At 45.9% G+C, this 69,274-nt stretch overlaps 4 protein-coding genes across 6 annotated transcripts; 1 reads left to right on the top strand and 3 right to left on the bottom strand.

The window, feature by feature from the left end:
- Positions 1 to 7,657: 7,657 nt before the first annotated feature.
- On the bottom strand, positions 7,658 to 15,430 carry CCKBR (cholecystokinin B receptor). 2 transcript variants are annotated; one of them, XM_054580698.1, is made up of 5 exons: positions 15,182 to 15,430; positions 9,745 to 9,996; positions 9,341 to 9,590; positions 8,897 to 9,072; positions 7,658 to 8,731 (listed from the first exon to the last, which is right to left on the bottom strand). In XM_054580698.1, exons 1-5 carry the CDS (start codon positions 15,330 to 15,332, stop codon positions 8,193 to 8,195), a joined length of 1,368 nt encoding a protein of 455 aa, XP_054436673.1. In that variant the 5' UTR covers positions 15,333 to 15,430; the 3' UTR covers positions 7,658 to 8,192. The 2 variants fall into 2 exon arrangements, with proteins under 2 accessions (XP_054436673.1, XP_054436674.1); XM_054580699.1 differs by lacking the exon at positions 9,745 to 9,996.
- A 12,806-nt stretch (positions 15,431 to 28,236) lies between these two features.
- On the bottom strand, positions 28,237 to 33,194 carry CNGA4 (cyclic nucleotide gated channel subunit alpha 4). The gene is made up of 6 exons (XM_054580697.1): positions 33,133 to 33,194; positions 32,897 to 32,998; positions 32,597 to 32,703; positions 31,638 to 32,283; positions 30,529 to 30,878; positions 28,237 to 28,697 (listed from the first exon to the last, which is right to left on the bottom strand). Exons 1-6 carry the CDS (start codon positions 33,192 to 33,194, stop codon positions 28,237 to 28,239), a joined length of 1,728 nt encoding a protein of 575 aa, XP_054436672.1.
- Positions 33,195 to 37,314: 4,120 nt separating this feature from the next.
- On the top strand, positions 37,315 to 60,213 carry FHIP1B (FHF complex subunit HOOK interacting protein 1B). Of its 2 annotated transcripts, none has more exons than XM_054580578.1 (12): positions 37,315 to 37,419; positions 46,782 to 47,110; positions 47,241 to 47,879; positions 48,236 to 48,394; positions 48,577 to 48,663; positions 48,864 to 49,031; positions 52,694 to 52,773; positions 52,966 to 53,129; positions 53,536 to 53,733; positions 56,785 to 56,963; positions 57,122 to 57,284; positions 59,706 to 60,213. In XM_054580578.1, exons 2-12 carry the CDS (start codon positions 46,973 to 46,975, stop codon positions 60,065 to 60,067), a joined length of 2,337 nt encoding a protein of 778 aa, XP_054436553.1. In that variant the 5' UTR covers positions 37,315 to 37,419; positions 46,782 to 46,972; the 3' UTR covers positions 60,068 to 60,213. The 2 variants fall into 2 exon arrangements, with proteins under 2 accessions (XP_054436553.1, XP_054436552.1); XM_054580577.1 differs by having other exon boundaries at positions 53,536 to 54,315.
- A 343-nt stretch (positions 60,214 to 60,556) lies between these two features.
- On the bottom strand, positions 60,557 to 65,076 carry CUNH11orf42 (chromosome unknown C11orf42 homolog). Its single transcript, XM_054580695.1, has 3 exons — positions 65,005 to 65,076; positions 60,941 to 61,739; positions 60,557 to 60,687 (listed from the first exon to the last, which is right to left on the bottom strand). The coding sequence occupies exons 1-3, from the start codon at positions 65,074 to 65,076 to the stop codon at positions 60,557 to 60,559; spliced, it is 1,002 nt and encodes a 333-aa protein (XP_054436670.1).
- Positions 65,077 to 69,274: the final 4,198 nt, after the last annotated feature.

Raw genomic sequence — 69,274 nt, 5'->3', positions numbered from 1 at the left:
GCCAGTCTAAGAGATTAGAAGGCAGTAACACTGCCTCACTCCTGAAGAACAAAGCAGTGATCATTTCACCTGAGCATATTTGATACCCGCTAAGCAGCGAGTCCTTTGCAGCTTTGCTATAGTCTGAATACTTGTGTCTCTCCCTCCCCCCAATTCATATGCTGAAACCTAACTGCCTAGGTGACTAGATTATTGGAAGAGAGGGTCTTTGGGAGGAGATTAGGTCAGGAGGGCATAGCCTTCTTGAATGGGATTAGTGCCTTTGTAAAGGAGGCCAGAGAAAGCTCCCTTGTCCCTTACAGCAAGAAGATGGACATTTTGGAAGCAGATCCTCACCAGACATCAAATGTGCCACTGGATCTTGCACTTCCCAGCCTGCCGAACTGTAAGAAATAAATTTCTATTGCTGTTAAGCCATCCAGTCCATGGTATTCTATGACAGTCTCCTAAACCATCTAAGACAGCTCCCAATTTCTGAAATGATTGTTGATCTGAATTAAAGCCATGCCCAATAGACACCTCCACATGAGGGCTCTCAGAGATGCTACAGAGGGATCTGGAGACCCAAGATCCCAGGTTGAGGAGACCAGAATGAGGAGCATCTGCCTTCCCAGACTTTATTTAGGGATGAGGAGGGAATAATTTTTCAGTCTGGGGACATTCTGGGGAGGGCCCAGAAAGCCATCAGCTCTGTATCACTGAGTCTTATCCTAGTACAATTATTGTTATTCCAGACTAGGCTTCAATAAGATCACAACCAACCTCAGTATTACTTGATCTGTGACTCTGAGCCGGTCATTTCACCTGAGATTTAACTTTTTTTGCTTGTAAAATATAACCACCTGAAGACATCACCAGTGTTTTTATTTTTATTTTATTTTATTTTTGACATCGTCAGCGTTGTTGCAAGGATCAGATTAGAAAAAGGGAAAGCACATTGAGAGAGTTATTATGGGACTGGGAGTTAGGATTGTTGCAGTTGCATTTTGCCAGGTTACAACAGTTACAGCTCAGCTCAATAGTTACTGCAGTGTCTTCTAAATCTTCAGAGTTAGAGCACCACAGAGTCATCAAAACATAGGAGAACCAAGGCTTACCCAGGCAGGTACTTCTGGGCTCCACTGCTATCCTTCCTGTCCCTGGTGAGAGACCCTCAGCGCTGCAGTCACAGAGCACTGACTCCCTTTCTAAGTCCTTTCTTTTCCCAAGGTAACTTTCCATCCTCTGTTTCACTTTCCTTGGTCTTCTTTTTACCCATCTGTTCCCTGTCCCAGTTGATCACTCACTCAGTCCTTCTGCCCCGGGACCCTTGTCACCTCACTATGTCCCATTCTTGTTGCCAGTGTCTCCCCAGGGCTCACCCTCCCCAGACCCAGCCATGCTTTTTTGCACTTCCTTCTCCTTTCTCTCCTGCTCCCTGCCCCCGGTCCTGAAAGACCTCCTACAGCCAGGGACACCTCTGTGCTGAGCCTCTTTCTCTCCTTTCATCTCAGCTGTTTCTGGATGCAGCAGTTTCTGGTGGTGCATGGTTCCGGTTCCCACCATCAGATGGTGGAAGTTCTAAGCTTTCATGTGAGGATGCAGGCAATGGGGATGAGGACAGGATGGCACAGCAGCACCTGAGAAACATGCAGATCTGATTTCTCTGGGGTTTACTGAAGAAAGGTGACTTTCAGGTGGGTACCAAAGGGAACCTGAAATATCTCGGGTGTGTATGGCAGGGCTTTGGGCTGAACCACCTGCCTTGGGCACACTGCATATCTTTGCATCTCTTCTAGAACTGGCATGGGTGAATCTCCTCTTCTCTCCCTGACCTTGACAGGAATCATGGCAGGTCATGGGGAACCTGGAGTTCCCCAACAAACAGCCTAAGCAGGTCACCCCTACAATGAAGGTACAAGTTGAAAAACTCCATCCACTGTTCAATCAGCTTTTATTGTAGTCCTCCACTGGTAGAGTAAGTCCGGTCCTACCTTGAAGAGGACTGACCTTTATAACCACCAAAATTCTAAAATTGACAGCTACTACATTAAACAAAAGAGCAGAAGTTAAGTGAATTTGGACTTTATAAGAATAACATCTCCAAAATATTGGTAAAAAAAAGTTCCCAACCTAGAATTATATACCTGGCCAAACTATGAATCCAGTGTGAGGGTAGAATTAGACATATGTGGACATGAAGCTTTTAAAGATTTTCCTTCCATGCACCCTTTATTAAGAAGCTATTAGAAAAATATGTTAGGGCTGGGACTAATGTAAACTGCGTGAGGTGGCTTTATGGCCTTGGTGCACAATTTAAAGAGGCATCAAAAAGTTAATGAGTAGGAAAAAGAATATTTTAATGCAATATTTAAATAATAAAATTAATGGGAAAAGTCTATGGTGAACAAGACATCAAAATGTCAAATATAGGACCCAAAAGGGCTGGGCCGAGGTGAGGTGAGTGCGAGGCCAAGTCCACACATGCACGCAGGTGTGGATCCCATTTTTACTAAACATTTCGATATTCTCTTGCTTATACAGATTAGCCTTAAAGTGGGACAGCACTACATAAGGGTATATGTACAAAAAGATGTGTCATTGGGGATCACCTTGGAGTCTGATTATGACAATGACGAAATTATGTTGACAATTTTATTGGGTGGAAAGGGTGTGTACGAGTGTGTGTCTGGTGGGCTGGTGGTGGATATGCAAATTAAACCCTCATCTTCCATGGTGAGTAGTTAATAGATAATACTGCCAAATGGAAGAACCAAGAAGTAATCTAACATGTTATTAAAAGATATGGGGATAAATACTAAAAAAATGGATAAAAGATATGAAAGTGATTCCTTTTGTAGAAGGGAAATAAGAGAAGAACAAAGCAGGAATCTGGGGACTGCTATTTGTCTTAATGTTGCAGAACTAGTTGACATATGTGCATGTATGACTAATAGAAAAATTAAAATAAGTAAGTCAATGTTTGACATTTCAAATAAAAAACACTAAAGTAGTCATATAGAGAAGACAGAAGTTTATTGGACTTCTTTCATGATATTATGATTCGGTGTTATTTTTACTTTGAATTACATGTGAAGGTGGGTGCTAAACTGTCTCAATGATAAGTAGGGCCTCTAACAATCTCCCTGAGCTTGTACATTTTCTAGGAGGGATAAGGGCTGCACCTCATGTAACCCTCACAACTACATAACAAGGCATGAAATATCTTTAGGTGACGGATACCGACAGATGAAAGAAACTGAGGCTCAGAAAGGGAAAGTAACCAGTTAGAGCTAGTTACTCCATAGTAAATGGCATTGAGTAGACTGGGTACCAGATCATTCTGCCAATGAGATCAGTATTCATGCCAGGAAACTGGTGTTGGCTCCCTGGGGTGTAGCTGCATATTGGCCTCTTTTGTTCAGATTCTCACTTTTGCTATCTAGTTGTGGTTTGACCTGTATCCCCATTCCATGTTGGTGGCTGAAGCTGTTCCTTGCCATATGTGAGAACCCTCCATCTCACTGGCTGCAATACCTACAAATTCTGTCCTTAAAGCCAGACTTCCTGCCTCAACCATTCCATCATTTTTGTGCTTGCCTTTTCTGGGCCGAACTACAGGCCCATACAACTATGCAGCCTGGGGGCTGGCCTTCAAATGCCCTGGTGGACTGTGCATTACTTCAGGGAGGATCAATACTATTAAATTTGGAAGGATGAGGAAGTTATCTCTGGTTTGAACCAAGAAAGGAATCTTCCCCACCCTACCCCGCTGCCCCGGCCACAAACTGAGCTCCACCTGGAAGTTCCTGCCCCTGTCCAGTGGGGCCTTTGCACCTGCCTCTCCTTGCCCACATGCAGGGAGAATTGTAACCCTATTTCTTGAAACAGTAAGGGGATTATGTATCCTGGCTGGGGATGGCATATGTTTCTGCCTTCCCCACATTGCTCGAAGCCCAGTTATTTTACCCTGGGAAATTGAACAGCCTTATCACTCAAACGCACCTTATTGTTCAAACGCTCATTCACGAAGAGCCCTTCCATGCTTTATCTCCCTCCCCTTGTATTCTTTAGGGGTCTTGAGGCCCAAAACTATTTGATTAAGACAAAGTGCTACTTCCATGGGCCTAACTGGTTAACTCTTTCATTCCCTCATGATGTGGCTGTTTAGTTGGGCTAGAATTCTGTTTCCAAAAGACTGGGCCCTACCAAGAGGGAGGTGCTCATCTCTGTGCATGATATTAGTGATGGACCAAGAGTTTGGCGTCTGGCCAGCCAAATGCTCCCTGAGGTTTTGGGGCTCTGAATGAGGCTCAGAGAACTTGAAAAATCTAAAAAACCATAGCAACTAGAATCTGCAATCAGGGCCACCACTTTCAGGAGGGCTTCAACTCCAGGCATTATGTCCGCCAACACAGCTTTGACCCTTGGGGCTGGCTTTCTTCCCTGCTCTTTCTGCTTGCTTTCCTTTCCTCCCACATATCCTCTTCCAGAGATAGCTCAAAGGAAAAAATGTCTTTCCATAAAGCCTCTTTTGCTCCCCCCTAGAAAGACCTGACTAACCAGAGCGTATGGTTGTCTGATACTCTGTCTTGAGTTGTTTCTGAGAGGGGCCAATTTCCGGCCTAAGGTCCTTCTCTCTTCATGTTTACTGTGACACTGCCTCTTTTTTTGTTTGTCCCCATGTCAGCCAGAGTTTCTGAGACTTAGCCAAGAAATTCACTTTTTTTTTGGAGCTGCATAGGGCAAGATATGGAAAGAGAGGTAAGGAGCTACATACCTTTTCCCCTGAAGCTGCATGTGACCATCAAACAAGAAGCTCTCCAAATCCTGTTATTTGGGGTTTTTATGTAAGCTTCATTACATAGGCATGATTGGTTAAATTATTGGTATTGGTGATGGGACTCAATCTCCATTCCCTCTTCTGTCCTTGGAGGTCAGAGAGAGGAACTACAAGTTCCAACCCTCTAATCACTTGTTGGTTCCTGTGACGACCACCTGCCATTCTTAGGTGACCTAGAGGCTTTCCAAAGGACACCTCATTTATACAACAAAAGACACTGTTGTGGCTCTCCACACTTATAAAATTCCAAGGATTTAGGAGCTTGGTGCCAAGAAGGGGACAAGGGCAAAGACCGCATATATATTTCTTTCTTTCTTTAAAAGATTTTATTTACTTATTTTTAGAGAGGGGATGGAAGGGAGAAAGAGAGGGAGAGGAACATCAGTTTGATTGCATCTTGCACGTCCCCTACTGGAGACCAGGCCTGCAACCCAGGCATGTGCCCTGCACTAGGAATCAAATCTGTGACCCTTTTGGTTTGCAGGCTGGCACTCAATCCACTGAGTCACACCAGCCAGGGCCGGATATATATTTCTTATTATAAAAATTACAATATCACAGAAGTTAACATAGCTATTCCTGCTTTTTAACTGAGACTGAGCCTCACTGAAATAAGGTGCACAAAATCACACAACTTTTAAATGGCAAGGCCACTGGAACCTGTTCAAGTCTTTAAGGCTTGAAAGAAGGCAATACAGCATAGTGGAAAGAGAAAAAGCTCTGGGAACAAATTCCTCAGCTTAGTTCTTGCCTCCATTCCAGCTGCAGGACCTAAATTTCTCAACTTCACTTTCTTCTGCTGCCAAATGAAGAGAAATTTCTGTAGAAGAGGTTTGAGAACAAAAAGAATTGTGTATACAGAACACCTGTCACATAGCACTGCCATGCCTTCCATCACCCCATCATCTAGACCCAAGTTTATTCATCTTCCTACTATGTCATGCTGTTCCCAGCCCAATGCGGGAAGTCAGGCAGGGACATGAATAACTACGATAGAACAGAGAACACAGTCAGTACTGTATGAGCGCATGAACTTTGCCAGGATAGCTAAGCAGCACTTCACGGAAGCTGTGATATTAAATCTGGACCTGAAATGTTTCATCCCATTTCAAGAGAAGGAAAATAGATGGGAGGCTCCTGAGATTCTACATTTGGTAACTAGATAAAGCACTGGGTAAACGATGGGTGGTTAAGTATTCAGTAGACTAAAGGTCTGCACAGTGTGTGAAATGGGGTTGTTTAGGCGATGCCTGCTGTGTTAGATTTTAGGCTAGCCCCCTCCACAGTGCTTAAGATGATGATCCAGACTGAGGCGGGACTGAGCCCTCCTCCTTGGAGTCCCCACTGCCATCTGGTGGTCATCGAGAGCGCAGGTCCCAGCTGGAGGGGCTGACCCTCATCAAGGATGCTTCTTCAGAAGGGAGGGTAGGGATGGGGGCGGGGCTGGGAGGGCTGTTAAGCCAGTGAGCAGTGCTACTTCTTCCCTGCCCCCCAATCCAGGGAAAATTGGCATGAGAGAAAAAGGCCCAATATCTTGCCTTCAGCTCCTCACACCAGCTGGGATTCTATTTTTAACTAGCACTGTCCTGGTTGACAGCTTGGAACGCCTTCTCCCTTCGTTTTTACTTAGTCCTGCCTCTTGCAGCCCAGAGCCCAGCAGAGAGGATGGATAGGAGCCACCTTAGTGCTGGTTCCTTCACCGAAAACCCACTCTCCCTTCTCACTGTCCTTCGCTTTACCCAGCCTTTGACCAGCGTAGTGGGTTGACTGTAGAGGCATTATTAGCTGTGTAGCTAATGAGGCTTAGATTTCAAGGCTCCTCACTCATGCAAGTGTCTTCCAAGGCCCCGGTCAATATCCTAGCAATTTTGTATCTGTATCTTTTGTATTCTTTTTCTTAAAAAAGGGTTCCCGATTTTATAAGTTCTGGGCACAAAACTTGGGTCTGCCTCCTGTGGGTATGGTTTCTTTCCCATCTCCAACTCAGTACTTTAGGAGAGTTATTTTTGTCTTGTACTTATTTATTGTATGACCTTGAGCAGTTTTCTTTCCTGCTCTGGGTCTCAGTTTGCCCACCTGTTACAAGATGAAATGTCAAGGAAACCCTCTTCCAACATAGCATACCTCTGATTATCCATGTAATGTCCCTTTGGTGAGCTCATCTGTTCTTCCCTGTTTGTCATTGTGTGTATGAAGGGGAGGGTGTTGCTGTCTCTGCCTCTCTGGGGCTGAATCAGTCTTACAGTCAAAAGGGAGTTTGGGCTTTGGGAATTCTCTTCAGGTCCAGCCCTCCCCACCCCTCTTTGTTGTTGCTGGGCAGTAAGGGTGCTTCCATAGAGCAGAAGTTTGGCCAGGTTCTACTGCCAGAGAGGAGTGCATGAAAAGGTTCTACTCTTTAATTAGCTTCTGTACACCCGTCATGGTCTGACCCCTGGCTTTTCAAACACACATCGAATAAACTGAGTCTCATTATGCAGTGCTTCCTCTTTTTATCTTTTTTGAAATGTTTAATAAGCATTTATTAATATAATACCGTAACAAGGACACCACTTTAGGAGAATGTGCTCAGGACTCACGATGTACCATGGATCTCTTACCTCCTACACTCACCCTATTCCCAGCTACTATCTATGACATGGGTGTATAGGTGGGTCCAGGATGACAACCCAGAGACAACACACAGCCTCTTCCAGCCTCAGACTATGGGATTTTTGGCAGGGGGTCCTGCTATGTGTGACCTTACAGCAAAGACCACGAAACCCCATGCTTCCTCATCTGAGCCAAAAAAACACCCAGAATGGAAGTTTAGGAGGAAGCCAAGTCATTTATTACTTCTTGAAGACATCAGGTAGAGGAGGAGGGGGCAGGGACATAGTATTTAACTGGAAAGTAATGAAGGGACTTCTTAATGCAAAACAGCCTATTGGTCTGGGAGCTGTGAGATTAGGTTGGTGTTCCCAGTGCTGATTGGGGAAGGGCACTCTGAGGTCAAACTGGGGAGAGCCTGGAGCGTCTCAGGAATCAGCCCAGTGCCAGGCTCCACATCCCTAAATAAATCAGTGTCAGTACTATCCAAGCGTAAGAGGCAGGTTCCCCTGTCACAGGGTTCCCACCATGGAAAGATAGCCCATGACTAGTGATGCTGTGTCTGGGTCATCAAGTGTGCCTCCTTTTCTGTGTGTGTGTGTTGGGGGGGGGTCTGGGTTGTTTAATTGTGTCAATAAGCCACATTTTCCTGTGCACTGGGGTTAGTCCATACTGTTGGGTGTCGCTCTTTGGTGTCAGTTTGTCTGTGTCTCTTGTGTGTCTGGGTGGTCAGGAATGATAAAAGTAGGTCTGTCCTGACTCAGCCCCGGCTCCCCTCTACCCCTCAGCCAGGCCCCAGGGTGCTGATGGTGGTGTAGCTCAGCCGGGACAGTGAAGCAATGGAGGGGGTGGGAGGGTCCTCGTCTGGAAGAGGCCTGGGGCGAGCTCGCGGAGGCCGAGGGCAGCAGCGGGCACACGTGTCGAGACAGGCCTGGCGAAAGCGACGGTGCATGAAGCAGTAGACCAGAGGGTTGACACAAGCCGAGGCATAGCTCAGCAAGTGGATGAAAGAGATGGGCGCGCCTGAAAGTGCTCGGCGCGCTCCAGGGCCGTCGAAGGCCCGCCACGTATTGGCGCTGTACACTGGCAGCCAACACAGGAAAAAAAGCACAACGATCACCAGCAACATTCGCACCACACGCTTCTTCGCCAACAGCTTGGCTTGGGTGGGCCTGTGGCCGGGTCCTGGCCCGGTAGTGGGTGCAGTCAGCGCAGACAACTCCAGTGCAGGCCGGGAGCGCGGAAGCTGCACGTAACAGCCATCGCCGTCCTCGCCAGCAAGCCGGGTCTCTGGCCGGCAACGCCCGTTCGGTAGGGCAGCATCTGAGCACAGAGAGTGGGCGCTCAGAGCAGAAGACTGAGTTCTTACAACCTCCAGACCAACCCACCAAACCCCGCATTTCCAGCCTCTCTTTCTACTCCTTTCCGACCCACCAACCCTAGGCCCTGCCCTTTTCCAAAGCCCCGCCCCTTATGGATTTTACCCACCAGGTGCCGCAGCAGCACCCGGCAGCCCTCCTTGGCTTCGGACTCGGCTCTGGCTCTCGCTGTCACTGTCGCCATCAAAACGAAGCCCTAAGTAGAGCTCACGGGAAATAAGCCCGTAGGCCACGGCCATCACCACACCCGGGATGAAGAACAAGAGCAGGAGCAGCAGCACCGACCTGGAGACAGAGCACAGACCAATCAGGCGGGTCTTTGTCTAGCCATGATCACAGATGGAGGAAGAGCTAAGAACTGATGTTCCTAGGATTTGGGGGTGCTGCTGGGAAGGCTTAGAGAAGCCCCAAATGGGAGTCCCAGGGTGGTGGGTGCAGAAACGGAGTTGGAGTGGTAATTCCTGGAACAGCTGGAGGAAGATTCTGGAAAATGGTCCTAAGCATCTAATGGAGATGGAGAAGGGATTCCCAGGAACAGACAAGGCACCCTCACCAGGTTTGGCGAACCCTCGCACTGGGCCAGCGATGCACGCATTGCAGCACCCGGGGACCCACTGGCTGCACAACGGTGTACACGGGGTAGGGCACCATGAGAAGTCCGGACAGCATCCACGTGGCAATGATCACACGAGCTGCGTGGGAGCGCGTCTGCCACACGCGCGCCTGCAGTGGTCGGCAGATGGCGCTGTACCGTTCCAAGGCGATGGCCACCAGGCTTAGGGTAGACACACTCACAGACACCCCTAGTAAGGGAAGAGGAAAGGGTCACCTAGGAAGCATGAACTACACATTCACCAGTGTGATCTCCTCAGCTATATTCGGGAAACACCCAGGACATTGGGCAAGCGCTGTGGAAGAGGAGAGGGGGAAGGGGGGAAGGGTGGTTGTCTCACCTACCCATGAGGTAGGCAACTGCCTTGCAGATGACTGTGCCAAAGATGAATGTGCCCATGAGATTGGGCAGGAGGGTGAAGGGCATGCAGGCCACTGCCAGTAGGAGGTCGCTGACAGCCAGTGAGAGCAGGAAGGTGTTGGTGACAGTCCTCAGGCGGCGGCTCAGTCCCAGGACCACGATGATCAGTACGTTTCCTCCAACGCTCATCAGAAAGATCACTGCATAAAGGGTGACCCTAATGGCAAGCTCCAATTCTGAGTAGAAAAAGGAAGAGGTGGCTAGAGGGGTCTGGCCCCCACTCGGCCAGACCGTCCAGTCTCATTCATCCCCAGCCTCCACTACCGGCCCTGAGCCCCTGTTTCCCAAGAACACTCTCCACCCCCACTCAGTAAATGGTGAACTTGAATCTTTTATCCTTCTAACCCCTAGAGGCTTAATTAAATTGGCCTAACTCTACCCTTTCTTAAGAAAGTTTGTCTTTTCTCAAGCTTTACTTCAAATCTCTTTGTAGCCAAACTTCTCGAAAGGGTTACATGCATCTTTCTGCTCACTTATCTGTCCATTACAGTCAGTGCCCTGTCTGTCTGCACATCACTGTTTGGACACTCCTTCCCAAGGTCACTAAGCTTTAACTGTTAAATCGAAAGGTCTCTCGTAAGCCTATTCTGCTTAATCTCCTTGTAGTATTTGACAGGTCAGGTCCTATCTTTATTGTCTAAAAAAACCACCTTCACCTACTCTCTACTGTCTGCAACCTTTTGGCACGTGAAGAGTCTCTGAGGACTGCCCTCTTCCCCCTTCCCCCTCCTCCCTGCAATGCACCCACTTAAGCTACTGGATGACTCAGTTTCTTGAAGGCACTCCTGGCTCTCTCCTTTGCTCGCATTGGTTTCTCAGCCTGGAATGCTCTTTCAACGACCCCCATCTCTCATCACAAACTTGTTTTCTGTATCTGGTGAATTCCTATTTACCAATGTCCTTAACACTGAAATCAAGTACACCCTTCTGTGCAAGGCCTTTCTGAACACCTCATTTGGAGTTTATCTCCCCTTCCTCTGACCAATATATTTTCTTCACACATCTATTAGAATTCTTTTTACTGTCTGCCTTATATATTAATGATCTCCAAACATTCATTCTCACTCAACAAACATTTTGCCAGGTGCTGGGGATAGATATGAACATGAAAACATGGAGGGATACTCAGGTATATAACAGATAACTGCCACACAGTGTAATGAGGAGTGGAGGTTGAGGAATACACAAGTGCTGTGGGAACTCACAGGGGAGACACTAGAGTTGCTGGGCTAGACAGAGGGCTGACTCCATTCACTTGCATCGTTGACTATTGGGAGGTGGATTCATCTTTGGGTCTATATATCAAAGCTAAGAAGACCCAGACAAAACTGAATTGAATTAAATTGGCCCCGTCACTCATGCCTATGGCCTCATCATGAAGGAGTCCAAAGCCTGAAGGGAGAGAGCAGGGACAGAGTCTTCCAGGCTGGGGGAGAGGAAGACTCAGAGCTGCAACTCTCTCTTCCTCAGCCCATACATTTGCTGCCATGCCTTAGTTCCCATATTAAGCTGCTTTCTCATCAGTAATACTAACTTATTCAGAAACTGCTGTAGGTATCAAGTAAATGTTATTTCCAACAGATCCCCAAACTAAACCGAGCAGTGATGTTACTTGCTCAGAGCACGCAGTAAGGGGCAGAATCAGAATAAAAGCCAAGTCTCCAGATCTCTAAAATGCTTTGCTTGGTACTGCTCTTTGACTCCTTTGTCATTCATCACGCTGCCTCCTTTCTCCAATCAAACCTCAATCTCAGTGCTTCTTTCTCCCTCTCTTTGTTCTCTCTCATGACACTTCTCACTGAACGTGATGATGTTTAATTCTTTGTCTCTCCCACTGGACTACAAGCTTCTTGAGATCAGCATCAATGTCCATCTCATTTTCCAGCATATCCCTAGCACTTGGCATAATGTCCCTCTCAGAGGAGGTGTCAACACTTGCTTGTCAGTGAATCTGGAATGAATCTCTGTCACTCTGCATAAATATTCACCTGCTTTGTCCGTCCTCATCCATCCTTCACCTCTCTGCCTCTAAAGCTTGATATGCCCTCTCCTCTCTGGCTCTGTTTCTTTGGAGACAGAACTAATATTCAAGGGGACAATATTTAAGTGAGTGTAAATATGAGATGTTAAGATGTTAAGTGAAATGTTAATTGGATTGAGTTAATCTGATCTGAGTCTTTATGGGTAATATCTAAATGTGTAAGGGTAGTATCTGGAGAAAGATTACTTAAGTGAGTACCGGTAATATCTAATTGTGTGTGCATAATAGTGAAATGAAAGTGAGTGTGTTTAACGGATGAGTAAAATCTAAATGATTTGGGCGATAGTAATGTGAGTGTGGCTCACATCTCTTTTTCTGTGGGTAGCATCTGAGTGAACATGGGTAATACTCAAGCCTGTGTCTGTGTGGATTACATCCGAATAGTGTGGGTAATATCCAAATTTCTACAGGTAACACTTGAGTGAGCCTGGACAACAGGGTCTTGGTGGGTAACTTCTGATGTCCTGTGTAATATCCAGCTGTGTGTGGGCAACAATATCCAGATAAGTGAGGCCAATTCTTACATCTATGATGTGAATCACTTCACTGAATCACTTCATATTCTGCTTTTTCAGGGTCATTTGCTCTGTTCTCTATCCCTGCTGTCTTCTGTACCTTCAACCCTCATGGACTTTACTTTCTTTGCCTGGCTTTTTATTTTTTTATTTTTTTCAAAGATTTTATTTATTTATCTTTTAGAGAGAGAAGATGAGAAGAAGAAAGAGATGGAGAGAAACATGTGCAAGAGAAACATCGACCAGTTGTCTTTCATACACCCCCAACTGAGGACCTGGCCTGCAACCCAGGCATGTGCTCTGACTGGGAATAGAACTTGTGGCCTTCCAGTTCACAGGCTGATGCTCAATCCACTGAGCCATACCAGCCAGGGCCTTTGCCTTGCTTTTTAATATTTTTGTTTTTTTTTTCCAGGGTTTTGTCCTAGTACCTCTCTTTTCATTCTATAGAAAATTTGATCTATTCCCATGGCTTTCATTACCTCCTCTAGGCAAAGACCTTTGAAGCCTGTGTTTCCAGATCGTGCCTTTCCCCTAGATTACAGACCCTTGGGTTCAATAGTTTACTGGGCAACCCCAGCTGAGTATCTCACCAGCATTTAAGCTCAGTGGGTTCCAAGCTGAGTCAATTATAATCTTCTCTTTCAAACCTGATTCTTCTCCCTGGTAAACCTCCTCATTTTATAGCACGGATATCTATCCAACTGTCCAAGTCCAAAACCTGAACATCATTCCTCGATCTCTTCCTCCATTGCTATTTCCCATAAAGCACTAAATTCAGTTGATTCCACCTCCAGCAGTGCTTCTCAAATCCATTCGCTTCTCTCCATCCTCATGCCAGTACCTTAGTCTAAGCCAGCATCATCTTTCACTAGGACCAGTGTAATACAGTAGCCTTCTAAAAGGGTCCGCCTGCCTTCACTCTCTGCCTTTCATGTTTTGTCCTCCAATCCATCCTGGCAGTACTACTGAAACTTTCAGTAGTTCCCATTGTCCTTAAGATAAAACCAACACTCCTTAGCCAGGTCTAGAAGGCTCTCCATAAGTCCTTTATGCTAGTCTTCATTCTGAATGTTCATTATTCCTCTCTTATGGTATATACTTCAGGCACCCAGAAACTATGAGACCCTGAACAATAGTGCCATGGATTTCAACTTTGGGCTTTTACATACACTGTTCCTCGGCTAGGGATGCTTTTTGTTTTTTCTGTTTGTTCGCTTAGCTGGCTCTCCCACATCTTATTTAATTTTTATTCAGTTCATTCTTCACCTTCTCAGGAGTTCAACTTTGATTCCCAAGGCTAAGCTAAGCTAGAAGTGCTCCTTGCCTATGTGCCCGCAGCTCCCTCAAGGCACTTCCCACTTTGCGCTGCAATTTCCTGCTTACTTCTCTGTCTCTTCCACTAAACTGTGAGCTCAACGAAACAGGAATTGTATCAGTTTTGGTGCCTCGTGTAATCTCTGGTTTAATAAATATTTGTTGAATGAGAGAATCCAAGCGAGAATGTGTAACAGCTGGTCTGAAAAAGCATGCATTATTATGTTGGGTAAAAAAACCCCAAAAACTTGAATTATAATTTATTCCCACTTTCCTGGGCTTGGAATAATTTCCTTCTCTCAATTAACACCGTTTCCTCTCCTGAAACCCCACTTTTTCTTTTTCTGCTTAATAAACTCCAACTTCAAAACCCAGCTCCCAGGTTCCCTCTGTGAAGTTCTCTAACCCCATCTCCTTTGGGTGCTGATAATTTGGACCCTCTCATGGGACTTCCCATGTTGACTGTGATTTTTCCCCATTGGTTTTGTCTCCTCTTTACACTTGACTATGGACCAATGAGGGTCCAGACTGCGTGTAGTTCATCCTTGCGTCCCCAGCGTCTAGCGCAGGGACTACAATAGCAAGTGCCCAGAAGACATTTTAGAAAAGGCACAGGAAGGGGAAAATATATCTTGAGCCAGGTCATCAAAAAAAAAAAAAAAAAAAATGAGGATGCTGACTGATGGGAAGAGTGGAAGTTATTTTGGGGACTGGGTGAATGGGTGTCATCTGAAGGGGGGAAGGAAGGTGGGATGGAGGGGGCAGCCAGGCTCTAGGAGGGTGAAACCAAAGGCAAGGCAGGGTGGAGAGGAGGCTTGGAAGGGACTTGGAGACAATAAAAAAAGAGGGTTCGGAGGCTCGAGAAGAATTTCAAGTTGGGAGGCAGGGGGATTTCAGGATGAGTGAAATGGAGACAGGCAGCCTAACTAACTTCCAGCCTAATCCAAGTTTGAGGATCTCTTTGGGGAAGGTTGGCGGTTGGGGTAGGGGACACAGATTAGAACTCAAATTTCCCACTTAGGTCTTCCAGAGTGCTCCCTCCCCCAAACAACCCCTTTCTTTTCCCCAACCTTGCTTTTTGCCCTTTCTTTCCTTCCCCATTGTGACTCTGTGAACTGTATGTAAAGAAAAGGAGAGACCCAGAAGGATTGGCAAGAGGAAGTCCTTGCTTCCTCACCATCTATCGGTGTCTAGGAGCGGGCTGTGTGCTGAGGAGGGGGTTGTGCTTTGGGGGTTACCAGAAGCTCTGGGTGGGACCAGGGCAGCAGAGTGTGAAGGGGCTCTGACCACGTAGTGTGAAGCTGGGATGGAGTTTTAAGAATTGCAGAGGACAAATGTGTCAGGGAAACTGTTTGGGGCCTGAGGGAGCGCCTTGAGGGGATGGTGTAAGCGTTTGAGGAGGCAGTGTGGGGGCAATGGGGTCCCTCTATTTGTGTTGTGGAGGGCAGTGAGAAGGAGCTTTTGGAGGGGGCTTAAGGAGGCACCCACCTCGTGTCCCGTTGCCGCGGACGCGAGGCAGCTCGCAGCTGAGGTTGCCGGTACCGCTGCTGTTGAGGAAGGGGGGGCCCGGGCGGCACAGGGAAGCTCCTGGCCCGGGTCCGGATCCTGGCATGCTCCGGTTCAGCTTCAGTAGCTCCATGGCCCCGGCCCAGCCGCCGCCTCCCTCGGCTTGGCCAGGCGGGTTCCCGACGCGGCTCCACTTGCTCCAGCAGCGATTCCCCGGCGGCGCCCGCGCCCGCCTGGTCCCGCCCCCAACCTTGGCCCCTGCCCTCCACTCCTTCGCAGCGCTCCCGGCCTGGGCTCGCGCCCCCGCGGCTCGGCTAGGCAGCCTATCCCACCAGGTGATCTCCGCCGCCTCTCCCGCCCCGGACCTGCCCCCAGCGTAACTGTCCTTCAGGCTCGCCCCCTCCTTCGATCTCTCCGCTCTTAGAGACTTCCTCCGCTCCCACCTCCCCGCGCCACAATCCCCGGCCCCGGGGAATTGTGCGTGCGTGCGTGTGTGTGTGTGTGTGTGTGTGTGTGCGGGCGCGAGCGCGCGCGCCCGTGTTGGCGGGGTGCTGGGGGTGGGTGGAGAGATTTCGAGGAGGGTGTTTGCGGGGTAGGGAGAGTAAGAAGGGTGGGTAAGAGAGTAAGGTACGGGAGCTGTGGGGTCTAGCATCTTTCTATGGTGTGCGGGGATCGTAGAGGTGGCAACTGAGGGCGCAGATGCCCTAGCCCACGAGGAGCGCCGCGGTTACTGTACTACACCGCTGCGGCCGCAGTGACCGCGACGCTATCGCGACCGCGGTTCCCGGCAGTTCCTCCTTGCTGGGCTGGGGTAGTCCCTGCATCTGTCCCCGCATCCACCACTTCCTACCGCGGACCCAACACACGCTTCCAACTAAAAGCTCTCAAGGAGATGGAGCGGGAGAGGCAGCGTTTGACCCCGGGATCCCTGGCAGGGAAAAGGGCTGCCCCGGAGGAACAGTCTGACTTGGGTGTCGAGGGCAGTGGGGGTAGTGGTGAGAACTGCCTAGAATAAACGGCAGTGGGGTGGAGTGACGGTGGGGTATGGTTGCAATGCGGACCAGCGAAAGCATAAATGGGGGAGAGGCGGCTGGCTTTCTTCGTGGTCGCCAGGCAGCGCCCACCGTCACCCGACACACTGACGCTCCGTGTTTGCTCTCCGCGCAGGTGGAACGGCCTGTGTGGGGTGGCAGGTTCCCACGGGAGGGGCTGGATCACTGGGGTGCAGCGGAAACAAAGCTGATGGGGGCATGCGCAGGACTGGGGTCGGTTCAGCTCCTTGGACAGGACTTGCCTTCTCTAATATTTCAGCCCAAAAAGCATATTCGACTGGGGATGAGGTCTGAGTTTGTGGAAAATTCACAGAACCCTATCCAATCTTTTGGAGAACACCTGGTCCAGCCAGCGCTGAGTTTAAAAGGGCTGGGGCATTGGAGGATTTAAGCCCGAGGTGGGTAGGTATGTCCTCACCTGCACCCCCTATCTTCCTCCTGGTACTGCCTGCCTTCCCAATCAGAGAGCCCTGGGCCAGAGGAGCCTGATTTTGCTGTTTGTTCAACTCCAGCACAGGTGGGGCTTCAGATAACCTGCTGGACTTTTCCCACATTGTGTGAAGGTAGGGTGTGTGTGCTGGGGAGCAAAGGAAATGTAGGGGAGAGAGGAGTGAAAATAGGAGAAGTAGGCTAGCATTCACTTAGTCACCTACATACGTGCCAGGTACAAGGCTCTGAACTAGCTGTCCCATACAGTCTGTGCCTGAGCAGGTTCCACTCTCAGGGAGGGGGGTGGGGAAGAATGATAGGTAAGTCAATGATTACAAGATATGGCCCACCAAGATTACATTATACAACTTACACCAAGATGCACAAATCAGAACTACAAGGGTCATTCTGAATGCCTATTCCTTTATGCTTCTTCACCCCCGTGGTGGAGTCTGTGACGAAAAGCCCAGACTCCTCTCCAGAAATGAAGGCTTTATTCTCCAGCTGCTGAGAGGACTGTTGGAAGACAGTCAGCTCCTTCAGGAATTGCCTGAGCTGAAGAAAGCCGACTCATGGATGGTGATGTTCCCTTTCTGGGATATCCTGCATCCAATGACTGATGAGTAGAGAGGCATAAAAATTCAGCCCTCTTACCCCAACAGAGGACAACTGTGAAACACATTTGCAACCCCTTGTGGGGGCTACATAACGCCTTTGTTGGGACAGAATAACTGCTCAGATTCTCTGTTTGCCCAATTCTCCTTTCATCCTTTCTCTTACACAGGTGTTGATTCCAAGAGCACTCCTTAGTAAACATCCTCTACAGTATTTCTGTTTTAGAGGCCACTTCCTGGGAACATAACTGCCTCACTCCTCTTTTAATCATTCATGAAGCCCTGTTGATTTTAGCTACTGAGTGTTTCTTGAATCGGCCTGCTTGTATCTCCACTGACATTACCCCACGGTCTCTTGCTGTACTCTCCTAACCTCATAAATGGTCTACAACATTTTACTGATGCCTCCTTACATCCATCCTCCACCTTATAGCCAAAGGGATATGTTCAGAATACAAATCTGATCACGCCACTCTTCTGACCTCTGCCTTTGGCATAGCTAACATCTTTTAACAGAGTCTATGAAGCTTGCGTGCCTTGACTCCTACTGACCTCTCTAACCACCTTTCCAAGTCATTGTGCTTCTTGTTGTGTCTACTGTAGACACACTGGCCATCCTTTTAGTCTATTTTTTTTTTGATATATGTCCTCTATTTATATGGCTTTTGTACAAGCTCTCCTTCCTTATCTAACTAACTCCTGCTCATGTTTCTGATCCCAGCTCAAGGTCTCAGCATTTCTCAGGCGTGTTTTCCTGGTTTCCCTTCTGTGCTAGGCAGAATTATAAAAATGACCCTCAGGGACTCTCACTCTTGTATAATCTCCTTCCCTTGAGTGTGGCTAAAACCTGTGAGTAAGATACTATTCCCAAGATTATGTTATATGGCAAAAGGGATTTTGCAGATGTCATTAATGTAACTAATCAGTTGACTTCAAGATAGAGAGATTATCCAACTAGTCCTAACCAAATCACATGAATCCATCACTCACAATAAGCCAGCCCCCTACTCCATAAAGAAAATGGTATCAGATAGCAACTCCCACAAGCAAATCTGTTCCATTTTAGACATGTTAAATTTCAGGCCTATTAGACACCCAAATAGGAATTCTAGTAGGAAGCTGAATATACAGGTTGCATAGCAGGTAATGCAAACTGTAGAATTAATGGGAATGTATTGACTAAGAAGAAATGAGGAACCAGGTCAGAAGTCTGGAAAAGGCCGTTATTTAAAGGCTAGAGAAAGACCAGCCTGCAAAAGAGACCAAGAGGAGCAGAGGGGTGGGAGGAAAACAAGGGAAGCAAGGCATCATAAAAGTGAAAGGAGAAAGTGCTGAACTGATTCAAAAGCTCTTCCTGCACCAAGACAATGAGGCAGAGAAATGTGCTCTGAATTTAGTGACCTGGAGACTTTTGACAACTTTGGAAAAAGTGCCATTGCGGTGAGGTTGTAAGAGAAGTTAATTACTAATGCAAAAATTCTGATAAGGCTGGAAGTCATGGGAACCAGAGCACATATAGAGGGCTCTAGATAGCAGGAAAGATGCAATTGTAAGAGGACATTAGTAGAAGAGAATAATTATAGGTGAAAATAAGTCATGGCCAACCAGATAACAACTGTATTTCCTAGGTTTTTGGCAGCTAAGTGTGGCTTTATGACTATGTCCTGAACAGTGGTTGTGGGTGAAAGTAATAAATTCAGCTCCCAGATCAAGGTCTTAAAGGAGAGGAGTGGACTCTTTCTTCCTCATTGTCTTTTCCTGCAGGTCTAATGTGGATGTGATGATAAGCCACCTCTCTTCAGTCATGCAGTGAGCGTAACACACTGAGGATGGCAGAGTGACAAGGTGGAAGTGGCCTGGGTCTTCTATACCCTCAAGCCATTTTACCACCCCTGGTTCTCCCGTATGAAAAAAGAAAGAAACTATCATTTTCAGCCACATAATTCTTTTTGCCTCTTATGTCATAACAACTTGATCTGTATCTTAATTAAGACAGTAGGTGTATAGATTTGTTGAGACAAAGCTGCAATCCGATAGTTCATATTTTGTCTATGAAGTTGGAGATCTGGTTACACTGAGGGGTGTGTGTGTGTGTGTGTGTGTGTGTGTGTGTGTGTGTTCTGCTTAGAAATTATCCAGCCACATCCTATGAAAAATAGACACATTTATTGAAGAAGATACAAAATATAAGAAACATTGTACATAGAACAAAGACACCTCAGTCCCTTCAAAGTAGGCACCTTGGGACTGCACACAGTTCTCCCAACTGCAGCACGATGTTCCTTCTCCTCTTGGCAGCAGAAGCTGCATAACAAATTTTGCCATGACATGTTTCACGCCAAGATCCTGTGTCAAAATCTTGGAAAAGGTAGTTTTTGGAATCCCCAGGTCAGCTTCTGGGTTCTTGCACTGAGTTGCTGATCTTTGTTGATTGCAGCTTGTACACATTCAACATTCTCAGGTGTTCTGCTTGTTGTAGGCCCTCCAGAACGTAGTTTTTGTGGAGGAATGTTCAAGGGTCTGCTTCTGGCCTTCTCTCCTACAGTTTCTCAAACCACTCTCACTACTTATTTTCTACCTTTTCTTTATGCTCAAGAAAACTTGGCTCACTTTCAACAGATTCTCAAACATCTTTGAAATGTTTGTGACACACTTTTATTTTTGCGCTGCATTCGTTCTATCATCCCAGTAGTTTCTGTGGAGGAATGTTCAAGCTTAATGCAAAATTGGGTGCATATTCATTTGCTCTACTCACTCAGTCATTTTGAATGTGATGGCCACACAGTACATCTACTCACTCAGCAGCATCTACCACCCCCACTGACTAGTACAAGTAAAGTTATCATTGTTCACACATGCTCATTCTAGCCCACTCTCCTTGGCTGCCAGGTTACATTGAGGTCATGCAAACCATTCTTGTTGTATGAACAATGGCTGGACTTTTTCCTGAATATATATATATATATATATATATATATATATATATATATATATATATATAATTGAAATTCAAATATATATATATATTTGAGAGAACGTTGATGGTTCCAGTTCATCCAAAGCTGAGATTTTTACTGGGTGGATGGGATAGAAAAAGAAAGGGACAAGGGTGAAATAACCGGCCATGAAATCTCAGCTGAACATGGAGAAGACAAAGCTATGAAGTAGGTGACAAAGTCTAAGTGAATAACAAGTAGGCTTCAGAGGAGTGGGAGTTGCTGGTAGTAAGAAAGGGAAGAGTGAACATCTGAGTGTCAAGGAGCAGGGGTCTATTGGGAGTGAAGAAGCAGCATTGGTGAGTGCAGAGGACCCTAAATCTATGTATGTGGGATGTGAGAGATGAGAAGCCACTCCTTTCTGTACCATCTTTATAGGACTGCTGGTTATAGTTGACATGGGAGTTGGGAGAGTGTTTAAAGAAGTTGAAGATATGAGTTTGCTGATGTTAGAAAAGGAGTTTCAGAGGACAAATTCTTTTGAAAGGCTTTCCTTAACCCCACAATCCTAGGTTAGGTGTCTCTCCTGTATCTCTCATGATGGTTATTACAATTACAAGTCTTGTACTTGCCTTTTTGCTATTTATATTTCAAGGGTTTGCTTATGGCCTTTTCTCCTACAGTTTCTCAAACCACTCTCACTACTTATTTTCTATCTTTTCTTTATGCTCAAGAAACCTTGAATTGCTTATAGTTTCAAGGTTCATTCCATATTGTTCATCAGCCTTGTGCCTTGCTTATATTCTCCCCTCTAACTAAAGGCAGATGGATTATGGGAGGTGAGGACAAGGAGATGGTTGGCCTAGATGGTTTCAATAAGATGGTTTGTAAAGAGGGATGCCACCCCCCAAGTAATAGAGGTGCAGTGGAGAAAGGGGATATACCATGAGCAGAGGAGGGAATGAAAATGCAGTGCATCCTCTTGAGAGGATCAGAATTCTCTTCTCAAAATCAGGAAATCCCATCTATGCCGCAGATAAGCCAGCATTCATAGATTGGGATTGCTCAGGGCCAGAAATGGGGACTGTAGAGCAGACTAAGGAGGGAACTGCAAAGTCAGCATGGGTAGCCAAAAGAGAGAGACCTGGACCCTTGTCCCAAGACAGGTCAGAAACCTAAGAGGTCAAGGGAGCAAGTGCAAGGTGTTCTGAAATAAGGCCAGGCTCAATCCTGAAGGAAGTTGCCTTTCTGACTCAAGACTTGACCTGCTAAGGTTGTCCTTTTCTGTTTTTGTTTTTCTCTCTCTCTTTTTCTGTTTTGGGAGGGAGTGCTGGCCCACCTAGCTTTACAGCTTGACTCTTGTAAGTAGGACAATTTACCTTTTCCTTGGGGAAGTCTCAGTCACCCAGCTTTCGCCCTACTGGCCCAAGTGGCTCATGGTCCTTCTTTTAATATTCTATATCACAGGTGAGGTAAGAGGGGAACATTTCAACAACACTTCACTAAAGGTCGAGCAGAAACAGCTAAAGAGATGAGAATATAGTGCCTAATGTCCACCTAGATAACCTGCTTTACAAAGTACTGCTTATTCTAGGTAGCTTGCAGCTCCACAGAATAGCATCTTACTCAAGAAACCCAGTGCTAACACACACAGTGGTGTGAAGGTCAAGGAATAGGTCTTGCTTCCAGCATTCCTGGCTCTGACACACACACCCTCATGCAGAGCTGGGATCCAGTCTAGGAGAGGAATGAAGCCCCAGTTTAGTCCTTGGGGTGCTTACTCCTCCACTGGCTTAGCCTCGCCCTCTGTGGCTGATGAGGTTGCCTTTCCCCCACATCTTTCAAGGCCTTCTTTTCTCTGCATTTGTATGATGTGCAGATATCCTTCTGTGCTGAGCTCCTGCCCACGCACTCCCTGCCCACACAGGAGGTTTTTCTCTTGGGATAATTAAACGAAGAAGGAGCATGCTGAGAAGACAGGCGGGGCTGAAGGAAGAGCAAGCAGGGATGTTGGGCAGTGGAAAAGGCAGGTGATAAGACAGGCTTTCCAAGGCATGGGGCTTGTGCTGGGGAGAGCAAAGGGACATACATGGGCTGGCTCCAATTAGCTGGTTACACTTAGCTTCAGACATAAGCTCTCACAGGTATGCCAAGAGATGCTTGGATCTTCCAGATCAGGGCCTCACTTGAGGATTAAAAACCATAGGAAGTCTCACTCAGGAAGTCATCCAGAGAGGGCTTCCGTGAACACATCCTTGTCATTAGCCCTAGGGAACCCAGAACAGCAAGGCTGAAGACAACAGGCCAATGTAGTGAAACTGGAAAGGCAATGCCAGACACAGGCTGAAAACAACAGGCCAATGTAGTGAAACTGGAAAGGCACTGCTTTATGGGTGAAAAGCATGGGGATTTTTAAAGTCCTGATGGTGCTACCCCCAACAGGGCCGCCTCAGGCTCTGATTTGGCATAACTTCCTCTGTAATGTCGGCACCACCACTGCTTCATTTTAGTCTTTCTTTAAAAATCTGAACAAGTCAAAACCACAATTTCCCCCTTAAGTTTCCATTTTCCCCTGGATGGTTCTCCCAACTTTACAAGGCAATGCAATCCTGAGACCTGGGAGGTAGCTGGAAGGAGCGGGGAAGGGGGACCCTTGCGCCCTCTGCCGGCCAGTTCTGGCATTGCCTGAACTGCCCAGAGGGCCGGGGTCAAGCAGGGCCACAGAGCCTGTGCACAAGGGCCCTCAAAGGCACAACTGCTGCTAGAGGGATAGGAGTGATGGTCATAGCTACTATTCATTATTAAGCAATTGCTATCTGCCTGGCACTTATAGGCAGTTTACATTCATTATCTTACTTGTATTTTAATTCTCCAAGTGTTTCTTTCAACACCACTGAAAGATTTTTTTAGGAGGCAGAGAATCCCCCAGCTGCTCAATGATATTTCAGAACAAAAAGCTGACTCTGACCGGCTCCAAGCACCCAAATGGCTCTAAGCTCTTTCCCATCTGTTGTGCTTTTAGGCCAGCCTAATACTCTCCCTGACTTGGGCCATGCCTGTGACCCCAGCTTGACTATTCATCTTGGAGCCAAGCCTCAAGCCAAACCCTAGCTTCAGCCCCAGGCTAGAATCCACTCACCCTACTTCCAGACTCCTGGCGCCTAGTGTTTGCACCTGATCTTTCCTTCAGTTGAATAGCCCTTCTCCCTATGAATCTCATTTCCTCCAGTCTTGATACTTCATTTTGATTCGTCTTGGAGGAAGGGAGGCTAGCAGCCAAACCCTCAGGAAAAAAAAGAAGGATGAAGTGGGGAGGGTCCAAGAAGCTCCGTGGGGGCGTAGCTAATTGGAAACGCTGAAGAGGAGTGTTCATTCCAATCCTTAGCTAGACTGTGGTGTCCTGAGGTTTGTCCAAGGAGAAAAGTGGGTGAGGTTCTAGGTCCTGAGAGAGGGAGAGGAGCTAAGCCAAAAGCAGCCGGGCTCTCAGTAGGAAGCCTCTTGGACAGCTCTTTGACACCCCTGTAGGAATCTAGCACTGACTACAGAACACCTTCCCTCCTCCCATCACTGCACAAATGCAGTCAGCAGAGCAGGAATTGGCAGCTTTTCTCTAGAGCAGTGGGTGGTCGCTTGTCTTTGGCTGAAGCCCTGAGATCACGATTCAGCATACTAGGCAGGCTTGCTGGTGATTCACAAGCTTTGCTCTGCTGGACTTGCTCCTTCTCCCTGGTTACCACTGGTTACCGTCTGTAACAGTCATTCTCAAAAAGGAAGACAGCTTGCCTGGCCTGGCCTCAAGCTGAGGTAATCCCTTTCCTTATCTCCCTAAAAGAAACAGTAAGACAGATCTAGTTCTCATTCCTTGGCATTTAAAATCCCTATGATACTAGGCAAGGTATTTAATCACCCAGAATTGTACTTTCATTAAAAAATGGAGTAATAATAGCATTTTTTTCATATAGTTGTAAGGATTGAGACAATACAGTTAGATCAGGAACTAGCATAAAATGGATCCACAATAAATTATATGTAGTATTTTTAGTTGTCCTATGGGCTTCAATGTTCTTATCTGGAAAAATGAGCATAATAATAATCATTTAGATTTCCTAATATTTTTCTAAGAACCAAATGAGGTAATGTATGTATAGTAGTTACAAGTGATTCCATAATGATGTGTAAAAATGTGGTCATTTTCTTGATTCTCTAAATCAGCAATTCTCATCTAACTACCATCTTATGGAAAATTTAATTTCGTTTGTGTTTTGTGGCTTTCTTCCATTCTCTTTTCCCACAACTTAGTGTCTTGCAAAAGCCTCTGGGGATTTTATATTGGACACACCATGAGGGTTATGCTAATATGCCCCTTATTCAAGCTGGCCCTCCACCTAGAGGGCGCTGCTCTGAGGCCTCAGTGCCAGCTAGGGCATGGTGACCTTTCTCCGGTTTCCAAAGACCCAGTTCTTAGTGTTCCCTACTCTGGGGTCCCTGTGAAAGTGGGGTCCAGGCTGCTTTGCTCTCCAGAAACCCCGTGACAGGTAGTAAAATTTTCGCTATTACCTTTGCCCTCTGGTGTTATTCCTGTGATTAAGGCACAAGAGATGTTGCTGATGTAATTAAGGTTAATAACTAGCTGGCTTTAAAATTAGGATATTATCCTGGATTATCTGGATGAACCTAATCTCATGAGCCCTAAAACACAGAAATCTTTCTCAGCCTTGTAATACAAGAGAAAATAAGAAATTTGGAGAATGAAAAAGATTTAGCTTGTCCTTGTTGTCTTGAAGATGAAGGGGCTATGTGTCAAGGAAATCAAAAACCTCAGCTCTATAACCAGAAGGAATTGAATTCTTTCAACAGCTTGAATGATCTTGGAAGAAGATTCTTTGCCAGAGCTCCCAGAAAAGAGTTGGGTCCTGATGACACCTTGATTTTGGCCTTGGGAAGCCCCAAAGAGAGGACCCAGTTGAGCCACACTGTGCAGGCCCACAGAACTGCAAGATAATAAATATGTGACGTTTTAAACTGCTAAATTTGTGCTGACATATTACAACAGCAAAAGAAAAGTAATAATATACTCAAGAATCCCATTTCTTAGTCTTGGAGAGTTTCTTGTCCCTGGATCTAGAAACTTCTGCTTCTTTAACTCTTAAGTCTTCCCAGGTAATTAGGCACAATTCACTCGGTGAATTTTTGTGAAAGTTTAGGACCCTTTCTTTTCACAAGCAGAAGCTAGAGCATAGAAAATGTTTAATTTTAATGCTGCAATTAAAAAAACTTTAAGTCTAGTGGATACAAAGATTTAGGTACTGTCTTATAATGGGAAGAGGGATAAAATGAATCCAAATGAATATGTCAGTAAAGTTTTCTGCCACATATATAAGTACTTAGCCTACTGCTTGATACATAGAAACTAATATTTTTTGGACTAAAAACTTATAATCATCATCATCATCACCATTTTGGTTATTCCAGGAATTTAAACTTTGGGTTCCCTTCTGCTCATCCTGACCTAACTCTATCCAGTTTAACTCCAAATTGTCAAAAGATTGTTTTCCACACAGTGATGGAAATCATTCCACAACTAGAAGACCCTGGCATGGAATTGCTGGTATTCAAGGTGTCTTCTGGTATGGTGGCTCCCTCATGAGGAATTTGGGACAGATGTACACATTGTAGTATGTCAATGAAAAGCTTATTCTCAGTTCCCTAAATCCATCATGAAAATGCCCTTTATAACATACCTGTCCCATTCTAGCTCAATGTGAGTTGAGGGATGAGATGGTAAGAAATCCTCTTGAGAATTGACACATATTTTTCTCCAACTTTGAGCCTCTATACACTTCAGCTTTCCTGTCTTTGGTTGTCAAATGTATATTTGGGTACCTACCACATACCAGGTACAATTTTGGCCCTGAGGATCCATAGATGAACAGGACAGACCCAGTGCCAGCCTTATGGAGCTCATATTTTGTGAGAAAGATATCACAAAGTAACCACATATTTTAAATTGACTTAATGTATGATGCCCTTCATCATCTCTTCTGACACCTTGACTTCATTCACAGCTTCAGTTCCTATGGCTATTTGAGGAAGTGTTGTTCTAAGTCCTTTGTGTCTAAGTGTATTTGTGTCACCTGCATCCACCGTATCCAAAGGGTTGGTCAGGTTTGAAGACATGGTCAGTTCTGGGGAATTGTCCCCACAACCACACATTAGCCAATGTTCTACATTCTGCCCTCCCAGCACTGAGTGCTCCACTCGACACTCCCTTGTACCACCTGTAATAATCACTCTTGATATTCGGTAATTGATAGTTTGGCATCTTGAAATCATTGGTCAAACGAATGACCAAAGTTGTTTACATCTCCCCCCTAGTTTAGCTTTGAGAGGGGCTTGAAAATCATATTTGAACCCTCCAACCACAACCCCTACAATCTGTGTTTTGCTTTCTGCCTTATAGGGGATATACTCATCTAAAAACTTCACCATTGTAGTAATGAAGGTGTTTTGCCCATGACTTCCCTTCACCCCTTCTGCCTTCTGTCTAACCTGGTTCTTCCCTGTGTGGTCCTGCATGGTACAGTGTGTCCCCTCCTCTTGGGAATTGTAAGTAATAAATTTTCCTTTCCATGGCATTGACCATTCTGTGTCATTACTCAGTCACATTAATAAATTAAGTCCCAGGAATATGTCAAAACACCAACTGGCACAGCTCAGACACAGACTGGCCAGGCCCTGGAGATGCTAAAGTTGTGACTAGGGTGAATGTGATTCAGAGGTGACATCAGACTCCTCCCCACAGATCCCATAACACCTTCTCTGCCCCAAACGTGCAGACCTTCCAAGTATGACAAAATCCTCTAAACACTCATCTCCAGTTGTCCCTCACCATGATATTCTACTCCATCTTGTCTTTACTCTTCACCCTATATTTTGGAGCACTGTATAGAGAATTAGGCATGGATGTCTGTCAGCATCAAGGCCAGCTCCAACAACTGGCATGGTAGGACAGGGCCTAGGAGTGGTCCCGGGAACTAGTCTCCCCTTGGAAACAGTCCTGAATGCAGGGTAGACATGACCCCTGGCTCCAGAGGAGGGTCAGAGGAGGGAAAAAGGAGCAGGTGTATCTGCTCCAGCTCACTAAGCTAGATCAAACCCCACAGAGCTCATGCAGTTGAGGATATACACCCTGCTATGAGATGTAGTGGTCAGTGTATGTATGTGAATATACCTAGGGACGCATGTACACACTACAGCAATGTGGTGTATAAGCCTGCTTCACCTTGGCTCAGTACTGATTCTCAGTCCATCCGCCCCTTTGAATCCAACCACCAGCTACTACACAGCCCATGCCCATCACCCCTGTGACTCATAATTCAGAGAGAAGTTATCTGGCCCACTATTAAAGCCAATAATAGCCTTTTCCCATCAGCCCTGTAAATGTTTAGTGAGGAGGCAGGTACTTTATTGAAGTAGAGCTTGAGGGGTACACTTGTGATCCATTATGGGGGGCATTCAAAGGATTTCTTGGAACAAGAGGGCTCTGGATGTGCTTTTGTGTATTTACAAGTATGTGCACTCCTGTGGAGAGTATCTGTATGTCTATTGGTGTATGGCTCTCAGTATATGTGTATTTTTGAGGTGCATGACTGAATGTGTGTGTGTGTGTGTGTGTGTGTATACATCATATGGGTATAAAACATATCTGTGTTTGTGAGAAAGCATGTGTGCTCTGAGAATGGAAACTCCAGAGCATATTATATGGAATGCACACTCTTGAGGCCAGAGTATGTGTGTGTAACTGCAGTGTGTGTGCATGTGCGTGGGTATGTTCGTGAGTGGGGGATGAATGTGTGCTATGGCCCTACATCTCCAGATGGGCACCTGCAGACCTAGTTCACTACGATCTCTGCAGCCTAGCAGATAGGATGGCAGAGTTTCTGGAGGGAGGCTTTCCTATAACTCTGGATTCACTTGGAGGTGGGAGTCCTAGGGATAGGGCTGGGTCACTCTGGACCTGGGAGTCCCTCCTGGCCAGCCTTGCTCTTACCATCCTTAAAAGTTTCCTCCCCAGGCTCGCCTTCATCATCGGCCTCAGCCAGTTCCTCAGGCATTGGCCACTCTCGAGTATGCCACTCCAGCCGTTCAATGCGATAAGCGAGCTTGAGTGCACTGGACTCTAGCTCAGCCAGGAGGCGAGCAAACTTGGTCTGTAGATCATCCAGTTGTTGGTCAAGGCCTTGCAGCCGGGACTCTGTGGCCTCCTGTAGGGCAATCTCAGCTGCTTCAGCATTTACATCAAGCTTGTTCATTTTGAGCAGGATCTCACGGCCCTTTTCCTCCATGACAACTTTGGCCTGTGGATACTCGCTTAGCACTTCCCGCAGGTCTTCCTTGCTCAGGCAAAATAGGTCCGAATAACCTAGACTCTTGATGTTGGCTGTGCGGCGGTTCCCAGACATATTCCCTGTGCACATGGGCAGGCAGTTGGGAGAATCATTAGTCAAGGTGAGTGTGAGGGGATATTTCACTCCTGAACAAGGACACCCACCTCCATATTTGTGCTTCTGAGCCACTCTTTCTGTTTCAGTAATTCTTTCATTCAGTAATTTACAGGGGACTAAACCCTGTGCTGGAAAGGTATTAGTGACCTGCCTCCAAGAAGTCATAGTGTAGAAGAGACAGACATTTAATTGGATACTTGCATAACATTATAGCTGGCGTGTTGTGGATATATACATCTGGTTCTGTGGGAAGACAGGCAAAGAACACCTAACTGTAGGGTGGAGAACTTAGGGAATCCTGGAGGAAGTGATGCCTGATTGAAGGGGAGGTAACTTAGGGAAAGGGGGGTTGGAGCAGCTACACAGAGGTAGGAACATGAACTGAGGGATGGAGATAGGAAAGAGTTTGATTGAAGAAGAAAACAGAATGCAGTCCAGAGTGGCTGAAGTGCAGGGTATGAAGACAATGGAAAGAGGAAGGGACAGCCAGGTCACACCAGGTCTTGTAAGCCATGGCAAGGCATTCAGACCTTATGTTGAGGGTAGCAGGAAACTACTGAAATATCCTAAGCAAGAGAGCTGTATGGCATCATTAGCACTGGAAGATATTGGTGAAGGGCAGCTGGGTAGGAAGATAGGTTAGGCCAAATAATGCAAAATCTTAGAGCTGGAAGAGGAAAGAGAGCTATACCAGGTACTACTCTGGATGCCTAACCAATATAGCTCATATAATCCTCACAAATAACTTTTTGGGTTTTTAATATAATCCCTATGGGATAGGTGAGGCCTATAAAAGGGAAGTGATTTATTCAAAGTCAGGTAGACAACAGCTGACTGCATTCAGGATGCAGAGGTTGAGGAAGCCTTTGGAGAACAGACATGAGGCCTTTAGGACAACTGAAGAATGGGTTCCCCAGGCTGAGACAGCATCTAGCCTCAGTGACAGTGCTCACTCCCTTTTCAGGTTCTCCCATCTTCCTCCTCCTGTGGTCTCAGTGTCTACTTGTGATTAGGCATAACAACTCCTACTGCACAGGCCGATAAGAAGAATAAATGAGCCAGTGTACAGTATATGGCCTCGACTGGGATTGATGTTCAATAAATGGGAATTTCTTTGACTAATCCCATAGAAACAGACAACAGTGTGGGGACGGCCAGAAGGAAAGGGGATGAAGGTGGGGAGGAGGAGGGTGAGCAAAGGGAGAGAAAATGGGGACATCCATAATTGTGTAAACAATAAAAATAAAGTAAAAAAAAAAAAAAAAAGGGAATTTCTTTGTTTCCATTTGGCTCTGGAAAGTTGTTCCTTATACTGACCCCAAGTGTGTGTACTTATTATGTGTGTGACCCTGGACAACTTCTTTAACCTCTCTGTGCTCCAATTTCTTTACCTTTAAAATGCAGATAATAGTACCTACCTTAGAGTTGCTGTGAAAATTGAATGAGTTGGTACATGTGAGTGCTTTAAACAGCGCATGCAGTAAATATTATTATTAGTGTTATTATCATCATCTCTGCTGCTTTCTACTGGTCTGTTGGTGCCTTGGGCCAACATCTGCAGAGTAGCTCCCCTCTCCCTTACAAGGACCCACTTGACTCACTGACCTTGGCTCAGCTTCCCCTCAGGGAACAGACCCTCTATGTCCTAATTCTGTCCTGAGCCCTCTAGTGATTCAGGCAAAGACCACATGTCCTTAACCAGTAGGCTCTGAAGTACTATCTGGCCTCAGGACTGGGTTCTGCAGTCCCATTCCCCCCCTGCCCCATCCCAAGAACAAATGCTGGGGTGCCCACCTTTGATGTTGATGATGCTGATCTCCCCAAAGTAAAGGCCTGCACCAAGCACGGCATACTGTGTGACACCATCATCCGCCACCACAGCCAGCTGACCCTCGCGGATGATGTACATCTCTCGGCCAATATCCCCCTTGCGACAGACATATTCGCCTGGTGAGTAGGTCTGGGGCTGCAGCTTCAGCACCAGCTCCTCCAGCAGGCTGGCCTCACAGTTCTGGAAGATCTGTACCCGGCTCAAAGTAGACAGGTGCACAGACACGGCCACTTCTGCTCGCAGCCGCTCCGGCAAGTGCTGTAAGATGGCCACCTCATTGGTCATCTTCTTGTTGATCTGCAGGTGTTGGTACCTGGAGACAAAGGAAGCACCAATTCTTCACCAGCCTCTTATGTGTTACCCTCCATCCCTTACTTCAGGGCTCAGCTCAGCTGCAGCCAAGAGCCTAACCACAATGAGAGCTCAAAGGGGTCATGGAAGGGTTGACAGTTGGTTGATGAATATCTTCAGTCCACCATCTCCTTTGTTGGCCGCAGGTGTGTTTTGACCGTTTCTCCCTCACCCAGGGCCTGGGAGCCTCCACCAGCGGACAATGAATAAGATACCCTGTAACTTCTGTCGGTTTCTACCCCACCTACGAAATCAGTGAGGTCTTGTACAGTCCAGCTGATATCTATTTAAATTGCCAAGCCCCATCTTCTCTAGATTCTTCTGCTTTAGTTGGCGACACTTCCTTTTGTTTAGCCCACAGTGTGGACTGCCATGACATAGTGAACCATCTTGTTTTTGGCCATCCCCTGGGGGGGTTTTGCTCTTTGCCCTTATACCTTCCAGGGTCTTCTGAGCCATACCAGGCAGGGACAGTTCCCACTACCTAGGTTATCTTTCCAGTGCATAAGTTCCTCTCTTCATTAGTCTGACCCCCCTCCCTCGGCAACTTAGTGGATGACATCGTTTTCCAAGCCCCACCTATCCTTCCCCCTCCCCCCCTAGTGAATGCCATGTCCTGATTGTGTTCCTGGCTCACCAGGCGTTAAGAACTCAGCCACCTGCCTCGGACACTATCCAGTACACCTCTCCTTGTCTTGGTCTGGATCCCCAGTGTCCTTACCAGTCAATAACTCGCCGCTCTAGCCGGCGGTTGACGTGCTGCAGCTTCATGTACTTCTTCACCAGAGCATGGTCCGGGTAGAAAGCGGCATCGGCAGTGTTCATGTTGTAGATGACAGAGCTCATGCTACCCATAATGGTGGCAAAACCCATGACGGCCAGCAGGAAGTCGCCCACCATGAAGAGGTACTCCTCCTCCCGCTCTGGCAGTGGTGTATCACCCACGGTAGTCAGGATCAGTGTGGAGAAATAAAAGCTATAGAGGTACTGGCGCCTTAGGCGCTCAAAGCCAGGTTGTGAGGGGTCTGGGTACACCCAGGCGTCACGCCCAAAGCCCAGATACTGGGACAAGGCAAAGTAGAGGCAGCTGTTCCAGTGGATGACCACAAAAATGTAGAGCATCAGTTTGGCGATACGAAAGGCATTGGGGTAAGCTGTGCGGGTCTCAGTGCGGTCAAAGGCTTCAAAGAGGCGGGGTACACGCAAAAAGCGGTTCAGCCTCAAGGTGGGTGTGTGTGGGCCCAGCTGCACGTAAGCAACATCCGTGGGCACCAGGGAAGCCAGGTCTAAGCAAAAGCTCCAGGTGCGAATGTAGCGACTTGAAATCTTACCCTTGTCTACCACTAGGATGCCCTGTTCCAGGAAACCTGGTGGGAGGAAGAAAAGGAGGGAATGGGGTCAGGCGTGGGATGGGATGGGGTCAGGTATGGGGGTGAGTCTGGGCACTGGCCTGATCTAGTAATAAGGGCGAGGATGGGCAGGCCTGGGTAGGACAAGGACAGCCACAGGAGAGGGTGGGAGAAATCCTCCCTGTCCCAGGGTTTCTCGTATACAGGGGGGATATTGTCAAGCATAGAGGAATATGAAAGTGCTATAAGGAGGAGGTCATTTCCTTGGTACTGAGAAGCTCTCTTTAGGAAGGGAACTTAGACCCTCTGGTCAGTCCTGGGACTCACTAACCAGTGTGAAAGCGCACCACGATGTCCAGTAGGTATAGCAGGTCACTTGTGTAGTCCAGCACTAACCAGGCCACCAGATAACCTTGCTGCAAGTCAGGAAAGCAGGCTCTGTGTGGTGGAGACAGAAGGGATTGGCTTAAAGGAACCCTTTGTGTTTGCGAGGTGGTCTCTTCAAGCCCCTCTGTGCTCTGCTTTGGGTTTCACTTAGGCTTTGTCCCTCTCTGAGACCCCACCCCTCTCCAGCCCCTTACTCTTTCACCCTTTTCTCTGCTAAAGCCCTTCCCTTAGTGTCCTGCCAAACCTGCACACAACGATGATGAGGTTATACATTACTGGGAAGACCATTGTGTTCAGCCACCAGTAGTAGTAATCCCCAGATGGATCCAGGACAGGTAGCATTTTCCTGTGGGCAAGAGGGGAATTCCTGTTTCACTTACTCATCATTCCATGCAAAGGCTTTAACTTGGGGCACCAAGAGGAATCAGGCTCCATCTAATGATGCAAACAGATCTGACACAGGATACCAGGATATCTCACCTGGCCTTGGATGGTGCAGTGGTGCTGGACTCTTTTGTCTTCACTTTGTTGTCCTGGCTCATGTTTCTGTGGCCTGGTGCCTGGGCGTGAGTTATCCCAGGCCTCTGCTGGTTAGGTGGCTTCAGGAAGTGGGGGCGAGTGCCTGCCTGGCTGCCTGGAAGAGACAGCCCTTAGTCTTCCGCTGCAGCTCCTCTGTCTTTGGTTTGTGAAGCTCTTAGCAACACAACCAGGGCTAGCTCTACTGAAGGGGTGGAGGCAGCATGGCTCCAGCATCCCAACCTGTCTCCCAGGGCCTGGGTTTACACCTGCTTGGCTAAGCATCTCTAATGAGGTCCCTGGAGGAGGTGAGTGTGCATGCCTTAGAGATAAGGCTGGGCCTTGACTCTACCTAACACACCCCCAAGCTGGGCTCCATAGGGGCCTTCTAGTCAGAAGACCTTGGCGACAGTGCAGACTTAGGCATCCATTCTCTTTCACTTGCAAGCTCCTTGTTTGGGCCTCATTGTTTGTTCATTTAACAACTATTTACTGAATGGCTCGTTTGTGTTAGGTGTTGAATTCTCCAGGGACAAATCAGATGTGAGCTCTGTTTTCATTATCTGTACCCCATCTTACAACCACACCCACCTTACCTAATTCCTGCTGGATGAGTGTGGTGGGGGCCATCCTGTGGTGTTTTGCCTCATTCCCCTCTTGTTACCTTTAGTACCTGATTCCACCAGCTATTTCATGTTTTTTAGATCCTCCAACTCTTTCATTTCCCTTTCTGTGAATATGCTTAAATCTCTCCCATACCAAAACAAACAAAAACCTAAAACTTCAACTTGATGCCTTTTTCATTCTTATCATCTTTTTCAGTCAACAAATCATAATGAGAACACCTGCTATGTGCCAGGTCAATATTAAACTAAGTACTTGGAATAAATGATGAATGAGAAACACTCCTTCCCCTCTAGAAACTCTTAGTCTTTTAGGGGAAATAGTTGGGTAGGTAGGTAATTAGACATCTATCTATCTGATGGGTACTCCATTAGGTGGGTTTTAGAGGGCTACTACAGTGCATAGGAAAGTCCCCAACTGAACCTGGGTGCTGCAGAATGAATAGGAGTTAGTCAGGTATAGAGATGGGAGGAAGAGGAGCACTAGAGGAAAAGTGCATAGAGTGTGCAAAGAAACAGAGACTTCCAGAAACATGGGTGACTGGGGGAACATCAATAGGTTTTTGTGGAGAACTTGAGGGGCTAGGAGTGAGAGATGAGGCTGAATGGTGAATACAGGATAGCTCAGGGAGAGCTTTGTCAACCATGTTATAAACCTAGGATTTTATCTAAAGTCAGTGGGGAACCTCTGAAGTGTTCTCTACAGTAAGTAATGTGATCAGATTTGTGTTTTTGCAGTGTTTCTCAGAAGAATTATCTATACTTCACAACATTGTAGTTTAGTTTTTTTGAAATCTCCTTTTCCCATGTATTGTGACACAATTTCTTGATTTTATTTCTTTGTAGTTTCTTCCATAAGCTTCTCTGCCATTCCTTGTGTTGGTGTTTTTTTCAGGACTCTGTCCTAGGCCTTTTCTCCTTCCAACCTCCCTACTCTCAGGCCAATCTTGGTAACCTGTAAGATTTCCTTTAACCACCTAATGACTTCCAAGAACTCTCTCTTAGCTGCAGGCCTATCTATCTATACCACTCACTGCTCATTGGCTGCCCCTGCTTGGATAGACCACAGTCATCTTCTGCCCATTGAATCTATAACTGAGTTCATTATCTTCCCCCATTGGCTTTTTCTCTTATAATCCCCATCTCTGGCCTTTCAGCCAAAACATCTAGTACCAGTATTTATTATTACTATCATTGTTATTATTGTATGACATTTTGGTGGTTTTTAAAAACAGCCACAAATTCTGGTTCTTTTGGAAAGTTTGGAAGCTACCTTTCAGGATGACTCCTCTTGGAAACTAACTACAGTGTTGTGACTGCTCCCAAGCCACAATGAGCAGTCATGTGTCTCTACTTTGACAGTCCCAGCTGAGCTCGACCTTTGAGTTGTCCCAGCCCAGGTATCAAACATGTAAATGAATAAGTATCCGGATGATTCCAGTTCCTAACCTCAAGTCACCCCTAGAAATCTGAACTTCCTAGATTTCATGGAATAGACATGTTATTCCTGCTGTGTCTTGTTTGAATTCCCGGAATATCTGAGTATGATAAAATGGCCATTGTTTCACACCACTGAGTTTGTGATGGTTTGTTACACAGGGTAATAATCAGAATGAATACACACACACACACACACACACACACATTTCCTAAGTATACAGTTTGATGAACTTCACAAACTTGAACACACCCATGCAACTAGCACTCACATCAAGAGTCCTACTCTATTTTCAGTCAATGCTTTTCCAAGGGTAACCACTGTCCTCACTTCTAATACCACGGTTTATTTTTGGCTGTTTAAACTTATATGAATTAAGCATTAATGTTTAATCCTTCTTGTTATTTTCCTTTAATCATCCAATCATCAAGTCCTGGTGACCTACCTTCTAATGTCTACATGTCCATTTCTCTGCACCCTTACGACTTTAATTTGGGCGTCACGAATATGCCTATGTATAAAATTCTTTCACAGTTCTTTATTATACCAAGGATAAAATCTAAACTCCTTAAGGTGGCCTACAAATCTCTTTAGTACCTGACCTCTGTCCACGTCTTCAGCCTCATCTCACAGTGTTTCCTCTCCCTGTTCCCTAGGCTCCAGACATGCTGTTACTGATTGTAATCCCCAGAACACTCCTAACATGTCCATTCTTCCTTGCCTAGGTATATGCTGATCCTTTGAATTGAAACTTCCATTTCTTCTAAAATACTTTTTACTTTTATCCCTGGCTGGTGTGGCTCAGTGGATTGGGTGCAGGACTGTGAAGCAAAGGGTTGCTGGTTCGACTCCCAGGCAGCACACATAAACCTGGGTTGCGAGCCAGGTCCCCAGTAGGGGGCATGTGAGAGGCAACCACACATTGATGTTTCTCTCCCTCTCTTAAAAAATGGAAAAATAAAACTTTTTATTTTCAACCAATTTTAGGATTACAGAGAAGTTACAGAAACAGTACAGAAGGTTCTTGTAAGCTTCTTACCGATGTCCCCATTATCATCTTATATAACCAGAGTACAATGATCAAAACCAAGGAATTAACATTGATACAATACTTTCAACTAAACTACAGACCTTTTCTGAAATTTTCCTATCTTTTAGTTTATTTTACTCTTGTTTGTTTCACAAGACTTCTCAGTCATCATTTCCTCCTGTAATTCCTTGCGCCATTCTTTTCCCTCAGCCTCTACACACAAATCATGTTAGGTGCCATTCCTTCATAGCACTTACTACACTTATGTTGCAATTGTTTGGTTAAAGGGCTGAGGTGCTGGAGGGCCTAGGCCGGTCCTAATCGATCTGGAATTCCGCCTGACATGAAGGCGTTTATTCCGTGTTCTTGAGCGCAGGTACCGAGTAGCCAAAAGGAGCGGTCATCGCCCAGAGGTACTATCCAAGCCTTGCGCACAGTTGGAGCAAAGCTGTCCTAAATTGTTAGCAGAGAGCTTTCGCTCGGGCCCCGCTTTACCACAGGCCCCGCCCACCTGCTGACACCTCCACTCAGATCTACCGTTTCGTGCTAGCCCCGCCCCTCCTACGCCCACCCTGCTACTCCAAGCACCGCCCAGGGCCCGTGGCCCTGTCCCTTTCTTGCTAGCCTCTTACAGCCCTATCTTTCCTAAACTCCGGCTCTGGTCTTTCCCGGGCTCTTAAAGCCGCGTCCCTTCTAGGTCCCGCCTTCTGCCTTCAGGTTCAACCTTTCCTTTCCAAGCTCCGCCTCTAGCCCGTGGGCCTCCGACTCTTCGGAGGTCTTGCCCTGACAAGGTGGAGTCCTTCTGAGGGGCGGGTTGTACAGCCACGAAGAGGCGGGATCTAGGGGAGAGGCAGTACTCTGCCCTCGAAAAGCCGTCGGCGACCCCGCCCCTGCGCTCTGCCGTTGCTGGGAAACAGGCATCGACGCTCTGGCTGTGGTCTGGTCTAGCCAATGAGCTGGCACGCCACTGCCCAGTAGTGCGTCTCTGGGCGGTTACGTGTATTGCGCGGGGGCGCGGATTGCGTGGGGCGCGGGGCGCGGGGCGCGGGGCGGGGCGCGGCGCGGCTGGTGCGCTTGAGGAGCGATGGCGGCGGCCTGAACTCACCTAACGGTGCCGCGGCAGTCGGGCCTAGTTAGGGTCGGTGTTCCGTGAATGAACGGTGAGTATGGGCCGGAGGACTCCGAGAGCACGCGAGGGGATGAGAGACTGAGGCATGACGGCTCCAGTTTTGGTGACTGTACGGGTTGTGAGGGGACAGGGCTAGGGGTTGGCATGTGGTGAGGGGCCGGGTCTCAGGTAGGAGAGTAGGGTTAGAGCCTAGAAGTCGGTGGACAAGTAAAGAGCTGGCTTGTAGGAGGGGCTGCGGTGCTTTCCGAGGGGCCAGGTGGAAGGGACTAGTGAACCGGAGGGGCTGGGGCTCCTGTGGGCGGGAGTGAGAGACAGCCCTGGGACCTGAGTGTTGGGGTAAGGCCTGTGCGGGGTAGGGGACAGAAAAGGGCCAAGGCAGGAGCGTGCGGGCTGGTGGTGAATTGGTAAGGGAGTTGAGGACAGGGCATGGGAGGAAGCACTGAGGGTTTTTGAGACTTGGATAAGGGTGAGAGCTTGGTTCTGAAGCCTCATTCAGTGGACTGCCCTGGCCACTGAGAGTAGTAGTTGTGGACTGAGTAGGACAGCTTGAGTTGGAAGTGTGCACTTGGCACTTCGGCTCCTGTGGGTCCTACGTATTTTGGAGAACAACAACAAAAAAAATGAAGGCATCATGGGCAAGAGGAACTATGAAATCATTTTTGAGGCTTCGTCTTCAACAGAGTAATCACTGGGACCCTCATTCCTTCAGGTTCCCCTTTGGGACTGCAAACTTGGAGATGGTCCCTCTCAAGGAGGTTTTTGGACTGTGCCAGCCTGGTTTTGTTTTCTCTCCACCTGCTTCTGGGCAGCCTGACTCTTCTGATGCCCCTCACCTATACTGAACTGTGGGGCTTTGATGATTTTCATATCTATTGGATTAACCACTTTCAGTTGCTATTTTTTCTTCCATGGAAGTCACATGGTTTGTTACACACAACACTAAATTTCGGTTCCCAGACAGGAAGGCTTTGCTCTCATAGTTTGACATGTTTACATCTGTGAAACCACTTTCAAGATACCAGACATTTCTACTACCCCCAGAAGTTTTGTCCTATACCTTTGCAGTTCATCCCTTCCTCCATGACCTGGTATTGGGATCGCTTTATTAGCTTTTAACAGGTTCCTATCTTCCTGTCAACCCACATGCACATGAAAACTTTGGAAGTTCTGAAAAGCTGGGTTGGCGCTCAGTGGTAAGAGCTCGTTTCACTCCAGTACATTTTCATCTCCGCCACAAAGCCTAGGCACCTTCCTCAACATCAGGAGGAGCCAGACTTTTCCTGTCTAGACCCTTCTCTGAGAACTGGGGGCAGCCCAAGATCCCATTCTGTTCCAGTGTCTCAGCCTCAGAACCAACTACTATTCCATTTCGTGGTATGTTTTCATTGCTTCTCTCTGGAGGCCAAAAAGGTGTTCATGCTGGTGAAACCTTGGCAACCTGTCCAGACAGTCAGAACTGTATAGAACCTACAGGTATTATAACAGAGTTTAGAGCAGTGATTCCTAAACACTGGGCCAAGGATTTTCCAGTCCATGATAAAGTTTTCATCTGTCCAAGGTGGAAGGAGGAAAAGACAACATATGAAAAATGAGTTTTTCATAAAAAAATTTATTCTGAGATGATTATTTCTATTTTGGTGTTAAAGTGTACTCCCACTAATGAAATAATGATGACAATAGATGGTGGATTTAAAAAAACTGGTCTTATTTATGAAAATTAAAAATAACAATCCTATATTTTAATATTTAAAAAATATTTCTACTGGTTAATGAATTCCAGATATTTAGAGTGATGATGATGTGGTGGTTGTATTATGGTGAAGAAGCATATCTTTATGCAGTAATTCTGGATAACTTCTATCTCTGAACAGCAGAATGCTTGATAAAGCAATCTCACATTTTACTGGATTTACACAGGTACATTGTGAAATAGGCAAAGGTCGGGGTTCTTTTTTTATAGATGAGGAATCAAATTCAGAAGCCAGAGGCCACAGAGTGATAAAGTGCCAAAGCTGAATCCAAAATTTGGTCTCCAGAGACTGAGAGTGACTTGGAGAAAGAAAGTTTGTAACAGGGAATGTAGGTGATGTGGACTAAAAGGCATATGATGTATAGGAAGGGCTGTGATGATGTAGAAGACATTATAGTGGCATTTTTTGTGATTTGCGATCGAAAGATGAAAGGTAGTCTGAGGGCGACATAGGGATGAGGGTTCTGCTTGGTGTTGTATACGTGGTACCTGGATCACATCACGATAGTGATAGGATGAGTCACGTCACATGTCAGAGGGTTCTTTGGGACTCTTCGAAATTCTTGGTTATTTTGGAGAAATCACTGGGTTTGGTAAGCTTATTGTTTGCTATACTGAACTCTTTGTGGAATAGTATGACTGTTGAATAGTAATTAAGTATAATGGACATACAGCTTAGTGGTGGATCTGAGAAGATGAAACAGGTGAGGAGGATGATGTAGAAATAGACACATGTTGTGTGTAACCATTTATTCCACATTTGCTAGTGCCAGACATTCTTCCAAGACCTGGGAGAACAAATATATGCATTCATATATTTATTCATTTTATTCAGCAAATACTTCTGTAACATATAGTCTGCCCTTGTGATGCTCACATTTTATGAGATAACAAGATAAATAAGATATGGTCCTCTTAGGTCTTAAGGAATTCTCAGTCTGGTTGGGAAAGATAGACACATGAAAAAAATAATTTAAATTTAGAGAGAGAATAAAATATGAAAATATATGATAATGAGGTGATTACTTCTCTGTATCTATCTCAGTCTCTCCCTGTGTTCCAGTTATATATATTCAGTGATCTACTATATATCTCCAAATGTATCTCAGATTTAACATGTCCAAAACAGAACTCATTGTCGTTTCTCTGAAAGCCTGCTTTTGTACCTTATGCCCCACCTCAATCCAGGCAAGGACTTCAGTGTCATCTTCCATTCTTTTTGCTCCTTTACCCCTTGCATTTAATAAGTCACTAAAATCTTAATACATTTTCTTTTCTTTGATCTCCCTTTTTATTTCCATTGCTACAACTTCACTGTTAGAGCTTTGATTTCTTCCTCATCTCTCGTCTATATTCTGCCCCCCCCCCCCCCCCCCGCCAATATCTTGCCTTCAGATTTGTTTTTTTTCTTGTTCATCCCTGGAATGCTCTTTCTAAAAACACAAATCTGATCATGGAACTCCTCAGTTTAAAAACTTTTGGCTCTTTGTGTTCTGTAGGACAGCATCCAAATTCTTCAGTGTGGCATCATTTGGCCTCAGCTCACCTCTCCAACCTCATCTCCTGCCACTCTGTACTCAGTTCTAGCTTGAATAAATTGTTAACAGTTCCTTCACTAACTTGTTACTTTTTTTGAGCTTTGAAATCTCCGTAATAACTGCTTCCTCTCCTAGGAATGATTTTTCTTTGTTGTTCAGTGAACTTTAATCATCTTTAAAATCTAGTTCAGCCTCACCTCCTTTTTGACATCGTTGTCACACTTACCCAACAGTAGAGGTGACCGTGTGTGACATAGGGATTCACAGTTGTAAAGGGGAGCTGCGGTGTGATTCACATTGTGAGTTATCAGGGCTCTGCCGCAGTCAGACCAGAGGATCCCCTGTAAGAAGCAGAGGTTGTACTGGGGAGAGGCGAAGTAGTGAGATGGGACCACACACTGATGGGGCCACACACTGGGCGGCCATTTGTCTTACACATGTAGGCTGAGAGACAGACAAGTTATGTAAGCTGAATTCTAGGTTTGTAGGCTTCTTTGAGGTAGGTCCTCACCCCGCCTTCGTATTCCTGAGGTTTTAATAGAGTCTTTCTGCTTTCACTACTTAGGGTAACAGGCCATCAGTACCTCTTATAGCAGTATCAGTCATCTTGCCTAGAAAGAGAAGCCTTAGGGATTTTACTGACCTGTTCTTAGGTCAGTCTAGTCCCTTTCTGTCTGCTGTAAGTGTTGGCAGGTGTATCCCTACCCCCATCTCCCTTTTTCTCTTTGCCTCTCCCAGGGCAAAGGTTCAGAAGTGAGACTAAGCCACTTCCTGCCTGGTGGTTACTGTTCTGAGACTGGTGAACACTTGCTGAGTGTGACTGTAAGGCTCTAAGGTGAGAGCCTAATTTTGGCTTTTTTGTGGGTCTGAAAGATCATCTCCTACACCTTTTTCCCCTGTGGCTGGAGCCTGAAGATAAATCTGTAAAGAGGGTGGGTGTCTATTTTTTTCTATCCTTTGTTGTGGGAGGAAGAGGCACAGTAATAGGGTGGTGGTTCCGTAATCTTTTTTGTCTTATTCTGAACTTTACAGGGTTAACAGGGAGTGAGAAAGTATAACTAGGTGATGAGGGACACCAAACCAAGATTTCTTATGTTTCTCCAGTATATGAACAGGGCCCAGGTTAAGTGTTTGCTTTTAGGTTCTGAGACACTGATTCCAGCCTGGCTCTTTTCCTTGAGGTCTTTGTAAAGAGAGGGAATGGGGATGAGGAAAGGTACTGGAGGCTAGTCTTCCTTCGGTCTGTGAGCAGTGCCCTTGTTGGTCAACAAATGGAACAGAGGTGGGCACCTAGGTACATTGCAATGCAGGTTGGTTAATCTTTGGAATTGAGTTCTAGAAGCTGGAGGCAGTTTAGTTTTGGAGACATTAATGCCTTACTTTGCTGAGATTGGATGCTTGGCCTGTCTTCGGCTGACTGGGTTATGAGTGTCAAGTGGTGAGGAAGAACATGTTAGAGTAGGTTAGATCTTTTCCTCTCAGTCAGAGGCGAGGGCCCCTAGGTCAAACAGGATCGGGAGTGGGAAGTGGGGAAAGGTAAATGTCATTTAAAGAGTACCCGCCTTTATGCCTGGAGGGCTACGTAGGTTATCTTATTTAATTCCTAAAATAGTAACAGTACTTACTTTATCAGAAATTTTTAGATGAGGAAAGTAAGGCTCCAGTGTGTGAAGTGATTATTTAAGGTCTCATAGCTGGTAAATGGTGGACTGAGATTCAAACCTTTGAAGGATCCAGAACTTATGTCTTACCTACTACTTTGTGTTTTAGCTGCTCAACCTTAGGGTGTCTTATCTGTTTTCAGTCCTCAAATGAGATATGATTGAGAAAGCGGTCTGTAAGCAATAATGCTCTGGTCTCAGGGTCTTTGCAGGTAACAGATGGCACAAATTCAGTTTGGGAAAATTTAATAAAGGGATGATATTTACAGAGATAGGGGCAGAATTTAAGGAATCTAATCTAACAGGGATGATCCAGTATCTCAGGGTTAATCACAGTGAGTGGGCTAGTAAGGCTAGTAACAGGAGACTTCGTATCAAGGTTCCCAGGTGTTGGTTTTGCCTTCTCCATCCCATGCTTACTTGGGACCATAAGTATTTGGACAGATGGGTAAGTACCTTTTCTGGTATGTTCCTGCTGCTGATAGTTACTAGTCTGAGCAACTGTTTTTGATGGTTTATGGGAAAACATGTATGAAAGACTGATCTTCCATTCTTTGGCTCTGCCACCTTCTTACCCCTACTTTTTCCCCCCACCCCCCACTGTTTTGGGTTAATGATAGAGGGGAAGTTGGCTGGGGGTGGTAGTGGTTGATATTTGCTTCTTTCTTTCAGATTTTGGCTTTACCTGAAGTGGCACCCATTCTTCATTTATTTCTGTTGACCTCCTTTCTCAGAGAAAGTGGTATACCTCTTTTTCTCTGACTAATCCTGTACCTTATATTTTGTCAGTTATTCCCATCTTATTTATCCATAACCTGTTATTTTCTTCAGATTTCTTTTTCTCACTTGACAAGTACCTTTGAGGATCCCCATTCTAAAACAAAGCCAAACCAAGAAATAAATATTCTCTTGACTTCCCACCACCCCTCCCAGCTGCTTTAAACTGTTGTCCTGTTTTCATCCTTCCTTATATTACTGAATTTCCTGAAATTGGATCTTACTCATTTTTAGCTTGTAGTCATTCTCTAACCAGTTACTTTCCTAAGGTAATATAAAACTTGATTGCTAAAACCAAGTGGCCATTTTCAGCCTTCATTCTGTTTAATCTCTCTGTAGATTATGCACTATGGGCAACCTCTAGTTTCTTGAAACGTTCTTCCCCTTGATTTCTAGATTACCACTATTTCTTGGATTTCTCCTTCCATTTCTGGCTACCTTCATAGTTTTCTTTAGTGCTCTTCCTTTGCTTTCCTACCTGCTTTTCCCAAGGATGTTACCCTTAGCTCTTTTTATGATCTGTTGATCTCTTTGGATGATTCCGTCCATTTCCATAGCTTCATCTACCAAGCTGATAACTCCTGGATTTTTATGTCTGGTCTTGATTTCACTCTTAACCTCAAATACAATATTTTTACTTGCTTTCTGGACACCATGGATATTCTATATGTGAGTCAAAACAACGTCTAAAACTGTACTTTATTCTCTTTTCTAAAACACATTTCCCTTTGTTATTTATTTCTTGTTTGTTAATATCACTATGTTTTAGTGAGTGTCCTGTACTTCATATCAGGGCCTTCTCTTATCCTCCAGTCATTTACCATGTCTTGTTGCTACTCTTTCCTGAATAAGTTAAATCTGGAGGCAGCTTTTCTGCGTATTCATCCCAGTTGTACTTACTGGCTGGCTAGCTTTGACAGTTTATTTAACTTTTCTAAGCTTCCTCATAGTACATCTAGTTTTTTTTTTATATAAGGTTTAAGTGAGTTACTATATGTCGTACTTAGAATAGAGCCTGGCACATAATAAGTACTCAATATATGTTAGCTGTTATAATTATTTTAAAGTCATCATTCAGTTCCACAGGCATTTTTGAATGCCAGGCACTGTGTTGCCACTGGACAACTCCATTAGGTCCCTCTTCAATTTTGTTGAAAGCAAAAGGAATTGAAAACTACCCTAGCTACAAAATAATTTGTCACCCAAACATAAAGTCATTCACTTTTTCAACAACAATGATAATTTCCATTTGTTTGGTACCCTGGAAGTTATTTCACTTTCAAGTAATGTACCAATAAAAAAAAAGGTTAAGGTTGTTTAAAAAAAAAAAAAAAGAAGAATGAATGATATGGTCACTTTGTTAAGGTACTTGTTATTAATGGCAGAAATGTTATAGATGTAAATAGTTCCAATATGGGACATGGTAAGATAGAGGTGAATCTCAGACTTAGTTTTTCTTTGTTAACCTTGACTTTAAGCACCTTAGTTCATACCATCCATTTTGTGTTTCAAAAAACAATTGTTGACACAGATTCTTAAAAATTGGCCACTGCCATCTGTCTTTCTGCTCCACCTTATACTACTATTTGACATATTTTTAAAGGCGAATTTGATCTTGTCATTTCCTTGTTTAAAAACTTCCTTTGTTTCCAGGGTGTCCATAGATAAAACCCAAACTCCTTAGCATGATGTTCAGTGATACAACGTTCACCCATATTTACCCTTCAACTCATTGTATTGTTCTTCTCTAGATAGTCTGTAAGTCATCAAATTGGCAACTGTTTTTCAGATTTGTCATGCTCTTTCATAGTACTGTATTTTTGTATATACCTTTTTTTAATATGAACAAGGCCTTTTCCTCTGCTCTCTTTGTGGCCAGTATCTATTATTAAAGATTTAAGTCAGATACCACGTTTCTGAAATCCTCTTATAATTTCTCAGGCAGAATTAATTGCTTTCTTTCATGCCCCCATTACACTTTTGCAAATTCTTCTGTCTATAATATGTACTGGAGTTTTTTCAATGGTCCCCAGCAGTTTTTATCTATTTTCGTTTTTCTAGTGCTTATGTAGCAAAGTGCCTAGTACTTTATCAGTGAGTGTCTTGTCTACTACGTAGGACCTGTTCTGTACTTTGTAAGACTGTCCCCTGTCCCATAGAAAGTTTCCTTAAGCACAGTTGCTTCATTCCTTTAGTTGTGAGCTGAAAATGATGAGGGAGAGTATCTAGGTTGAAGGGGATGGCAGTGTGGGGCTGTTGCCAGGTCCCTGGGTTTCTTCAGCCCTTGCTGAGTAGAAAGAGGAAGGACAACTAAACCACACCTTTCCTCTGAAGTTTTTACTTCTTGAGAGACAATACTGCTGAGAGGTGTGGTAGGTGTGAAGGAGAAGGAACTGTGAAACAACAGCTATTTTGTTACTTTTCCCCTTTCTTTAGTGAGGGTGTCCTGTTCTGTCCCCAGGAGTGATTATTGGTATCTGACAGGAGTGGGGAATATGTGTGTATGTGGGAGTGTGTCCATTGTTCTGTTTTTTTATTGGTTCTGCATTTCCACCTTTTAAGAGTATTCAGACAATTAAGGGTCTATTTGCCAATTTCCTACTGGGTGGGTTTCTAAGGAGGGAACCCTGGTAGGCAGAATAAAATTTATTCCTCAACAGTAAAAGAGGGCTGGAGTCAGGGTAAGACTGGGTTTTCTTGATTGTTTATTTGTTCATTAATTCATTCGTTCACGCATTCACTTAAGTATTCATACATTCAACAAATATTGAGTCTTTAGGCCCAACAGTAAATAAAACAGATAAATCATACCCTCTATGAGCTTACATTCTAGTGGGGAAGATAGACAAATACATAATTTCGGGTAACGAGAACTGCTAAGAAGAAAATCATATTAGGGAGCTAGAAGAGAGTGAAGGTGGGAAGATGTGCTGTTTAGATAGAACTGTTGAATAAGGCCTCTCCTAGGAGATGGCATTTGAAAAGAATTGAGAGATGGGAGTAATGGGAAGATCAGAAGAGCATTCTAGACAGAAGGAATGGAGAAGTATTCACAAATACACATTCACACATTTACTGTGTGAGTAAAGTATGAGTGAGGAAGAAGATGGTGGAAGGTTACACAGATTAGATTATATAGGGCCTGATAGGCTAAGGTAAGGGATTTGGATAATTACTAGTGTGATAGGGAATCATTGGAAGGTAGTCAGCAGAGGAGATACATAATTTAGGTTTTAAAAATATCACTCTGGTTGCTATGTGAAGAATAGACTCTCAGGGATAAGACTGGAAGCATGGATGCTAAATTGGAAGCTATTGCAATAATGAGACACATTTTAAAGGTAGAGATGATAGAGTGTGCTGATTAACTGGATATTAGAAGTAAGGAAAAGAAATGAGGATGATATCCAGTATTTTGGCCTAAGCATGTAGGTGAATGTTGATTATTATGGAGATAATAACAAGGCTAGAATAGAAGGCTAAGGGAGTGATAGGTTTAGGGGTAGAAATGAGTTCTGTTTTAGACATGTTTAGTTTAAGCTGCTCATTGTGTGCGTATGTGTGTATGTGTGGAGTTTTCAGTGGAATGGTGGTTCTCAGTTCTTTCTGCTGGGTGGTGGAGAGTGACAAAATTCTGTTGACCTCTTCCAATCTCTTTTTGAATTAGATTTTCAAGTCTGGACTGGTCAGTAACCTCTGGGCTTGCCACTCCAGCCTGGTGTATTTTCTGGCTCCATGGCCAGCTACTGGCTCCTACAGACCGGATGAAGCTGACTGGAAACACGAGTGGAGAAAGCCTCCAGCTGGCAAAGTCACAGAGTGTGGTCCTCTGGCCGCTGGCCCTGCCCAGCCTTCCTCATGGAGAGGATGAACTGGCTGAGCAGACTGGCCTCTCGTGGCCCTGGGCACCGCGTAACTCAAGGGGCCAGTCTGCAGACCCCTGTCATGGCTGACCCTGAGACTTGTCTTATGGTCTTCAAGAATCACTGGTCCCAGGTAGGGGACTGTATGCCAAAAGGCCTGGTCTACTGGCTTCCTGAGTCCTAACCTCTGTGTCTCCTCTCATTGTCCATTTTGTCACCGTAATCATCTTAGATTCCTTCTTCCTTCTGTCCTGTGTCCCCAGGTGGTACGAATCCTGGAGCGGCAAGGTCCTCGGGTAGCTCCTGGAGGTGCAGATGATCTCAGTGCTGTGCGCAACCATACTTACCAGATGTTGACACTGCTGGCAGAGGATCGTGCAGTCCCTTCGGCCCCCACTGCCCCTGGGCCCCTTCTGGAGTTTGCTCTGCGCGAGGATCTGCTAACTCGTGTGTTGGCATGGCAGCTTCAATGGGATGGGCTTGGGGATGGGGTTGAAGAACGGCGGGCTGAGCAACTGAAACTATTTGAGATGCTGGTGAGCGAAGCTCGCCAGCCACTGTTGCGCCACGGTCCAGTTCGTGAGGCTCTGTTGACCTTGCTGGATGCCTGTGGCCGCCCTGTGCCCAGTAGCCCAGTACTGGATGAAGGCCTGGTGCTACTTCTCAGCCAGCTGTGTGTTTGTCTGGCCCGGGAGCCTTCATTGCTTGAGTTCTTCCTGCAGCCACCTCCTGAACCTGGAGCAGCCCCCCGCCTCCTCCTCTTTTCTCTCCTTGTTCCCTTCGTCCATCGAGAGGGCACCCTGGGCCAGCAGGCTCGTGATGCCCTCCTCCTGCTTATGGCTCTGTCAGCTGGGAGCCCCACCGTGGGCCGCTACATTGCAGATCACTCTTACTTCTGCCCGGTTAGCACCTCCTGGAATGCGGGGGAGGTAGGGTATGGTAGGTGGGCACTGGATAGGAGATGAAGAGGGTCTGTGTATCCGGGCTCTCTCCTCAGGAACTAGCCCCATGGGTTTCAAAGCGGTGTGTGGAGTTGGAGTGGGGGTGAAACATGGGCTTAGGAGGATAGGGCAAATACTAAGGTTCTTTGTGGACCAGCGTTCCTAGGTGATACCCTGGAACATTGGGTAATTATATACCTGCTCTGGTAATAGCTTTTCCCCTACTCCAATCAAAGCTCTAGTTTAGTAGCTCCCCTGTTCCCCTTTTTTTAATATTGTCTGAGTGTTCATAACCTGTCTCTGGGGATGGCCTCTAGGTGCTGGCCACAGGGCTGAGTGCCCTGTATTCCTCACTGCCCCGAAAGATTGAAGTTCCAGGGGATGATTGGCACTGTCTGCGTCGGGAGGACTGGCTGGGAGTGCCAGCCCTTGCGCTCTTCATGAGTTCCCTAGAGTTCTGCAATGCAGTCATTCAGGTGGGATTGGGGTTCCCAGGAGGTCTAGCCTGGGGAGATGGTGTGGGAGGGGGTAAGTTCTTTGGAGTTTTGCTATTCTGTCATCTTGTGGACAGTGTGCCTATTTGTATTATACCATTCTACTTTCATTCAGACACTTGTTCCTCTCACAATCCTCCCTCCTTTTTCTTGCAACCCTATAGGTGGCTCACCCTCTGGTGCAGAAGCAGCTGGTTGATTATATCCATAATGGGTTCCTGGTACCTGTCATGGGCCCTGCTCTGCACAAGGTAAGAGTCATGGGTAGCAAGACAGAATGGGGATTAGGCAGAAGGGTGGCAACTTCAATGTCAGGACCAATGCGGGAGATAGTGGGCTAGGTACTCCTTCCTTTTTTTCCTCCTGGTTTCTCCTTAAAACTCAGGGAAAGCGGCTCAGTATATGTGCAGGGAAGCCCTAAATTTCCGAACTTTCCCTTCCCTTCATCCAGACCTCTGTGGAGGAGATGATCGCCAGTACTGCCTATCTGGAACTTTTCCTACGGAGTATCTCAGAGCCTGCCTTGCTCCGTACCTTCCTGCGATTTCTGCTGTTACACCGGCATGACACCCACACCATCCTTGACACCCTCGTTGCCCGTATTGGCAGCAACTCCCGGGTATGGCCTTACCTCTGTCCTGGCTTAGCTGGATGAGCCGTCTTCTCTCTCTAACCTTTGTTCTGAAGGGTGTTACTGCCCTTCCTTGGCCTTTGCTTCCAGCACTCACTTTAAAGTTGATATTTACTTCTAGTTATTTAACCATTTTGGGTACAGATTTTAATCTGCTCTTTTGCTTTTGTAGTTTATGACTCTAGAACACAGTTTCCTTTTGTGGAGGCCTTTGGCTTCTCATTAGGGCTATAGGTTTTGTCTTTGTGGTACGCTTGTGATATAGCATTGATGTGAGGATTTTTAGCCATGCAGTGCTCTGTGGCCTGTTGTGGGTGACTCAAGATCACTTTTTTAGCTTTTGTGTCTGCTTTGATAGCTGATCCAGCTGCTACTGGTATGCTTACCATTTTCCCCCTTGGATTTGCTGTGTTTGAAATGCTGTAACTTGGGGTGTCCACCCACCTACCTACTTATATACCTTCCTCTTGAACATTTGTATTGAGTGTTTACTATTATGTTTACATTATGTTCTCTGATACTGAATACATAATGGTAAACATGGTAAACATGGTTGATGACTTCATGAAGCCTTCTGTATAGCTTGGTTATGTTGGCCTGACTAACTTCTATAGCCTCTTGTGGCTTAAAGTAAATCATACTGACTAGCCAGTCTGTGTGCCTGACTGTTTGTATTAGTTTCCTATTGCTATAATAACAGACTACCACAAACATAGTGACTTAAAATAACACAATTTTATTATCTCTATTAGCAAACACATTACTAAAATAATTGAAAATTGTCGTCATTGTAATGAAAAACCAAACATGGTAAGAAAGAAAAAAACCTCTCTGAGGAGTGACATTGAGCTGAGACTTAAAGGTCATGAGGGAGTTAGCTTATTGAAGAGCAACTGGAAGAACAGCCTAGGCAGATGGAGCAACATGCAAAGGACAGCAGATAGGGAAGAGCTTAATGTATTTGAGGAAATGAAAGACCAGTGTGACAGGAGGTGTAGTGAGCAAGGGGGAGAAGGGAGTAAGATGGAAGTAGAGAAGTAGGTGGGGTTCAGATCATGCATGGCCCCGTAGAGCATGGTAAGAAGTTTGGATTTTAACTATCAGAAATGTATATAAAATAGAGTAAATAGTTTCTATGTCATAGAGACCTGAAGTCTTTCTGGGGGAATAAAGCATTAGTTTGGCCATGGGCTTTTTGGCATTTATTTTGGCCCTGGAACCACTTTTGTTTCCTTCTTTTATGGGTCCTTGTGTTTAAAACAGAAGTTCTTGGACCACTAAGGGTTCTAGAAAACTGTTCTACATAATTGAGGTAGTTGGTAGTAGGCTCCACGTAGATGAGGTTCCCACATAGGTATGTTTTGTGTAGGTAAGGTTTCTGAATAGCTAAGTTAAGGTATATATGAGATACTCTAGTCTTATTCTGATCAGACCAGTGTTTCTGAATGAAGGTGGACACTTTCAAACTTGAAAATTTGAAAGTGTCAGTAACTACAATAACAGATTCTAAGCTCTGCCTTAGATCTATTGAGTTATAATCTTTGGAAGTAGGCCTATGACATGCATATTTTAAAAAATGTTCCAGAAAGTATGATACATGTCTTAGTTAAGAATTATTGGTATAAACCAATAGAGAATAGATGTGAAAGATTGAATTTTACAAAGATATAAAAAATTTTTATTTCTCATTATGCTGACATTAGACCATGGTCTTATATCTGTTTGACCTTAAGGAATTCCTGCTTATGTTTCGGGACAATTGATTTCCTTCTTGGGGTTGATTTTTTTTTTTTCTGTTCTGGCCTCTATCCCTCCTGCTTTTGTCTTAACCTTATCCTAACTTCTTTGATTCTCCCCCCTTTCTTTTTTAGTCTTTAACATACATTCCTTTTAGTCTCGTATTTGGTCCCCTGGTGTCAGGAACCTTTTATGTTCTTGGGGTATTTCTTCTTGGTTTCTGGTTTTTGGAGGAACCAGATCTCTTCTGATTTCAGGATGCCCATATTGAGCAGGCAGATGCTTTTCTTCCCACTGTTTTGCCTTTTTAAGCTTGATTATGTTGGCCTGACTTTGTAACTTCTATAGCCTCTTTTGTGGCTTCAAGTAAATCATACTGACTAGCAGTCTGTGTGCTTGACTATTTGTAATAATAGATTACCACAAACATAGTTACCACAAATTTGTTATATTACAGTTCTGTAAGTTGTATATCTGCCACAATCTCTGTGGGCTAAGATAAGTGTTGGCGGGGCTGTGTTCCTTTTGGAGGCTCTAGGAGAGAAGATCTGTTTCCTGGCTCATTCAGGTTTTTGGTAGAATTTATTTCATTGTAGTTGCAGGACTGAGATTCCTGTTTTTTTGCTCGCTGTCAGCTGAGGACCATTTCCAGCTTCCAGAGGCCAACCAGTTCTTGGTTTATGCCCCTCTTCTGTCTTCAGAGCCATCAGTGGTGGATTGAGACCCTCTCATGCTTCAAATCTCTCTTCCTTTTTTTTTTTTTGACCTAGCTGGGAAAGGTTCCTTGCTTCTAAGGACTCCTATGATTTGTTTGGGCCCCCCTTGATAAGCCAAGATTATCTTCCCATGCCAAATTCTGTAACCTTAATCATATCTGCAGGGTCTCTTCTATCATGTAGGGTAAAATTTATAGGTTCTCGGCATCTTTGGCAGGGAGCATTCACCAAGATGAATAAGTCTGAATGTTTTCATTGCTAGTTAAAATGGTCATTTTCAGTAAACCTCCTAAACATCCATGCTGTCCAAAATGTGAACTGCTTTCTCATCTTTTTTCTACTATGGTTGGCTTTTAATTCTTAGTTAGTAAATGTTGAGCACCTAGACTGTGTCGGTAGTGCCCTAGACTTAAGACCCAAAAGCTGTGTTCAGGGAGCTCAAGGTGTCTGACATACTTGCGATAAGGGAAGTTTATAGAAAGTGCTATTGGAAATTCAGAAGATTGAGGGAGAGCTTAACATGTGTGTGTCCTCTTTGCCTATCCAGAGGCTAACTACCCTTCTTCCTTTTCTAACACAAAAGGTTTCCCCTATTCTGGACCCACCTATTTTTTCCTTTTTCTGTCAGCTGCCCTTGAGCTTCCTTTATCCTACCTTCTGAGAGATTAACACTGGTGTTGGTGAGGTGACTCAGACTCCTTTTCACAGCCCCGCCCACTTCCCAGCTGGTATTCTTCCAGGTTCCCTCTGTTTCCTTGTTGGTGGGCATTCCACTACTGTGCTGCTGCGGTCTCTGATGACAGGCATTCACCTAGTTATCATGTTGCTGTTCTCTTCTGTTAGTCATTTATTCAGTCCTAGTATTTCTAGGGTCTCTTTTCATGGATATTCATTGCATTTAAGTATTTTTGGAATCTCTGCTGACTAGTGAATATAGCCAGAGAGTCTGCTGATGTTTATGGTCTATAGAAATATGTTGAGTTTGACACTTGGTGCATTCCTATCTGTTAATAGTGAAGTCATGCCCTCAAACATCATGTGATCATTTATTGAATGATTATTATGTGCCAGGCCTTGTGCACATTGTTCCTTTAGGAATGGTTGGGCCTGGGGCTGGGGGTTTCTCTTTTGGTAAATATCCTGGAGGGTAGAAGCTCTTATGGTGACTCCTTCCCCCACTTTCGTCCTCCTCCCCAGCTCTGCATGGTCTCTCTGAGTCTCTTCAGGACCCTACTGAACCTCAGCTGTGAGGATGTTCTGCTGCAGCTGGTTCTCAGGTACTGGTAGGGGCAGGGCTGAGGGATGGCTGATCATGAATCCTAAGGGCCTTGTGATTGCTGGGGTGATGGGTTGTATTGAGGTTGCTCATGTGTTTCCTATTGGAGCCAGTTCCATTGGCCTGATGTTCACCCAGACCCTGTCCTTCCTTCCTGATCCAGCCTGTGTCTCTTTTCTGCTATCTCTCCCAGGTATCTTGTCCCGTGTAACCATGTGATGCTGAGCCAGAAGCCAGCTGTGCGTGATGTGGATCTATATGGACGAGCAGCAGACAAATTTCTCTCCCTAATCCCACGCTGTTGTCGGCACCGTGCCCCCAGCCCACCACGTCCAGAGCATGCCTCATGGGCACGAGGTGGGCCTAGCAGGGAGTCAGGGAGAAGGGAGGATACCATGGGTATGGCCTGGATTCTGGGGGAGCCTAAGAGGAAGAGGTAGGGGGGAGGGTGGTGGCCATGAGTGGTATTCCATCTTTGCAGAAATCATGAGGTGTCTTGTGAGATGGATCCTTAGCTCCACTAATGAAATTTAGCTTCTGAGCAAAGCTGTTCTACTCTAGTCCAGTATTCTTTCTATTTCCATTGTTTCTTTGGTGTTGGTGGTGGTGAGATGGGGTGGTGGATGAGGAAAAGCTTCATTTGGAGGGTGGAGAGTCTGTTTCTGCTGCTTCATTGCCTTCTCTCTGTTTCATTAAGCGTCTCGTCCCTCTTCCTGGACCTCTGTTTCTTTGATCCCACTTAGTGCTTTTCTCCCATCTGCAGGCCCTGGAAGCCCAAGTGTTGACTCCTCTTCTGTGGTGACAGTATCCCGGCCCTCCACACCATCTCGTTTGGCCCTCTTCCTGCGACAGCAGAGCTTAGGTGGCTCCGAGTCCCCAGCCCCAGCCCCTCGCTCACCAGGGCTTGCTGCCTCCCCAGCCTCCAGCCCTAGTCGACGGCCCAGCCCTGCAGAGGAGCCTGGTGAGCTGGAAGACAATTACCTGGAGTATCTGCGTGAGGCGCGCCGTGGTGTAGACCGCTGTGTCCGAGCCTGCCGTACCTGGTCTGCTCCCTATGATGGCGAGCGGCCCCCTCCTGAGCCCAGTCCTGTTGGCTCCCGGACTAAGAAACGCAGCCTACTGCCTGAGGAGGACAGGGACAATGTCGGGGAAGGGGAGGAGGAGGAGCTGGGGAGTGGCGGACTGGCTGGGGGTACAGGGGAGGGCCCTGGCCACCTGCCGCCGCCTCAACTCAATGGGATGCCAGGACCATGGCCTGAGGGGGCCAAGAAAGTTCGTCGGGTGCCACAGGAGGGAGCTGGGGAACTGCTAGAGGGCACCTCTGAGGGTATGGCAGGACTAGAGGGCTTTGGGCAGGAGCTCCGGGATCTGGAGGTGGCATTGAGCAATGGGGGGGCTGGCTCAGAGCCTCCCCTAGAGCCTCCACTACCCCTTGAGGAGGAGGAGGCCTATGAGAGCTTCACCTGTCCCCCTGAGCCCCCTGGCCCCTTCCTCAGCAGCCCTTTGCGGACTCTCAACCAGCTGCCAAGCCAGCCCTTCACTGGTAAGCTACTTACCCTAGGCCTTTCCTTTGTGTACTCTTTGCATGTTTTCAATGTTATTTGTGCTGGTTTCTGAGACTTCTTGGCCATGTCATTTTTGTGCACTTGCCTAGCTCCTCATCCATTTTGCTTGGGTTCCTTCCAGATACATACCATGTCATACCTGTGTCTCTGTGCCTGTATGTACATCTTCCATGCCTGTGCTTTTTTGAGTATTATGTTTGAGCCTTGTATGTCCATTTTATGTGCATGTTCCTCTTCTTCCCCACTGTGGCCCCTTCCTGGGATTTGTGATCAGGTTATTCTCTGTTTGGTGTTTCCTTGTGAATCACAGCAGTATATCTGAACCACGTGGAAGACATACATGTTGACCTGTGTATGAGGCACCTGTCTGTATACCATGCTGTGCCGATCAGTTATCTGGCTGGGTCTTAGCTGTCCTGTCAGCTCTTCTGTGGTCCAGAATCAGCTCTTCCGGTGTTCTTCCCCTACTCAGCCCTGGCTGCCTTTCTCCCATCCTCCTCACAGGACTCAATTTCAAGGTTTTCCTGTTCCCTGTCCTTGTACCTTGTTGGTTGCCATGACTGTCCAGTAAAACTTTTTTAAGGATTTATGGATAATATTAAGGAATGAAGCAGATAGGGTGAGATACCTCTTTTGGGCAAATGACAAAGTGTGGCTCTGAGGTCATCAGCTGAGTTCTTTTGGTCACTGCAGGAGGCCTTTGGAGCTAGACCTGACCTGAGTGGCTGGGCTAACTCCTCTTTGCTTTTGTTTGAGAGCCACTTCTATCCAGTCCAGCCCTCAGCTGGTTATTATTCTTATTCCACACCCTATGGGAGGGGGGAAGAAAAATGGACAAAAAAACCCACCTCTGGGAAGGAGTGTAGTACTTTGTACTAGACTTACCTTGAATTAAGATCCTTTCTGTGCCACTGATGCATGTAAATCACTTATTGGGATGCTGGTACATTGTGAGACACAGCACATGGTAGCTTTTTACTAGGATTATCATCTCTTGAGTGCATGGCAGATATTAGTTGACTAAGGCAACCACCTACCTCTGGTTGTTTATAGTCAGGTTGTCATGCCTTAATCAGTACATGTTCTAACTGGGTTTGGGATATGCTGCCATCCTGCTTGCACAGCATTAGGGATTCTGCTCTGGAGTCATGAGGACTCCCTCTTGCAGACTACAGAAAATATGTCCTTTCATTTATTTATTGTTTGCTTCGCTCCCTCCCGTTCAGAAACACTAGAAGGTGGTGTGCAGGTTTTACCACATTCTTGAAGCAGTAATTGAAGCTCTCTCTGCCCTTTTACTTCTTTGTAGACTCATCTGAGGTTTTTGAATTTTCTCATTAGGAAAGTGTCAGGAAATGAGAGGAACAGAAGGACAAAGTTATGAGGTATATTAGGACCCTGTTAACCTAGAGTTGTTTTGGAGGTAAGGCTAGTTGTGTGCATCTGGATTGGAAAATGTTCTAGAATCTTTTCTAAGATTCACTGCTTCTTGCTCTTCATTGTTCTCCTGTCCCAATTTATAGTGCAGTTCTTAGCACAGTCTATCCCTGATCAGATAGACTGTGATGGCCTGGGGTGCTAGTGCTGCGCCTAGTATTGGCCCCTTTTGAGGCCACTTCTCCCAGTGGACTGTTCTAATCCTTTCTGTTATCCCACCAAAGGGTCTGCCCTGAATTGGTTCTCTGTGGCTCTGAGCTAAGCTCTTTTCCCCCCACAGATTTTTCCTACCTTCTTGATTCGCATCTCTGAACAGAGCTGATTTCTTCTTTGATACTCCAAAAAGTTCTCTCCTGACTCTAAGTTGGCCCATATAGTCACCTTCTTTGCCTTTGCTACACTTTCGTCTTGTTTTCTTCTTGACCCAAGTCTAATGTTATCCCTCTGTTTTGTGTGTAACCTGATTTATCTTTTGGTCCTGATCACTTTCTCGCTTGTTGTTTCTTCTTTTGTGCCTCTTGGATGAAGTTTTTTTTTTTTTTTTAAACAAAACTGGGAAATACATATAGTTATTATTGAATACTTAAAATTTGCTAGATTGGGGCTAAATGTTTTATGTTAGTCTCTCTTTCGTCCTCTTAATAACCTTATAAGGTGGGTATATTTTCTTATTTTACCTGGTAGGAAACTGCTTGGAGAGTTTTGATTCATCCAATAACTAGTAAAGGGTAAAGCTGAAATTTGAAACCAGGTCAAACTCCAGAGCCAGTGATCTGGCTTTTCAGCTCAAGTGTGTATAGTTAGTATCTGTACTCTTGTGGGTCCATGTGGTGCTTGCCATTTTATCTTCTCCTGAATAGGTAGTCACAGGATGTTTAAACATACCCAGAGACTGACATACAAATAATTTTTATCTAGTTGTTGGGGGGGTGGGGTCTCTTGTTTTTGGAAAGAATGCGTGCAATGTGCATTGTGTTCAGGCCATGTATCCTTGTGCCCACCTCCCCCAGGCCCCTTCATGGCTGTGCTCTTTGCCAAACTCGAGAACATGCTGCAGAACTCCGTCTATGTCAACTTCCTGCTGACAGGGCTGGTGGCCCAGCTGGCCTGTCACCCCCAGCCTCTGCTCCGCTCTTTCCTGCTCAACACCAACATGGTCTTCCAGCCCAGTGTCAAGTCCCTGCTGCAGGTGTGCGATGCATGCATGCATGGGTGCATCCAGGCTCCATGGTGGGCCAGGCCCGCAGCTGGAGTGACCCTGGGGGGCTGGGAACATGCCCAGTGGGACTAGAAAGGACTGTGTCCGTCCAGAGCTACTGAGAAATGTCATGAAGTTGTGCTTCCTAGGTGTTGGGCTCTGTGAAGAATAAGATCGAGAGCTTTGCAGCCTCCCAGGAGGACTTCCCAGCACTGCTCTCCAAAGCCAAGAAGTACCTCATTGCTCGTGGCAAGTTGGACTGGGCTGAGGGCCCTGCAGCTGGACCTGCTCCTCGCCGCTCCGATCCTTTAGGTGAGGCCTACCTGACCACCCCTCTCCTGACCCTCCCTACATAGCTAACTAGCTTAGGTTAACTGAACACTTACGAAGGGTGAAGCTTTGTGTTGGGAACTGGGAACTTGAGTCTTGATGTTGATTCTCACGCTCTGGTCAGAGGATGATATCCTTCTATCCACCAAGAGCTAAATCAGCAGTACCAGCAAGAACTGCCATAATAGTTGGAGATAGGCAAGGGGACAGAGTAGTATCTAGTTTAGATATTGTTACAGCTTGGTAAAGAACATGGCATTTGACATGAACCTTGAGGGATGGGTAGGACTTCCATAGGCAAAGGAGTAGAGTGGCCTTACTCCTTTGTTTAGGGGACAGCATGAACTATTTAGCTGGAGAGAAGATTTGGAAGGTGGTGGCACAGTCAGTCAGTAGTAAGGCTGAAAAGATTAGACCAGAGCAGAAGGTTCTCAGTGTAGAAGTTGGGCTGGGTAGTTGTGATCTTTTAGGCAATGAAAAACCTTTAGGTAGTTTTGGAGGTTCTTAGATCTGGGAGTGCAGAGATAAGTATATTCATATGCTAGGTGATTTGGAGCTAAGAGAAAATATAGCTAGGTTGAGCAGTCAGAATGTGACCTTCTTTAAGGCTTGAATTAGAATAGTAGAAATAGAAAGGAAGAATTTGATAAGGTGGAAATGGGATGGAAGTAATGGCAGAATTTGGTGAATGGTTGTGGGGTACAAGGAAGAAGGATGAATTAAATATGACCATGAAATTTTAAATCTAGATCTTTCATCAACAAATATCTGAGCACTTGCCATGTGTGCTATGTATTGTCTTTGGTACAGGGGACTCAGGGAGGTACAAGATGAGATCCCTGCCTTCAAAGAGCTGACAGTCTAGAGACTAGAGGAATGTCATAACCAAGGAAGCAAGGTCTCAAAGGTGGTGTGTTCCAGAGCAGCAGGAAAGGATTGGATAGGAAAAGATTTTTTTCCTCCTTTGAGGCAAATGAGGAGAAATCAAAGGAGGAAATGGTATGTACCAAAGGAGTTGTGAGGTATGGAAGGGAAGGTAAGGGAATCGAAGTTGTCCTTTGTTATCAAAGTAGGAGGCAAACTAATATGCCAAGAGCGAGAGAGCATGTAAGATGGAACTTAAGGAAAAAAGTGTATGGGTTGGTAAGAGAATACCTGAAGGACTATTATATAGCTGTGAAGACCTAGTTAAGTTCTTTAGCATGATTTCCTGATGGTCTAGTACTGTGAGTATTTCTTGTTTCCACATTCCTGGTACTGTGTTCTCTGTGAAGGGCCCAGGGATACAAAGGTAAATGAAATAGAGTCCGAGTCCTTAAGCTCACAGATTAGTGTATGAGGTGGATCACATGTAAATGAGTTATTAATACAATATGATTAGCGCAGTAAAATGAGAAATCAGTGGAGATTTCTCAGAGAGGTGAGGATAGTGAAATTAAGCCAAGAATGAAAGCAGTAGAGAGAGCAAAATTAAGGCAGAGAGACTACAGAAGCATGGCAAGAGCATGGAGGGTTCCAGGAAGAGCAGATTGGTGTGGATGCAAAGCAGGGTGGGGCCTAGAGGGTTTTGAGAAGAGGCTGGAGGAGTGTGAGCCTGGTTTTGAAGGGTTCTAAATGCCAAATTTAATAGATCTGACAAGTATTGTTCTGTAATCAACCTTAGAGGTAGAGAATGGGGACTATATCATGATCTAGAGACAAGATCCCCGGAGTGTAGGGCCTAGATGTGGAAGTAGATCCAGAGCCCGGAATTTGTCTAGACAGGGAATCAAAGGGGAGAGGTCGATATTTTAACTGCCTCCTTTGAGGCCAAGCTGACATGAAGTTGTCTGGCCACAGCCAGTGGGAAGGCGGCTTTGGTGAGTATAGGAGAGGGACTGGTGGAAGGTGAAGTGGCACAGGAGAGCAGATCTTGGAGAGGCAGTGGAGGATGACAGAAATGATAGTCTCTGAACTATATGATTGCATATATAGCCTCTGTGAGTATTGAAGGAGCAGAGGATGTGGGTAAGGTGCTACAGATAGGCAGGGCCAAGGTGGAAGTGGTTGACTCCAGTTCAGGAGAGTGATAGGAAGCATGAAGTCAAGTCATGTTATGGACTGAGAAGAAATAGCTTGGTTATGGAAGAATTGGTTATTGGCCAGAGGAAAGGTAAGAGAATCCCTCAGGGTGAAGGGGCATGGAAAAGAAAGGGGTCCTGGCTGGGAATGAAGTGGCTGAGGTGTTGACTTATTGGGAATACTGAGGATGATGGTTTGCTGGGTGGGGAGGCTGGATAGAGGGAAGAAGCCTGGGCAGTCAAGAAGCCCATGCAACCCAGGGGGTGGGGGAGTTTTGTCTCTTAGATCAAGGGGGAGTTTCCCTGACCTCCACACCTTCACAATACCCCTGTTTATTCGCAGTGAAGAGCCGGAGGCCGTCCTTGGGGGAGTTGCTTCTGCGGCATGCACACAGTCCAACCAGGGCCCGGCAGGCGGCACAGTTGGTTCATCAGCCCGGAAGAGATGGCACAGGACTTGGCCTAGGTGGGGGCTCCCCTGGGGCTTCAACTCCGGCTCTTCCCCCCCGGGGTGGAGCCAGTGAGCGCCAAGGTGAGGCTCTGCGAGTCAAGAATGCTGTCTACTGTGCAGTCATTTTCCCTGAGTTTCTCAAGGAGTTGGCTGCCATCTCCCAGGCCCATGCTGTCACGTCACCTTTCTTGTTGGATACTTCAGAGGAGGGAAATATCTTTCCTGTCTCAGACTTTGGGCCCCTCAATCCTTAACTTTCTTCCATGCACAATCAGGGCCTTGAGTGGCCTGGGTTGGGGCCAGGGTACAGGCTCCTTTTTATGTTTGGGGGGAGTGGCAAGAGGACTTTTTAATTTATTTCAGATGATTGTTTTATGGAGAATTTGTTGCAATATGTATAAAAGGGAAATCTCTATTCTGTGTTCATTCTTCTTTCCTACCCTTTTTCTATGGGGCTGGGCCTCAAAAAGATTGTACGTAGATGGGGAGGTGGTTAGGGATATTTTCTTTCTGGTGAGAACATTGATGCCAAAGTTTCAAGGTACTCCTTATTCCCTTAGAGGGCGAGTGACCACAAAGCCTAGGGGGAAAAAAGTAGGGATTCTCTGCCTGTCTAAGCCCCAGAAGGAAGAAGTAGCAGGGGCCCAACATGGTTTGGGGGAGCAGCAGCTGATGTTTATTGGGAACCAGTATCCCTATGCCAGACCTTGGGGGCCTTGCCCCCTGCATCTCTTGCTGCGGCTTCAGTCGTCGCTGTCGAACTCCGAGGACAGACCCTGCAGCAGGGGCAGGGACATGGAGTGCCGGTCGGGGTCCCCGGGGCCCCCACCCTGGGCTCCTGGTGGGGGGCTGCGGGGGCTGAAGAGCCAGTTTTCTGCCAGGGTTGGGGATAGTTACAGCTTGACTCGTGCCCTGGTCTTTTTGCCTCCCTGGCCCCTCCCCCTAGTTTTCTGTGCTGTGCCCTCCCCCACACCAAGACCATACTTCCAACTCACTGTCCCCTGGCTCCCTCACTCCATCCCCCTCACGAGGGTTATGGGTGTCCCACACATTCCTAGGCTGTCCTCCTCATGGTCTCTCCCTCCACCTTGTCCCATCCTTTTCACCTTTGTTTTCCCCAGTATTACCTGACAGCACCTGGGGTCCTCTTCGGAATGGGTTTCGGCCCTTGTAGGAGACTCTAGTGAGTCTGCCTTCTGGTCCTTCCTGGGGACGTGGTGTAGAAGGGGCTGGGACAGGTGGGGGCACATCAGCAGCTTCGGGGATATTGTCAGGGACTGATGGGGCCACCAGAGGTGACATGATGTTGAGGTTGGGTCTGACCCAGTTGGTCCCATGGAGCAGTGGGTCTTTGGCCAGGGCCTTTTGTGGTCCTAGCACTCCCTTGGGATGCAGTGAAAACTTGAGGCATGAGAAGGCAATAGGTAGTGACCGTTGTAACCGGAGCATCTGGGGCTCCTGGCCTGTAGGCCATAGTCCCAGCTGCATCCAGGAACAGGAGAAGACCTGGTAGATGACATAGATGCTGTGGGTGCTTCGGAGCCAGGGAAGAGTCTTCTGTAGGCTCACCTGCCCTGGTGGGAGCAACAGGAAGGCCACCTTCTTGCGCAGGCCACCCATATGTAGGCGGATCCGGCAGGGCTGCCCATCTAAGAGTCGCATTTCTTCATAGGCTGTCTCTGCGCCACTGTTTGGTGAATATTCCCGCGTGCAGTGGGCAAAGGCACCCTCTGACCCTGCCTGCTCCAGGAGGTTCGGTAGCGGTCCCACTGGTTGTAGTGCCCGCCGGCCCTGCCGACCTGTCAGAGCCAGGCGGGTGTGGCCTGGGCGGGATTGCTTCACTAGCACACCCAGGAGGTCATAACAGGTTGCATCCGACAGGAAAGGTACTGCCACTACATTGGGCCCAAAGCGTTCTTCTATAACCTGCAGGTGACCAGTTTATGGGACTGAGTTAGCGTCAGGAGTTAACCTGGTAGCCTCCTCTAGACTGACCCTCCCGCTGTCACTATTCAGTTACGTTTCCACAGTGTGCTCAGACTGTCATACTTCCTGCTTGCTTCGCAGTTCTATCCTGCAGCAAAACCTTGAATGTTTACTATGTGCCAAACTCTACTAGATGCAGGGGATACATAAGAGAATGAAACTTTGTCCTTGTCCGAATGTAGCTCAATCTAATAAAGGAGACTAAAATGTAAACAGTAGTCAGCTAAGTAAAATAACAGAGAGCAAGGTGTGGAGATTAGAAATGATTTAACAGCCTTTGTCTTTGATAGAGGAGGATCACAGAGAAGGTTTCTATATGGTAATACTTGAGCCAGGTAGGAGAATGGTCAGTTCAGGAAAAGGGAACAGCCAGTGAAAAAAACCTGAGCTTGCAAACTAAGATAGGCACATTGAGGAACACATGATTTCATATTGTGTAAACGTAGGGTGCGAGGAGGGACGAGCACATGGGAACCTGTTTATGAAAGGCCTGTGTATATGCTAAGTGATAGGAATTTTATCTTGAGGACAATGGGAAGCCACTTGAAGATACTCGTTAGGGGCAGGATCAGATAAGCATTTTAAAAAGCTGATTTTGAATAGGATGGCATAAAATAAGGAGAGAGAGAAGAATCAGCTAAGAGTATTTTAATACTCCAGCCAAGACATGGTGAGCCCCCTCAGCTAAAATAATGGGAGAACTGGGTTTGGTAACCCAGTTCTGTAAAGTTTAACTTCATGACCAACTGGGGAACTCTGTAAGATCCTTTCTAGTAATTGTGATTAGGTATAACAACTCAAACAGGACATTGTTGGCTGAGACTTCTGGCTGCAGGTTCTGCTCCAGGGAGCATACAAAATTCCTTCTTGGGGCCCCTTTCATGTTAGACCCTATTCTTTAAATGCTGTGTGCTCTGCTCTACCCCCAGTCCCCAAAATCCACGTCTGTGCCCCTACTGATGGTACTATCTTCTTGGCTGACATTCCTGTAGAATTCACCAATGGTCTCTCCAGGCTGATCCACTTTTTGCCACATAGCCACTTTGGCAGTGTTGTCCCCAAGCACAAGAGGAGGGTAGCTCACTTGTGTCTACTTCGGACAGGCTGAGGTAGCTTGAAAACTACTGTCTTTTGTCACCTAGCCAAGGAAATAACTGGTGCTTTTTCTTGGTAGAAATTCTGCACAGAAGAATTTCCCAACATTTCTTCTCTTTTGGCTTACTGAGACATGGAGCACTTACTTTTTGGTAGGGGGTGTCAGGCAGAAAAAACAGGGCTCTGAGAAATGCCAGTTGGGTTTCCAGAGGTGAGAGTGGAGCACTGGTGGATTGGCATTTCTGTGTAGACTTAAGAATCTCACTTGTGCAGGGGTGTCCAACCCATGGCCTGTGGGCCACATGCGGCCCAGGTTGGCTGAGTGTGGCCCAACACAAAATCATAAATTTACTTAAAACCTTTTTTTTTTTTTTCGCTCATCAGTTTTTGTTAGTGTTTGTGTATTTAATGTGCAGTCCAAGATAACTCTTCCTCCAGTGTGGTCCAGAGATGCCAAAAGGTTGGACTCCCCTGCATAGTGTTTCTCCAGAAGGGGTTCCTCTAACAGGAGTGTGACATTTAAACACCTGGTTCTTACAGTCCAGGTTTTGGCTAAAAGGTGAATCCCTGAGTTATCTGGAGACTCTCAGAATATAGACATGAATTTGCCATGGAGGTTTATTAGGTCCTTTTTCTTACCCTTGAGGGCCAAAGTGGTTATCCTAAAATAGGAGTAATAAGGTGCTCAGTTCTATGCTGGGTGACTGTTTTCTTGGTAGAATCACCACTTGGGATCACCACCTGTTTCCACTGCAATTTTACTTCTAGGTGGAAGTTACATGGAACCTAGAGGCCTGTAAATTTAACTCTCCCAGGAGCAGCCCAGGAGAGTGATAGTGATTATCCTCCTGGAGGTACCTTGGGAGGTTTGAATTCTGAATGGTGAGCTCTTAAGACACATTCTGTTTAGCTAGATATTCTACAAAGTGCCTAATAAACTTAGCAGTCCTGGAAAGAGGAAACTAGGTCACTCAAAGGTGCCCTACTCCTTGAGTTTGTCCCACCGCAAGTGATTTATCTGGCATGTCTCTACCCTGACTTTCTGGACACTTTTCTACTTAAATAGGATTGGAAGTTTTTCTGATACTGAGATATGGTATAGTTTTCTAATAGTGAAAGATCCCATTTATTTTCACCCTAATTTTGGTTGATCTAGTCCAAGATTAACTTTTTACTCTAATACTTGGGAGGACCTTGGTTGTCATGTTTCTGCTTCCCTGGGAAGCTGACCTTTGTGGTGAGCAGCTAGTCCATTTCAAACGGGACCTATGTGCCCTTAAGGCTGCTTTGAGTATGGTTGTTTTAAACTTGGTGGTTTGCCTTCTACAAGTGCTTTAAATTCACTCTCCTTAGATCACAGAACCTGATCCCTAAATTTTCATCTCAGAATTTGTGGTCTAGATTTGTTGGGATTTGTTGGCTTTCTGCAACTAAGATACAGTTGAGATCTGCCTGTTCCTTGAAATCTACATATTTGGGCAAAAACCCAAATTTCTCATTCTGTGGATGGAATATCCATGAAGAGGTCAAAGGTAGAATTCAGGTTCTTTAGAACGCTTAAAAGGCCTTTCATGACCTCTTTGACCTTATTTTTGTGACTAATCCTTTGACCTCTGCTCTAGAGGACTTTTTGCAGTTCATAAATCCTCATTTTTCATTTTCCTCTCCTGTCTTTGCATATGCTCTACTTTTATTTAGTACACTGTTCACTCACCCACCCACTGCTCATGAACTCTTTCGGGTGTTGATTAAGCGCTGTTGATGTGCTAGGTATTCCTGTTCTCTGTATGTGAATAACTCCCATTGGCCCAACTAGACTGTCACTCTCTTCGGGAAGCCTTTCTGACCTCCTAAGTCCTGTCCCTGACTTAGTGCTTCTCCTCTCTGCCCTCATAGCTCTCTGTACATTCAAGGAACCTTTCTTACTGCTTTCACAACTGTAATTCAGTTGGACAGTTTGTGCAAAGCACTTAGTGCAGTGCCTGGCCCATAAGCAAGCACTGATTAAATGTTAGTTATTATTATCTTCAGGCTTCCCTACTCATAAGCCATTTAGATCCATCCAGGCCACACTTTGTTACTTCTTCTTTAGCTCTCTTACTTTGCCTACCTTATCTTTGATGAGGGTCCACGTGGCATCAGCTTCATCCAGTGTTAGCAGGTGGGGGGTACCAACCAACATGGTGGGATATGGGAGGGGTTAGGCAGGGCAGTGGCTGCTGCAGGAACCCCAAGCCACCCAGGGAGGTGAGGCCTGGCCTTAGGCTCTGACCTACTACAGCATGAGGTCATAGAGATCCTGCTGGGTGATGGGGCCTGGGGTGGGAAGCAGGCAGTCACTTTCCTAGCCTCACTGTTCTCACAGCCTGAGTCCATTCTCTTGAGTCACCTATATATTCTGTTTTAGGGAAGGAAAATGCAGGAACCTGTTGGGTTGTCTGTGTGTCTGCTTGTGTGTGTGTGTGTGTGTGTGTGTGTGTGTGTGTGTGTGTTTCTTTAAGGAAAAAGGATCAGTTCTCTCCTCCCTTCAGTGGCATCCTTGAGATAATTTGATATGCTGTCTTGTCAGCTGCAGATGATTTTTTTGCGAGGTTGCATTGGGGTCCTAAAACACATGGGAGAAGTATAGATCAGAACTTAAACTGAGAATCAAGTAGTGGTTCTCAATCTTGACCATACTTTGGAGTTACCTGAGAGTTTTAAAAATCACTGATGCCTGGAACCTAACCCCAGAAATTCTGATTTAGTTGGTCTGGGCATCAGGATTTCTAAAAGCTCCTCAGGCAATTTTAATGTACAGGCTGGGTTGAAACCCATTATTAATGGGTGGGTTACAATTGCAGTGAAAACCAGGTGTGTGTGTGTGTAGGAGGGTGCCATGCTGAGTGGTGACAATGTGGAGGATAAGAATCTAATTGGGGTACTGTTGCCTTAGTAACTGGAGAGAACTTTCAGGAAGCCAGGATTACGCAGGTAAATTTGTGGACATTTTTCTTTGTGCTCCACTCCCTGTCCTAGGCTGATCTGTCTAGTATATACCCTTCCTCTACAGCCCTAATCTATGTGTGATTTCCCGTTGTGTCTCTGTCTAGAGACCTCAACCTGCTCTTTTGCTGGAAAAGAAGTGTTTCTTCCCAAGAAGATCCATTCTAGGGAGCCTTTCTGGTACTTACTCCTCCACTCTGTCTCTTATCTATCCAAAGTGTTCTCTACTGAGTCCCTTTGCAGAGTCTCCTGTGTGCCCAGGAAGACCTTGTGTGTGGGGTGTTCCTTGTCCTGGCTCAGCATGTGGAGCCATCCCACAAAGTCGGCCATCAGCTGAGCTGGCCGAGCGAGTATGAGGATGGGGCACAGGAAAGGGTCCTACATTGGTAGGAGAGAGTGTAGCCAAGGAAAGTTTCCTAAAAGAGATGTAATTGGGCAGCCCTCCCTAGGCAGAGCTAATAAGGGTATGGGTGCCAGGTACTTGAGCAAAGGGATGACAGTGGGCATGAGCCTATGCTCCAGGAGAGGAATTAATATCAAACATCTGTTGAACTCTTATGTGGTAGGTAGGGGCTGTGCCAAACAGTTGGAGTGTATTATCTTAGTTTCAGTAACCTGTTGAAGTAGGTCCTATTATTCCTCCATTTTACAAGTGAATGAACAGGCTTCGAGTGGTTAAATAAATTAGTACAAGTCTGCCTGGTTCCAGCTTTTACTATTAAGCAGTAAGTGGTTCCTTTTGGTGAAGGGAGAAACCAACATATTCCTTCTGCTTGTCTGAGCGTGTGATAGGAAGGGCGCATGCTAGATGGAAGTGCAAAGTTGTGGAGTGAAGAGGAAATGGGCAGAATGAGAGAAGAACTGCAGTAGACCAAATCAGAAACCCCAAGTTTCCTGTCGAGACAAGGGAAAATCTCTTCATCTGAATACCCAATTAGCATATTTTTTATTATGGTTGACAAAGGGAGGCCATCTGGTGTAGTATGGCTAGTACCTCTGTTCCCTGCAGAAAGGAATTCTGAGTGAGGTAGACAGAGGTAGAGAGAGCGAGATACACAAGGAAGAGAGACACAGACATGGAGCAAAACTGACAGACAGTAGGAGACAGATGCAGAGGTACAGAGACTATGAGAGTTATTGATAAGCAGGCAGGGAATGGTACACATCCATATGTTGTGGAGGATCCAGAATGAGAAGGGCCTGGATGAGGTAGGTGCAGGGATGATGGGCTGTTGGTAAAATCGACTGAAGATCTCTTTTGGATTTTTGTTCATAGAGGGGGCCGAGGGGAAATTGAGTACTGATGAACTCTGCACCCAGAAGCCCGTACCCCTTTCTTGTCTTTTGCTGTCTCATTACCATGATTCTCTAGGCTCCTTAAATTCTGCACTGCCCTATTTTGATGTTAAATAAGTCTGTCTTTTTGGCTCATAGAGTCAGACTGAAAGTTGCTGAAGGAAAATAGATGACAACTGAGTTCTGGATGCAGTTGATGAGCCCCAAGGCTGGGCTTTGTGGGCCATATTCTGCTTATGGGGTTTACCTCCAGGGTGGCATGTCTGGGGCTTCCTTTGGGAAAAACACATCATCTGTAGCATACGGGGTGACCAGAGTAGAGAGCATGAGGGCAACCAGCTGGTGGGGACTGATGATGCGACCTCTAGGGCAGGATATAATGGTGTGCATAGCAAAGACTTTAGAGTGATAAAGAACCTTAACATGTCTCTTCACTTCTCAAGCTGCAGGGATAATGGTATAAGTTTCTAATCCATCTCTATTTGAAAACTTTGGGGATAGATATGTTTAGTAATTCACAATTTTTTAGATTTTAGAAAGGGAATATAGTTCCCTTAAGTAAGAGACACGAACGTGGGGAAAAAACTGACTGCTAGTGCAAAGGAGGAGACAGAGATGCAGAGGTACAGAGACATAACGCCAGTGAGGTTCCGGGCAGTGCCCTATAATCAAACACATCAGTATTTCTGCAGCTAAATGTGAACAGTCAAAATAAGATAAATGTAAATACAATTGTGAACGGTTCAGGTGAGGTTCTGGGCTAAAGTTATGAAAAAACTTGTTTATAGATTTTTAAATTTTGGAATTATAGATAAGGGATTATAGGCTTACAATTGTTCTCAGGTTGTTGTGAGGAGCACAAGAGTGATGGTAAAGCCATCTAAAAACATCACATGGTAGGTATGTACACAATCTCAATCCAAAACAAAATATCAGTGTCCAAGCGGGTAGATATTTGGCTTGTAAGGAAGAAAGTTCTTACTGTGAGTGATAACACGGTTTTGGAATCGGCTGCCTTGGGGTGCTGTGCACAACCAGGGGGTGAAAGTGCCTTAGAAGAGAGGCTTCCTCTGCTGGGAGGGTGATAGAATTTATTGCTTATGAACATTGGCTACCTGTGATTTCCCTTTTCATGCACCAGAGGGGAGAGGCAAAAAATGGTGTGCGTGTGTGTATGTGTGACAAAGGACTGTCACATTTTTTATAATAAATATCTTATTGCATACATCTTTGTTTACATCTCTAATTATTTTGTCAGGATAGATTTATTGAAGAGGAATGCTTAAGAGAAGGATACGGACATCTCGAAGACTTGTGATGCATTAGAATTAGAATTTTGTCACAATTATCCACAAAAATCATTGTCTGGAGGGCTTTAAACTCAGAACTTCATAATGACTGAGCTCACACTTAGGTTGAGGAAAAGTGTAGATTTATTCCTCTTCCTCTTGGTTTCAGTGGGACCGGGTCTCTAAAAAGTCATGGCTTCTGGGCTATCCAGTTCCTTGAAATGAGGACCTGACGAGACCCCATATGTCCCTGTAGGTGGCATTCACCTGCTTTTTCAGATCTGCAGCCTCCTGTGTGGTATATCCCATGGTGTGTGGTCCAGCTCTCTGCTGAGTCGTCAGGGTTGCACCTGACTTCAGGTCTTCATGGCTAACTCCAATACTTGTGGTTATGATAGTACCTGGAGCGCTTGGGTCTGCTTATGCAGCCTGCAGCCTTCTCTGATCTCGTAACAGTGACTTCCTACCTTATATCTGACTATAGTTATTCTGGACTCCTTGCTGGTGTGAAAGATCCTTTGTGCAATCTCCCTCCTAGTGTGGAGTGGAAAGTGAATACCCTGTTGGGCAACACCATGACACTTCCTGTTAACTCTGGCAGCCGAAAGCCATGTGCAATATTCCTATTTCATCATATAACACCAACATTGCTTCTGATGATGTTGGCCAGGAGAAATGGGGTTGCTGATGAGGGTTTTATTTGGGAATTTTACATTCTTGGCTGAGGATACACAAAAGGGCAGATTGGTAGGAGACCATAGTGATCCTAGACTTCAGGCAAGCAGGCAACATGGTATCAATGATCTGGGA

The sequence above is a fragment of the Pteronotus mesoamericanus genome, unplaced genomic scaffold, assembly GCF_021234165.1.
Source record: "Pteronotus mesoamericanus isolate MK-2021 breed Mesoamerican mustached bat unplaced genomic scaffold, CSHL_Meso_final contig_591, whole genome shotgun sequence".
In the NCBI taxonomy this organism is placed as follows: Eukaryota; Metazoa; Chordata; class Mammalia; order Chiroptera; family Mormoopidae; genus Pteronotus; species Pteronotus mesoamericanus.
This window is presented reverse-complemented; position numbering and strand designations above follow the sequence as displayed.

Coding starts and splice junctions, on each gene's coding strand:
- CCKBR (XM_054580698.1), bottom strand. CDS start 15,332: ATGGAGCTACTGAAGCTGAACCGGAGCATGCCAGGATCCGGACCCGGG. Junction 9,997..15,181: donor CCGCGGCAACGGGACACGAG/GTGGGTGCCTCC, acceptor TTTTCTACTCAG/AATTGGAGCTTGCCATTAGG. Junction 9,591..9,744: donor GGCAGTTGCCTACCTCATGG/GTAGGTGAGACA, acceptor TTCCCTTACTAG/GGGTGTCTGTGAGTGTGTCT.
- CNGA4 (XM_054580697.1), bottom strand. CDS start 33,194: ATGAGCCAGGACAACAAAGTGAAGACAAAAGAGTCCAGCACCACTGCA. Junction 32,999..33,132: donor ACTGCACCATCCAAGGCCAG/GTGAGATATCCT, acceptor TCTTGCCCACAG/GAAAATGCTACCTGTCCTGG. Junction 32,284..32,596: donor CGTGGTGCGCTTTCACACTG/GTTAGTGAGTCC, acceptor TCCTCCCACCAG/GTTTCCTGGAACAGGGCATC.
- FHIP1B (XM_054580577.1), top strand. CDS start 46,973: ATGGAGAGGATGAACTGGCTGAGCAGACTGGCCTCTCGTGGCCCTGGG. Junction 48,395..48,576: donor TCTGCAATGCAGTCATTCAG/GTGGGATTGGGG, acceptor GCAACCCTATAG/GTGGCTCACCCTCTGGTGCA. Junction 57,285..59,705: donor TCGCCGCTCCGATCCTTTAG/GTGAGGCCTACC, acceptor GTTTATTCGCAG/TGAAGAGCCGGAGGCCGTCC.
- CUNH11orf42 (XM_054580695.1), bottom strand. CDS start 65,076: ATGTTGGTTGGTACCCCCCACCTGCTAACACTGGATGAAGCTGATGCC. Junction 61,740..65,004: donor GGACCCTCATCAAAGATAAG/GTAGGCAAAGTA, acceptor GGTCACCTGCAG/GTTATAGAAGAACGCTTTGG. Junction 60,688..60,940: donor AGGACCCCAGGTGCTGTCAG/GTAATACTGGGG, acceptor CAACCCTGGCAG/AAAACTGGCTCTTCAGCCCC.